This window comes from Pelophylax lessonae, assembly GCF_965119305.1.
Source record: "Pelophylax lessonae genome assembly, chromosome: 1".
Classification (NCBI taxonomy): Eukaryota; Metazoa; Chordata; class Amphibia; order Anura; family Ranidae; genus Pelophylax; species Pelophylax lessonae.
The window spans coordinates 138,511,430-138,583,518 of record NC_138768.1 but is presented as its reverse complement, the minus strand read 5'-3'; the positions used below and the strand labels follow the sequence as shown (position 1 = coordinate 138,583,518).

The window sequence follows — 72,089 nt, the reverse complement described above, 5'->3', positions numbered from 1 at the left end:
TGGTGGTCACTGGCTGCACTGGAGGCACGCACGCATAGCTGTGCATTGGGGACATGTATACTGGTGGTCACTGGCTGCACTGGAGGCACGCACGCATAGCTCTGCATTGGGGGACATGTATACTGGTGGTCACTGGCTGCACTGGAGGCACGCACGCATAGCTGTGCATTGGGGGACATGTATACTGGTGGTCACTGGCTGCACTGGAGGCATGCACGCATAGCTCTGCATTGGGGGACATGTATACTGGTGGTCACTGGAGGCACGCACGCATAGCTCTGCATTGGGGACATGTATACTGGTGGTCACTGGCTGCACTGGCGGCACGCATGCATAGCTCTGCATTGGGGGACATGTATACTGGTGGTCACTGGAGGCACGCACGCATAGCTCTGCATTGGGGACATGTATACTGGTGGTCACTGGCTGCACTGGAGGCACGCACGCATAGCTCTGCATTGGGGACATGTATACTGGTGGTCACTGGCTGCACTGGAGGCACGCATGCATAGCTCTGCATTGGGGACATGTACACTGGTGGTCACTGCATTGGAGGCACGCGCGCATAGCTCTGCATTGGGGACATGTATACTGGTCACTGCATTGGGGACATGTATGCTGGTCACTACATTGAAAGGGGGCATTTATACTGGTCACTATATTGAAGGGGGCATGTACTGTGGGGTTTGTGCTAGGGGCCTGTACTGTGGGGTTTATGCTAGAGGGCCTGTACTGTGGGGTTTGTGCTTGAGTTGTTTGTGCGGGGTTTGTGCTTGAGGGGTTTGTACTGTGGGGTTTGTGCCACTCTCAGTCCATGTATCCCGTAATAGGATGTCTCTCACAGTATATCCCATAATAGGGACCCTGTTCCCTATTATGGGATATACTAGTACTGATGGACCCCTTAATATGTGATATATTGGGAGAATTGGTTCATGCAAGCAAAATACAGGGGACAAAATGGGTGGAGTCTATAAGGGGTGGGGCTTCTGAGAAATGGGAGGGGTCAAATAGAAGGGCGGGGTCTTGCGCCTCCCCATCTTAAAACTTCACCAGCCGCCACTGGAAAAGAGGAGAGGGAGGGGTGAAATTCAGTGAGAGCCTCAGTCAGCTTGGCATGGAAGCGGGAAAAATGTGAGGCACCCACTACACATAGTTCTGACAAAGCCCTTGCAGTTATAATATTCTGATACCTCCAGATCAAAAACATTGTCACTTACTCTGTGCAAAGCTTGACAGTCTTCAAGCATATACGTCTGCATGTCCCCTATCTACAGTAATCAGGGCTTTTTTTCAGCGGGAACGCGGGGGAACGCAGTTCCGGCACCTCTAGCACTGAATGCATGAAATGGCAAGGGGTGCTGAGGTGTGCTGGAGGATCTATTGTTGCTGGGGTTCATTTGTTGCTGGGAGGAATCTACTATTGAGGGAGGGGGTCTACTGTTAGCTGCTGGAGGGTCTATTGATGCTGGCTGCTAGGAGATCTATTATTGTTGATGGGGTCTATTGCTGTGATGGATCCATTGTTGCTTGGGGGGTACTTTGTTGTGGGGGTTTTTTTGTTGCTGGGGGAAACTATTGTTGAAAGGGGGGTGTATTATTGCTGGATGCACAGGATATTTTTTTCTAGCTTATCATTAACAAATTCCATAAAATTACTACAAAATGATACTTGGTTCCAGGGCCGGACTGGCCATAGGGCAGACCGGGCATATGCCCGGTGGGCCGCCGCCGAACTGCGCATGTCACTTCTTCTCTCTCCCTCCGAGTCCCGACCGAGGCAGCTGCTCGCTTGCCGATGGCCTCTCTGCGGCCGATTCCGCGGAGAGGGCCGTGGCCGCATATTCTTCTGGCCGGCCGCGGCCGGGTATGTATGTCCCCACTGAGCAGCCGGGCTGATGCTGAGCCCAGCGCCGCTCACTGCGGCCGGCTCCGCAGCCACCCAGCCTTCTTTAGGCAGCTCAGAAGGGGTGGACCGTGCAATTGGATACGAGGGGTCATGTGACTCATGACTGAAGGGGGTGGAGCTAGAGGGGACCCCTTCTGAGTTCTGCTTGATGTCGGCTCGGGAAGCGGGAAGGAACACTGACTGCAGCACCGGCGCCGCACAACCCAAGGCCTGCCCTGCAAGGTAAGTGAAGTGACCCCCCCCCTCAGCACTGCTACTGACCCCCCTCAGCACTGCTACTAACCCCCACCCCACAGCACTGCCACTGACCACCCCCCCTCAGCACTGCTACTGACCCCTCCCCCCTCAGCAGCACTGCCATTAACCCCCACCCTCAGCACTGCCACTAACCCCCCCTCAGCACTGCCACTAACCCCCACCCCACAGCAATGCCACTGACCCCTCCCCCCTCAGCACTGACACTGATCCGATCCCCCTACCCCAGCCCTGTCACTGATCTGAACCCCCCCCCCCCCCCAGGCTTGTCACTGATCCGAACCCCCCCAGCCCTGTCACTGATCCGAACCCCCCCCCCAGCCCTGTCACTGATCCGAACCCCCCCCCCAGGCTTGTCACTGATCCGATCCCCCTAACCCAGCCCTGTCACTGATCCGAACCCCCCCCCAGCCCTGTCACTGATCCGATCACTCCCTCCCAGCCCTGTCACTGATCCGATCCCTCCCAGCCCTGTCACTGATCCGATCCCTCCCAGACCTGTTACTGATTCGATTCCCCCTCCCAGCCCTGTCACTGATCCGATCCCTCCCTCCCAGCCCTGTCACTGATCCGATCCCCAGCCCTGTCACTGATCCGATCCCTCCCTCCCAGCCCTGTCACTGATTCGATCCCCAGCCCTGTCACTGATCCGATCCCCAGCCCTGTCACTGATCCGATCCCTCCCTCCCAGCCCTGTCACTGATTCGATCCCCAGCCCTGTCACTGATCCGATCCCCAGCCCTGTCATTGATCCGATCCCTCCCTCCCAGCCCTGTCACTGATCTGATCCCCAGCCCTGTCACTGATCTGATCCCCAGCCCTGTCATTGATCCGATCCCTCCCTCCCAGCCCTGTCACTGATCTGATCCCTCCCAGACCTGTCACTGATTCGATTCCCCCTCCCAGCCCTGTCACTGATCCGATCCCTCCCTCCCAGCCCTGTCACTGATCCGATCCCTCCCTCCCAGCCCTGTCACTGATCCGATCCCTCCCTTCTAGCCCTGTCACTGATCCGATCCCCAGACCTGTCACTGATCCGATCCCCAGCCCTGTCACTGATCCGATCCCTCCCTCCCAGCCATGTCACTGATCCGATCCCCAGACCTGTCACTGATCCGATCCCCAACCCTGTCACTGATCCGATCCCCCCAGCACTGCCACTGATCCCCCCAGTATTGTCATTGACCCCCCCAGTACTGTCATTGACCCCCCCCAGCACTGCCACTGATCCCCCCCAGCACTGCCACTGATCCCCCCCAGTACTGTCATTGATCCCCCCCAGCAATGATCCAATCCCTCCCCAGCCCTATCACTAATCCAATCCCCCCCAGCCCAGTCACTGATCCGATCCCCCTACCCCAGCCCTGTCACTGATCCGAACCCCCCCCCCCCCAGCCCTGTCACTGATCCGAACCCCCCCCAGCCCTGTCTCTGATCCGATCCCCTCCTAGCCCTGTCACTGATCCGATCCTCTCCTAGCCCTGTCACTGATCCGATCCCTCCCTCCCAGACCTGTCACTGATCCGATTTCCCCCCCCAGCCCTGTCACTGATCCGATCCCCTCCCAGCCTTGTCACTGATCCCCCCCCAGCACTGTCACTGATCCCCCCAGCACTGTTACTGTTCCCCCCAACACTGTCACTGATCCCCCCAACACTGTCACTGATCCCATCCCTCCACCCAGCATGGCCACTGATGCCCCCCACCACCAGCACTGCCACTCCTCCCCTCCCTCCATGCTGCCATGCCTCCCCTCCCTCCCTCCACACTGACACTACTCCCCTTTCCTCCCTCCCTCCATGCTGCCTCCCTCCACGCTGCCACTCCTCCCCTCCGTCCACACTGACACTACTCCCTTTTCCTCCCTCCACACTGCCTCCCCTCCCCTCCCTTCATGCTGCCACTCTTCCTATTCCCTCCCTCCATGCTGCCACTCTTCCCATTCCCTCCCTCCATGCTGCCACTCTTCCCATCCCCCTCCCTCTATGCTTCCACTCTTCCCATCCCCTCCCTCCACGCTTCCACTCTTCCCATCCCCTCCCTCCACGCTGCCACTCTTCCCATCCCCTCCTTCCAAGCTGCCACTCTTCCAGTCCCCTCCCTCCATGCTGCCACTCTTCCCATCCCCTCCCTCCATGCTGCCACTCTTCCCATCCCCTCCCTCCATGCTGCCACTCTTCCCATCCCCTCCCTCCATGCTGCCACTCTTCCCATCCCCTCCCTCCATGCTGCCACTCTTCCCATCCCCTCCCTCCATGCTGCCACTCTTCCCATCCCCTCCCTCCATGCTGCCACTCTTCCCATCCCCTCCCTCCATACTGCCACTCTTCCCATCCCCTCCTTCCATGCTGCCACTCTTCCCATCCCCTCCTTCCAAGCTGCCACTCCTCCCATCCCCTCCCTCCACGCTGCCACTCCTCCCATCCCCTCCCTCCACGCTGCCACTCGTCCCATCCTCTCCCTCCACGCTGCCACTCATCCCATTCCCTCCCTCCACGCTGCCACTCATCCCACTCCCCAAGCACTGCCACTCATCTGTTCCCCCCGCACAGCCACTGATTCCACCTTCCACATATTGTCACTCATCCTATCCTCCCCTGCACTGCCACTGATCCCACCATCCCTCCACACTGCCACTGATCCCATCCAATCCCCCCCAGCACTGCCATTAATTCCACCCCCCCCCAACACTGCCACTAATTCCATCCCCCCAGTACTGCCACTGATCTAATCCCCCTCAGCACTGCCACTCATCCCAACAACCCACCAGCACTACCAGTCATCTCACCCTCCTCTCGTACTGTCACTCATCCTATCCCCCCACACTGCCATTTATTCCATCCTCCCTCCACACTGATCACATCCAATCCCCCCCGACATTCGTTACACCCCCCCCAGTACTGCCACTGACTCCATCCCCCCAGTACTGCCACTGACTCCATCCCCCCAGTACTGCCACTGACTCCATCCCCCCAGCACTGCCACTGACTCCCTCCCCCCAGCACTGCCACTGACTCCATCTCCCCCAGCACTGCCACTGACTCCATCCCCCCAGCACTGCCACTGACTCCATCCCCCCCAGCACTGCCACTGACTCCATCCCCCCCAACACTGCCACTGACTCCATCCCCCCCAGCACTGCCTCTGATTACATCCACCCCAGCACTGCCACTCAATTCACACCCCCTCCCCAGCACTGCCACTTAATTCATACCCCCTCCCTCAGAACTGCCACTCATTCCTTCCCCTCAGCACTGCCACTCAATTCACCCCCCCCCCAGTACTGCCACTGACTCCATCCCCCCAGTACTGCCACTGACTCCATCCCCCCAGCACTGCCACTGACTCCATCCCCCCAGCACTGCCACTGACTCCATCCCCCCAGCACTGCCACTGACTCCATCCCCCCCAGCACTGCCACTGACTCCATCCCCCCCAGCACTGCCACTGATTACATCCCCCCCAGCACTGCCACTCAATTCACACCCCCTCCCCAGCACTGCCACTCAATTCACACCCCCTCCCCAGCACTGCCACTCATTCCTTCCCCCCAGCACTGCCACTCAATTCACCCCCCCCCCCAGTACTGCCACTGATTACACCTCCCCCCTCCCCAGCCACTATTTGGTTAGTGCTAAAAATGTGCAGTAACCTCTAGCAATCAGAGAGCAGTGACTGTAGCAGGCTAAATAGAGCTAAAAAACATTGAGAAACTGGTAGCTGTCATTATTTGTTATTTGGTTTAAATAATAAAAAAAAAAAAAAGGCTGCTCAGTCTAAAATGCCCGGGCCTATTTTTTGTCCCAGTCCAGGCCTGCTTGGTTCTGTACTCTCTAAAAGGGGTGGAACTGGGAGGTGGATAGAGGGAGGAATCAAGGAATGGTGCTCGGAGGTGGGTAGGGGTGGAGACAAGGGGTGACTTAAAAGGGGAATTCCTGAACGTTTTCTCCGAGAAAAAAAGCCCTGACAGTAATTATAATCCTTATTTATAATTCACGCCTAAAAAGGACAAGCTCCTAAGCTTATTCTTCCAGGAGTGACTGATAAAGTTTATATCCACTTCCTCTTACAAGTGCTTCAGGCGCTGCCAAGGAGACACTGTTGAACTTGAAACCAGCAGAATGTAGAGACTCAAAGATTTTCCCTTTGAAATTCTTGCGTACTGCAGCAGAACAAGTGCTAGCTAAAGCATCGTGGTCATCTAACCCTATGATCACACAAATTAATTAGTTTATTTACTAAAACTTGAGCGTGCAAAATAAGGCTCATTTCTTCTCTTCTTCCAGGTTTTATTGCCAAAGTTTAAAGCGTAACTTCACTTTTGTTCAAAAAAAAAAAAAACATTCCCCTCTGGGTGATCTCTGTACATTGCAAGGATTATGACAAATGTTGTTGCAGATTCCTACCTTTTGTGATTCTGAAGAAATACTTGTTTGTTCCTCTGTGCTGAGTGGGTCAAATGGGAGTGGTTTCCTAAATATCTGTCAGCTGTGGCAACTGCAGGGCACTAATGAGGAAATCTGCTGGGCCTGCATCCCTTTAGACGTGTTGCTATTGGGAGTATCTCACCAAAAATGAAATTTTTGTAGCAGGGGATGCCAGAAATCTGACTTGTATCTTAGGCAGACTTCTGGGAAAATCGGTGAGCCAATCACACAAGCAGGAAATGATGTTTCTGGGGTGTGGTCAGTACACATTCTGTGTACAGAACAGCTTCAGGTAGCCATATTGCATTGCATTTTCAGAAAATGACAACAGCTGCAGATTGAAAAGGAAAGGTCATAATAACATTCAATTACAATATGATTGGTGTTGCAATTGTATATGCTATATTGTTTTTTCTTTTTTTGCTGATTTTTTTCCCCACGAAAGTGGAGTTACCCTTTGATTGAACAAGCTAAGATTAGAGGCTGACTGGTTACCATGCACAGCTGTACCAGATTCTGAGTGCACCAGTTTATTATATGTACCACTATGTAAATATCCTAAATGCCACCTTTAAGTGTTTACGCAGATTAGTGCAGATCTGCCCCCCTCAACCGCCACTCACTTCCATGCCCTTTTCCTGAATGACACACCCCATTTATCTCCTATCTTTTAACTTCTTATTTTTACATTTTCTTTTCATTTCTTTGTCCACCGGTGACTACACTAAATATGACTAAGCCCATGGCATATAGCTCCTGATGCTAACTACTAATTGAAATAGAGAGGGCCAGGAGCTTTTCTTTCTACTGGTGCAAATGTTCTATAAACTTATGTGACTTGGTTTGTTGTCGAATCTTTGTAATTTTGGAAAACATTCAGTGAAAATGAATTGAAATGGGGGAAAATCAGCTGCAGAGAGATTACAGACAATACTAGTCCTTTACTCTCTACTAGTTGTTTTTGGGCACAGTTTTCATAATTCAGATTCTCTTTAAAGCCAACAGCAACATGGAACCACTGTGTGCACATTCACGCCTACTGTATATTTGCCTATGCACACAAAGTTCATTTGGATGTACTGAGATCAATTGATATATGTAAATGCATTTTTGCATGCACTCACCCATTTCCTGTGGGTTTAAAAATACGCATATCCACACATTAAAGAAGACACTGGACTCTTTTTCTTTTAGCACACCCCAACATAATGCATGTGTTTACAGGTGTACATGTCTTGATATCTTAGAGTACATTTTTTTTTTCAGGGAGAGTTTAACCACTTCTGGACCGGAAGATTTCCCCCCTAATGACCAGGCAATATTTTGCGATTCGACACTGCGTTACTTTAATGGACAATTGCACGGTCGTGCGATGCTATACTCAAATAAAATTGATGTCCTTTTTTTGCACAAAAGTTATTGCATCTACTAACGGGAAAGAATTATGTAATTTTTATTGATTTTTTTTTTTTACTAGTAATGGCGGCGATCTGCGATTTTTTGCGGGACTGCCACATTGCGGCTCACAGATCGGACCCCTGACTGACATTTTTGACACTTTTGGGGGGGACCAGTGACATTACTACAGTAATCAGTGCTAAAAATATGCACTGTTACTGTAATAATGACACTGGCAGGGAAGGGGTTAACACAGTAAGCAATCAAGGGGTAAAATGTGTACCTAGGGGCATGTTTCTAACTGTGGAGGGCGTGGCTTGTGAAATGATCACAGAGACTTGTGTTCTTATATAGAAGGATCACAGGCGCTTTGTAATCATTGCAGAGAGAAGAATGGTCAGCTGTGTTTACAACAGCTGACCGTTCTTTTCTCTCAGCGGGGAACGATCGTGGGTGTCAGGCGGCAATCAGAGCCGCCTGCTCCGTGCATTGGCATCCCCGCCCCCTAGCTGCAGGCTAGACGATGGTTCACCAGGAGAACCGCACTGCCGCAGTTAAAAGGCGGCTAGGGGTCGGGAACTGGTTAAACATGGTTGTGCATTGAAGACCCCCATATACGTATATATATGAATGCATTCATCCCTAAAACACACACAAAGATGCAAATTATAATAATACACATAGTCCAAATCTCTGGCTTACCATAACTAAAATAGCCTATGTAATAGAGGATTTTTTAAAATTTTTGTTAACTAATAAAACACATGACAATAGTTCAAAATAATATATTTATTTGTATTGCAAATATTACATACTGGTAAGGCATTCCGAATATATTACTACATTCAGGATTGCTTCAATAAGAACACTAAAATCCCAGGGCTATTATTAAGGTATTTATAAAAAAAAAGTTGCATATTTGTGCAGAGTGTGGTTTAAAGTGCAATAGTTTAATAGTGATTCTGTCACTTACAATGTAGACAGACATTTTGTGCAATAGACAATCACTGAGTTAGGAAAATGCTAGAACACCTACAATAAATGGGAACTGCACAGAAATACCTTCAGTAGTTTTATGATAGTTTGCTTGTAAATTACTGCAGGTTTTTGGAGCTAATACATATGCAGCACTAACACCCCAAAGTAAGTATCCTTATTTTCAAAAAAAGTGAGTTACTTTCAGTTGAGCCCAAATTAAATATAAAAATTGCAATTATTGTGCCCTGGTTGGTGATAAATCTTTTTCACGTGAGCCAGAATACAATGTCCCAGCAGGGGGGACACAAACCGGTGGATGGAGAGATCTGTTAGTTTTTTATTTTATTGTTTAGACTGAACAAAAAGGAAACTAGCAGTGTACGACCAGCTTAAGAATTAGTCCCGGTTCACACTACCGCGACTTGTCGTGGTGCACGCGACTTCACAGGTCACCCCCGAAGTCTGATCACCATAGTGTGAACCGACACTTAGGCTAAAGTGAATCTGTATATTTCCATGAGGGAAAAGCACAAATTCCCTTAAATGTCTTTCAATCTTGCCTACCAACTGCATATATTCACCTTCCTATTGCTCCTCTACCTCTCTGTTTGGCCTTCTGGAATAAAGATAAATACCTGGAGCATCAGGCTATGGGGGGCAAGGGACTCTCTCCATTTTCAGCCATGATGCTAGGGGCCTACGCAGGAAGTCCTTAGACCTTTACACAGTTTTCTTCACTCCCACTAGTAAAAAGAATAAATGGGGTAATGTGGAAAGATTAGTATAAACACCATAAGCACCAGACATTTAAGTGAACCTATTGCTTTGCTTTATTTCTGCAAAGCACAGGTTCACTTTAAAGTGATTGTAAAGTTTGTTTTTTGTTTTTTTGAAAAATATACTTACCTGCTCTGATGCAGTGGATTTGAACAGAGCAGCCTGGATCCTCCTCTTCTCGGATCCCTCTATGCAGATCCTGGCCCCTCCCTTCAGTCGAGTGTCCCCACAGCAAGAAGCTTGCTATGGGGGCACCCGAGCCGAGCTGCAGCTCCATCTGTCTATTAAGACACAGAGCTGCCCTTCGGCCCTGCCCCCTCTCTCTACCGATTGGCTGAATGACTTTAAATTTACAGCCGCGGGAGCCAATGGCGCTGCTGCTGTGTCTCTGCCAATCACGAGGGAGAGTCCCAGATGGCCGAGGGACTCGTGGACATCGCTGGACGGAGATCGGGTTCAGGTAAGTATTAGGGTGTGTGCTGGGGGGGGGGGGGCTGCTACACACTGAAGGTTTTTTATCTGAATGCATAGAATGCATTCAGATAAAAAAAACCTTCTGACTTTACAATTCCTTTAAGAATAGGTTTAGGGTGGGTAAGACTGTGCTTTTTATGTCATTTTTTAGCATTAAAAACTCTGAACTAAACACTACCATCGCCAGGTTCTTACAGGGGAGGGCTGGCAGCCTTAGGCCTGGGGGGCAAGTCTAGTCAAGTGGCCGGTTGAACCACCGAATCAGCTCACCATCCATGCCCATCTGGTTTTATAATGGGTATTGATGTTGTTCTGAAACAAGATCAACATGACCCCGATCTCGATAAAGAGCCGATGCCGCAGCTCATTACACATGTGATTGGCTGTGTCCAATCACAGTGGATCATGTGAAAATGTGGAGAGCCAGATCAGCTGCATCTCCTTGCAGGGGAGACCTGTACAGATAATCAGAGCTGGGCATTACAGTGCAGCCTCAGCAATGCCCAGCAAGTGACACCAATCATTGCTACCTTTCAGTGCCTGCTCATCAGTGCAGCCCATCATTGCATTAGTGCCCAACAGTACTGCTTATCAGTGCCACCTATTAGTGTCTCCACATCAGTGCCACCTAGAAAAATGTTTTAACCACTTCTGGAGCGGAAGATTTTCCCCCTTAATAACCAGGCCCTATTTTGCGATTCGGCACTGCGTTATTTTAATGGACAATTGCGTGGTCGTGTGACGCTGTACCCAAATAAAATTGATGTCTTTTTTTCCCCACAAACAGAGCTTTCTTTTGGTGGTATTTTATCACCTCTGCAATTTTTATTTTTTGTGCTATAAACAAAAAAATTGACAATTCTGAAAAAAAAAAAAAAAAAAACAACAATATTTTCACATTCTGCTATATAACATTCCCAAATAAAAAAATGCAAAAAGCTAATTTTTTCATCATTTTAGTTCAATTTGTATTCTGCTACATATTTTTGGTAAAAAAAAAAACCCAACAGGTGTATTTTGATTGGTTTACGCAAAAGTTATCACGTCTACAAACTAGGCGAAATATTTAATTGTCATTTTTATTTAATTTATTTTACTAGTAATGGCGGTGATCAGCGATTTTTAGTGGGGTTGCGACATTGCGGCGGACAGGGGCAATCAGAGGGTTAAATGTGAGCCTAAGGGTGATTTCTAACTGTGGGGGGGAGGGGCTTGTGAAATCAACACAGAGAACTGTCTTCCTAAATAGGAGGATCACAAGAGCTTTGCATTGATTCCAGAGAACAATGGTCTGCTGTGTTTACAACAGTAGACTGCCATCCTCTCTTCACAGGGAGCAGGTGCCTAGCGGCAATTGTGGACACCGGCCCCTTGGATCGGCTTCCCTGCTAGTGAGTGGGTGCGCGCCGGGCACCCGCGATCGCTTCCCGTGAAGAGAGAATGGTGACCTGCTGTTGTAAACACAGCAGACCATTGTTCTCTGGAATCAATGCAGAGCTCTTGTGATCCTCCTATTTAGGAACACAGGTCTCTGTGTTGATTTCACAAGCCCCTCCCCCTCAGTTAGAAAACATCCTCTAGGCTCACATTTAACCCTTTGATCGCTCCTGGGTTAACCCCATCCCTGCCAGTGTCATTATTACAGTAACAGTGCATTTGTATAGCACTGATTACTGTAGTAATGTCACTGGTCCCCCCAAAAGTGTCAAAAATGTCAGTTAGGGGTCCGATCTGTTCCTCCGCAATGTCACAGTCCTGCAAAAAAAAAAAAAAAAAAAAAAAAAAAAAAAAAATCGCTGATTGCTACTATTACTAGTAAAAAAGAAATAAATATGACATATAAATCTTTTCCCTAGTTTGTAGACATAACTTTTGCGCAAACCAATCAAAATATTTTTATTGGGATTTATTTTTTACCAAAAATTTGTAGCAGAATACATATTGGCCTAAAATTATGAAAAAGTTTGATTTTTAATTTTTTTTTTTTTTTTATTATTGTGAATGTTCTATAGCAAAAAGTGAAAAATGTTTGTTTTCAGAATTGTCGCTCTTTTGTTTATAGTGCAAAAAAGTAAAAAAATCGCACAGGTGATCAAATACCACCAAAAGAAAGCTCTATTTGTGGGGAAAAAGAACATCAATTTTATTTGGGTACAGCATCGCATAACTGTGCAATTGTCAGTTAAAGTAACGCAGTGCCGAATCGCAAAAAATGGCCTGGTCATTAAGGGGGTAAAACCTTCTGGTCCAGAAGTGGTTTTAAAGGACATACAAGTGACAACCGTACATCCAGTGGAGATCTACACACTGGGCTCCATACATAAAAGTGAAAAGAAAAAACAGCGCATGTCCCATAGTAAGCAGAGTGTCCATTGTATAAGTCCAGGAGGGTGAAGGCCATGTCAGACCAGCAATCCTCTAAAACTCACCAGTAACAAACCACTTACCTTTTCCTATGGAGTGGCTCCCTCACTGGATCAGTGAAATGTCGCTCTTTGCTTCCAAGTGAGTGAACTTCTACAGCAGCATTGGGACCCAGCAAAGGAGCACTTCTATCAGTGGTTTCTCTTGGGATTTGTCATCAGTAGCAGAAACACTCATTTGACATGGGGTTTAAGAGGAGCAGGAAAGTCTGACTGGTTCCTATGGCCAACAGAACAGTTCTGTGACCTGGGTACTAGACTGAAACACCACTCAAGTCAGGAAAACACCACTCATAGCTATCAGGTAAAGAAAGTGCAGACTACCTAACAAACTCACCCAAAAGCATGCATATGCAGGATTAGGAAAGCACTGCACTTCTCACTAGACAACTTTAAATTTACCCGCCCACACTCGAGACTGCCCGTGTGATGTGAAGAGGATGTGTGCACAGGAAGAGAGGGGCGGGACGAGGCAGAGCAGATCGGTTCTCCCATTTGTGCAGAGGAGGGGGGAGGGCTGTGCTTCGTAAGAATGGAACACAAACACTCTCAGCCCTGTGTGACAGGTACAGCTAACATCCCTGTCACAGGACACATCGCTGGCTCGTAGCTGCAGTGAAGAATAGAGGCATTCTTTCACTGCTCCTCCACTCTCTGTAAACCCCGCTGGAGCCGCCCGAGCAGTAGCACTCGGTCAGCTCCGGTACTGCACATGCGCAGTCCTGAGCTGCCTGCACAGCGGCCCATTTTACAGGGAATCAGAGCGGCCTGGAGGGAAATTGCCACTCTGCCCCCTGGCCCAGCCCGCCCCTGGGTTCTTAGCTCCAAACAAGGCCTAATAACTATATCCTGCACCCAAAAGAGAGATGTCTTCTGACATGCTTATTCTGTGTTCTAGTCACTTAGCTAGTCATAGTATCCCACTGAGGAGATAAGACATCATAGCCACATAAGGCATGCCAACACTGGAAAGACTGAAAGAAACTGTTTGTCTACTCCACATCAGTACAAGTGGAACTAATTATTAGAAGATCTTTTAGGACCAACTGACCCATGTTCAACTTCCGTCTACATGGAACTCTTCTTAATTTTGAACTTGAATATTCTCATTTAAATATTAGCTACAACCAAGACATGCAGCTACAGTGGCAAAAAATAAATATTTAATATCCTGCAAATTTTGTTTTTTTTCCCACTTTCAAAATAATTAAGGGTCAATAATTGTTATCATAGGTGTATAATGATAGAGACAGAATATCAACCAAAACTCCAGAAAAAAACTTTATACAAATGTTATAAATTGAGTTACAGTTCATTGAGTAAAATAAGTATTTGATCCCCTACCAACCAACAATATCTCTTGCTCCCACAGACTGGCTACAGTATGTGCTCATGTGGTACACAGATTAATCCTGTCAATTTAAGAAGGTGCTCCTAACAACAACCGGTTATGTGTATAAAAGTCACCTGTCCACAGAACCTCTTTCTTTGATTCAAACCTCATCATCATGGGCAAGACCAAAGAGCTGTCATTGATGTCAGGTACAAGATTGTAGACCAGCACAAGGCTAGAATGGGCTACAAGTCCATCCGCACCAAGCTTGGTGTGAAGGAGCGACTATTCCCAAACTTAAGAAATACAAAATAACTATCAATTGTCCTCGGTCTGGAGCTCCATGCACAATTTTGCCTCATGAGGTAAGGATGATTATGAGAAAAGTGGGGGATCGGCCCAGAAGTACACGGGAGGAGCTTGCAAATGATCTCAAGGCACTTGGGACCACAGTCACCAAACAAACCATTAGTAGCTCAGTATGCTGCCAAGGATTGAAGTCCTGCAGTGCCTGCAAGGTCCCCCTCCTCAACAAGGCACATGTACATTCCCATCTGAAGTTTGCCAATGAACATCTAAATGATTCAGAGAAGGATTAGTAGAAAGTGCTGTGGGCAGATGAGACCAAAATTTAGCTCTTTGGCAATAACTTGACTATGACCCTAATAACACCATCCATACAGTCAAGCATAGAGGTGAAAACATTATGCTTTAGGGCTGTTTCTCTGCTAAAGGTACATAGAAACATAGAAACATAGAATGTGTCGGCAGATAAGAACCATTTGGCCCATCTAGTCTGCCCAATATATCTGAATCCTATGAATAGTCCCTGGCCCTATCTTATATGAAGGATAGCCTTATGCCTATCCCATGCATACTTAAACTCCTTCACTGTATTTGCAGCTACCACTTCTGCAGGAAGGTTATTCCATGCATCCACTACTCTCTCAGTAAAGTAATACTTCCTCATATTACTTTTAAACCTTTGCCCCTCTAATTTAAAACTGTGTCCTCTTGTGGTAGTTTTTCTTCTTTTAAATATGCTCTCCTCCTTTACCGAGTTGATTCCCTTTATGTATTTAAAAGTTTCTATCATATCCCCTCTGTCTCTTCTTTCTTCCAAGCTATACATGTTAAGGTCCTTTAACCTTTCCTGGTGAGTTTTTTCCTGCAATCCATGTACTAGTTTAGTAGCTCTTCTTTGAACTCTCTCTAGAGTATCTATATCCTTCTGGAGATATGGCCTCCAGTACTGCGCACAATACTCCAAGTGAGGTCTCACCAGTGTTCTGTACAGCGGCATAAGCACTTCTCTCTTTCTACTGCTTATACCTCTCCCTATACATCCAAGCATTCTGCTGGCATTTCGTGCTGCTCTATTACATTGTCTTCCCACCTTTAAGTCTTCTGAAATAATTACTCCTAAATCCCTTTCCTCAGATACTGAGGTCAGGACTGTGTCAAATATTCTATATTCTGCCCTTGGGTTTTTACGCCCCAGGTGCATTATCTTGCACTTATCCACATTAGATTTCAGTTGCCAGAGTTCTGACCATTCTTCTAGTTTTCCTAAATCCTTTTCCATTTGGCGTTTCCCTCCAGGAACATCAACCCTGTTACATATCTTTGTGTCATCAGCAAAAAGACAAACCTTACCATCGAGGCCTTTTGCAATATCACTTATGAAGATATTAAACAAAATTGGTCCCAGTACAGATCCCTGAGGTACCCCACTGGTAACATGACCTTGTTCTGAATGTTCTCCATTGACTACAACCCTCTGTTGTCTGTCACTCAGCCACTGCCTAATCCACTCAACAATATGGGAGTCCATGCTCAATGACTGCAGTTTATTGATAAGTCTTCTATGTGGGACAGGCCAACTTTGCCACATTGAGGAGCCAATAAACAGGGCCATGTATTGTAAAATCTTGGATGAGAACCTTCTTCCCTCAGCCAGAACATTGAAAATGGGTCGTGGATTGGTCTTCCAGCATGACCTTGACCCAAAAACATACCGCCAAAGCAAAAAAGGAGTGGCTCAAGAAGAAGCTCATTAAGGTCATGGAGTGGCTTAGCCAGTCTCCTAACCCTAATCCTAAAGAAAATTTATGAAGGGAAATTAAACTTCTAGTTGCCAATTGACAGCCAAGAAACCTTAAGGATTTAGAGAACATCTGTAAAGAAGCGTGGACCAAAATTACTTTCTTAGATGTGTGCAAACCTGGTAACCAACTACAATAAATGTGTTACCTTAGTGGAGAAACCTGCTTGCCAACAAGGGTTTCTCCATCAAGTATTAAGTCATGTTTTGCTTGGGGATCAAACACTTATTTTAATCGCTGAACTGCAACTCAATTTATAACATTTGTATTATGTGTTTTTTTCTAGATTTTTGGTTGATATTCTGTCTCTATCATTTAAAATATACCTATGATAAAACATTATAGACCCTTAATTTTTTTGTAAGTAGGCAAACTAACAAAATATGCAGGGGATCAAATAATACATTTTCCCACTGTCACTGTTCTGCTTAAAGTTCAGTTCTGGTCTATAAAAAAATTAAGTTTTGCCTCCAAAGTTAACATATTCTGTCCGGTGAGCTCCTACCCTGTCCACCTTTAGGCGATCCTTAAAAAACCCACTAATCTAGGGAAGCCTACCCCCACCTCCACGTCCACCTCCACCTAAGAACTGTACTTGAGTCCGCTCCTTTAGATCATCCCCTGAAGCCATTACCTTTTGTACCACCTACCCCTCCTTTTAGATTGTAAGCTCCATGAGCAAGGGCCTCTTATTCCTCCTGTATTGGACTGTATTGTAATTGTACTGTCCCCTTTTTTTTGTAAAGCCCTGCGTAAACTGTTGGTGCTGTATAAATCCTGTATATCAATAATAATATTCTTCTAAGGGTACCAAACATTGGCTAGAGTGTTTCCTCTGCACTGAATACTCTATGCCTCTCCAGTCTAGAAGACAAAATAGGAATTAAATACACAAGCAGGGACTGAGATTATTAACTACTTTTCTTGCAAAAGGACAACTACTAGTTTATTGTCTGGGACCTGACCCATTGGAAACCGTTGTGCCTGTGACAATTTTTCTAGTATATCATGGTAACATCATTGATAGCAAAGCTTAAAGCAGGATTAGGAGAATCTCTTATTGCATCATAGGGGTTGAACTTTTTTTTTTTTTATGTTATGTGGCCAGTTCAGATATAAATAGTACTTAGCCCAGTTATTATTTTATTATGTAATAACTTTAAAATAATACATAAGGAGCCTAAAAATCAACTATAAAGCAATACTGAACAGAGTCAAAATAACCACAAAGTGGCCTAGACAGTTGGGCTCTCATGGGTGTGTGTGTGGGTGTAGAAGGAAATTACTGTATATTTTTAAAGGGGTTACAAAGTCTCCGGATTGTTCTACATGCCCATCCTTAATAGAATAGTACAGTATCTCACCTTTCCTTCACTGTCGGGATGTTCATCTGGCAGGAGCGGAGAATCTACTTAGTACTTCCAGAATGGTGGCACATCTGACTTATTCCATGCAGTGGTGCTGCGTCAATTACTAAACAGCAGCACTGCCACATGGAAAGAGTCCATAGCCCTGTGTAAACTAAATCTTATGCAGGTTTTGGATGGACAACCTATGATTTGCCATGTGAAGGTGAACATAATCCACCCGTTAGCACTTCTGTGTTAAAAGCTGCAAATTTTCAAAGCTGCAAATGTCTTACCCTCAGTGTCCTCAACTGCCTGTTTTAGAGACTACTTTTTGTTGGTTCCAATGGTGACCACAAGGGGGATATGATATTCATGTAAGTACTGATCAAGTAACAATACATGGCTAGTTGTGTCTGTGTTTCAGATCAAATAATCCAAACTAAAAAATTTACTTAAAGAGGAGCTCCACCCAAAAGGGGAAGTTTTGCTTTAAGGCCTCCTCTCTTTTTTTTTTTGGGGGGGGGGGGAGCGGGTAACCGATTTTGACAGGTACCCACTCCCGCTTCTCCTCAGATCACCTAGGTGAAGTTCTTCTCTCCCCCACCCTCCCCTCAGTCATCTGGCACACATTTCCCTCCAGATGAAGCTACGTGCGTTGGTGACGTAACGTGAAGGGGTTAAGCCTGGTAGCAGGAGTTTTCACTGGATCACAGAAGAAGCTGTATTTTATTATATGCTTGTTTTTATCTAATAAATGTGAGTGCATTTTATGAAGTAGGTTCTGTACAGTGTGTTGAGCGTAATAACACAGGTACTGCATTATTGGAGGCAATTTTTTCTGTTTGTTGCCTATGACCTATGTGTGAGCTATGTGGAGCCATCTTGGAGAGGGAACTCCATCACTCTTAAAGGAACCTGAACACCAGAGTCTGGCCTATCAGATTGATCTGCATTTATGCTTTGTTGACCCTTAGGGGTCTATAATGGAGGTGAGCTTGCACTTATTTATTATTTAGCTGGCATCTCCACATGTATCCACGTGGTTATGACTAAGCGAACATAGTTTCGTGAAACGCGCCAACTGTTTTTATCCCTCCTGTCCCTGGTTTGTCGTTTTGGATTTTATGGATTTTCAATAAAAGGTTTTTATCATTTACTATCACTCTCAAGTTGGTGTGCGGTTGCCTTCTTCTAATTGTGAGCTTGCACTTAACCTGGTGAAAGGAGCAAAAGTGGAAAATTGTCATTACACTGTGGTGTCATCCTTATGAAGCACTTTATCAAAAAGAGACTTTGTTGATTGCACAAGCTATAAGAAGCTTTATTATTTATTGCATTGGCCTTTTTTTGCATTATATGTTTGTTTATTGATTTAATTTGCACTGGCACTTTATATACATATAAAAACACACACTGTCTAGTTATTATTTTTACATTGATTTAGAGGCAGCGTGATCACACATTTTAATACTGTTTTAGAAACAACTTTTTGTTGGTTCAATTGGTGACCACAAGGGGGATATGATATTCATGTAAATACTGATCACGTAATAATACATGGCTATCTGTGTCTGTATTGTGGCTCCAGAGTTTATAAATGCATGCAGATCAAATTATCCAAACTCAAAGTTCAACTTAAAGCGGAGGTCCACCTAAAAGGGGAAGTTTTGCTTCAAGGCCTCTTCTCTTTGGGTGGGGGGGGGGGGGGCAGGGGGAGCAGGTACCTGGTTTTGACAGGTACCCACTCCCACTTCTGCTCAGATCCCCTACGCCAAGTTCTTCTCTCCCCTGCCCCCCCCCCCCCAACCCTCAGTCATCTGGGAAACATCACAGTTCCCAGAAGACTGCGAGACTATTCACAATGACCATGCAAAATCCTTGGTAGTGATCTGTGTACACAGCCTCAAGCTGTTATACAGTTGTTGATGTGGGGTTTGAGGGGACTCAAAATTGTCACTTAACCCAGGCTCCATGCGGTAATAATCCATCTCTGCCTAATAAGTACACAACTGGTAAAACACCGCAAAGAGCAATAATTGTCTGCAAAGTTCAGTGGCAGCAACTAATCATATTTAGAATTACTGCAGTCAGCTCAATACAAATTTTGATCCACCTATGTGCAGGCTAGTTGTCAGTTTTTTTCATACAGTCAGTAATGGCGGTTATAGCCGCCAGCAGTGATCATTGTATTCTGAGTGCAGTGAAACCTCCTGTTGTCAGAATACAGTACTATAGAGCAGTGTGAGAGATTCCTCCATCAACAATAACTGTTGCGCAATTTTCTTTCCTTCAACTGGCGGCTAAAGAAAAGAAAATTGCATAATCTATGGCCGGCTTAAGAGTTGTTTCTTATTGTTTGCTATGGAAGGTTAGACTTTGCACACCTTGATTGGTATTTGCGCTGTCCTGTTGAATAAACCTGAATGTGCCTAAGTAACACAATTGCTATGTTGTTATTTTTGGTTTTAAGTAGTTAGGGACTCAATCCGTTTAGTCAGTGCACTGGGTATGAATTCAATCCACCTGTAGCTTGTTTAAGTTTGTGTTTCGGTTCTTTAAATATAAGTAATCAGGAACAGATAGTCCCAAAGTTCCCTCGTACTGAGCTGTAAAAGCTTCTTCTTCTTCCTCTTTGTGGTGGTAGTGGTGAGTTGTCTTTTCTGCATCTCTTTCTATATGGAGATTATACTTCTCTTTATTACACTTCACCTTCATTACATTATGATGTTCTTCAAATCCATGTTCTGATTCACAGTGAGCATCCTGCTTGTGCATTGTCAAAATGCTAGACCGCTCTTCTTCCTCCTCTTCAGGGAAAGAATTACTCTTCAGTCTCTCCGCATTCAAACTGCGACTTAATTCTTTAACCCTTCGCTTTCTAGACAGGTCAAACGGTTCCTTCTGTTCCAGACTCCGCAGGACAACTGAGTGGGAGAGGCCTGCTCTTCCTCTGCTCAGACCTAGGGGTAGAAGAAACGTGGATCAAGCTAATTTTTATAGTGAGCCTGTTTCTTTATTTCTCATTGACATGTTAAAAATACAGAAGTCAGAGGTGTAAAGTGTCCTGTACACTCATGCATTTAACAGAGCAGAAAGATAAGAAAGATGTCCATGAAAAAACCTGAATGAAGAAAATTTGTTTGAGCTTGCAGAAAGACAACATAGTCCATACAAGTTACTTGGCAGTAATTTAAAAAAAAAAGTGCATCTAATACAGTAAACCTTAAAAAGTTTTTTGGGCATGCCCCTCTTTGTAAGCAATGTGTATTTTTACTCACCACTCCACCTGTCCATATGTTTTTTTGGATGAGTCATACTTCTAGTTTAAATGGTGCATTAACTGAGGCAAATTAATAGAAAAGAGCCTCACGGAGGTGTGGGCTGTGAGACTAAAATGCAGTTGGCCAGTACCATTATTAAACTGGTGTCCCTGAGTGGAGATACTTCACCATTCAGACATTGATTACAATGGGATCTGTAGTTGGTGACACATATCAGACGTTATTTAGCTACCTACTCCTTTTTCAGAACTGCTGAGAGCAGCAAGAGCACAATCAACTATGTTCCTTAGGATCACTCACCTTTTATCATACCACCAATAACTGCGGCACCATGAGAAATTTGGTGTGGTACACTTTCTGTCCCTACCAAAACTGGTTTCGTCAAGGGGCGAGGATAAAACTGACTTGTAGAGGCTAACGCCTCGTACACATGCAACGATTGTTGGCCGTGAATTTTCAGCCAACGTCCGATCGGCCGATTGTCGGCTTGTTAGTATGATGCTTCCGACAACCGACTGCGACTTTTCGGCCAAACAAAATCTGGGGTGCATGCTATAAAATTTTTGTTGGCCGTCAACAGAACAGCCGATTGTTCCTCAGTCAGTACAGATTTCGGCAGACAAAAATATGATGAGCAAGACTGGGCATGCTCAGAGATGAAAAAACACATGAAAAGTAAACCAGAACATGACATCACTTCTGAAGTTGTTTTTTGTTGGCCGATAAAATTTGTGTGCAGTCTAGAGCACATTTCAACCAACACAACAACACTGGACAAAAGACGGCCGATCGGTCGGCCAACAATCGTTGCGTGTGTACGAGGCTTAACACTAAACCTTGGATCCTTAGCAAATATCTGGTTAATCCATTTTAAATTCTCAACCAGGGATGTCTGCAAATGTCATAAGGAGCCCCCCTCCTGTCTGTACATGTGTGAGTATGACTGACACCCCCAGCAAAGATATGAAAAAATATCAGCTGCACTCCAAACTTAGCTCCTCTTGCTGTATTTATTGATTGTCAGCAAAGTGACTACATACGTCTCCACCTGAAAACCAGCCTTCCTTGATGAATTTCATCACTTCTGGCTTACTCATAAGGATAAAGGAAGCTTCCCTATCCTTTTAAGCAAGTCACAAGTGGTGAAATGCACCAAGGAAGGTTGGTTTTCGGGCGGAGCCATGTTGTATGCAGTCACTTTGTGGAGCTAAGTTTGGAGTGTGGCTGATAGTTTTCCTTATCTTTGAAAGAGTGTGGAGACAGGCTATAGTAGCCAGCACACAGATTGGCCTTGTATGAAAAGAAAAAGAAGCTAGTCTTGAGCGAAGCTATGGATTTTGGTATGTTCTTATTATACCCTCAGAATACATTTTGGTCTAAATACTTGAAGAAAGACTATTATTTGATATGTTTTGTAAAAAAAATAAGGGAAACAGGTTTTCTTTTTCAACATTTCAACAGTTTCTGGAAGCCTTTTTGGGATATAACTTTCTATCTATCTTTACTGTTCCTATGTCCCCTATCACATTTAAGCTTCCAGGGCAGGTTTGAATTTGGCAGTGTAAAACTTGTTAGAATTGACATCAGGCTTTCTGTGTGGGAAAGGCAGAAATAAGTGGATTCTGGCAGCTCTAGCGGGCATGTTTCAGCATCACCAGATTGCAAACAAAGGGGAGTGTGGTGAAACGAGAGAGTATAGCAATGTCTAAATGAAAAATGTAATTTCACAACTGGTGAGATATTCTATATTCAGTAGCTCCTAATTGTCATTAATTTAGAGGGATTGCTTGACTTTTCAAACCAACTCCCTTTGCTCCCCTTTTTCCTAAGTTGTCCTTCTTTTTGACCTGATGTAAAGATCCCTATAAAAATAATTATTTAACTTAAAGTGTATTACAACATTAAACCTTTTATCTAACATTTTAATTATTTGTTAGTTTCAAAAGTCAATATAAAGAAAAATTAGTTATGAATGAAGCAATTTTGGGTAAACCAATCTTTTTTGGCACTTAAATCTTCATGGTACGTGTTACTGGTGGTTTGGCAGGGCATATCCTTTACCTACATACCTTATGCTATAATGGGTCATTCTTTCCCATTCCACACCTAGAAAGTTGGAAGGTATGATCATAAAATTTAGTGTAGTTCGACTGAAATTTAACTTTAATTATTTTTGGAGCTGGCTTGCCTGTGCTAACAATATCACAGAAGAGCTTAGAAATGGCTGTTGTGATATCAACGTGAGTATGTCTAGCACAGAAAATAGGGAAAATGGCAGGTGATGCACACGTGAACATTTTTCAGGTGGCACCCAAAGACAATTAAGCACAATGGACAGAGGTTTAATGATGTGCATCAGAGAGGCCCAACTATGTTTTTATCTCAAGGCCCTCTGCATTCTGTTTGCATTGTTGTAGGGAGCCAAGATCCACTAAACATTAAATGGAGACCTTATCATTTTTTTTCTATCCAGTTCAACCATTCTTTTTTTCCAAGTGCTTTTATTACATTATTATTGCAAATAGCCATTGATGATCATATCACCATTCTAGTGAAATCCAAAGACAAGATGATTATTGCTGTGTGTTCTCACCTCTGGAGTGATATCCTCTTTCGGTGACACCATGTTTAACCTTCATATGTCGGGTGAGGTTTCCTTTCAGAGTAAATTTGCTGGGGCAGTAGAGACACTTGAATGGCTTGCTGTCTGAATGGAGGTGCATGTGGCCCAATAAGTTGTGCATTCGGTTAAACTCCTTTCCACACAGCTGTGAAAACATAATAACCATTATCAAATGTCATACAGAAGAAAATCGTTACATATAAATGAACACAAGCAAAGCAGTCCTAAGCGGGCCAATTATCAGTAAAACTGCACAAATGGGAACATTATTTAAGGAACACAAGTACTAAGTCAAATGTACTAAAATTCTTTTTCGTAGATTCCAACTGTGGATAGTCTATTGGAACAGAGGACGTAAAAGCAATGACGGATTAGACATGCAATCATATGAGACGAACAAGACAATCAACATATGTAAAACTGCATTGATTGCGCGTCTATGATCATTTCACTACTTTTTAGATTTTGAATGTGTAGGTTTTTTACTAAACTGAAACATTAACAGTTTATACAGAGAATCCTGATCAGGGTTGTAAAGTCACAATGCAGCAAAGTTGCTTAGTGATTAGCACTCCTGCCTTGTGGCACTAGGGTTCATGGTTTGAATCCCAATCAGGACACTTCCTGCGTGGAGTTTGAAAGTTCTCCCTGTGCTTGCATAGGTTTATTCCCACACTTCAAAGACATACTTTCTAACTTGGCCTTAGTATGCGTGTATGGTATGCAAGTGAGATGAGACCTTTAGATTTTAGGCATCTTGAGGGCAGAAACTTAATGCACAATATGTGAAGTGCTTTGTAAATTGTTGGTGTTATATTAATACCTGCATTGTAAATAAAGAAATAAAATAACAAAGTAATAAATAAATGCACAATGTACATACACACACAACTGTGAATCCAAGCAGATTCGATCTGCTCTGCAGAGCTGTAACATTATCCCCTGTGGTCTCTCTAGATAAAGTTGTAGGAGTGGTCATTTTAATCTTTGTTTAGCCGCTGTCCAGTCAAATGTTGTCTAGGCTTGAACCTGCTTCCACCCCTATTCTAAGTTATATTCTAACTGCTGTAAGGGAAAAATTTCTATCCTTACCTATTCTGAGGGCACTCTGGCCCGGTTATATGATCTGCTCCCAGCGCCAGCTTCAGTGTAGAGAAGGGACAGCTGACAACAGCAGATGCCCAGTATCAAGCCAGTGCCTTCGCATTGGCATTTCAGCTGTTGTCGGTGATCTCTCGGCTGGGGAGATCATGTGACCAGACCGGAGCACCTTCAGAATAGGTACATATAGACAGCTTTGCTTTACAGGGTGGTTAGTATAGGGCTTAGAAAGTTGGTGGGAACAGGTTTAAGCATAGATAGTATTTGACTGGACTTCTACTTTAATAACCCTGAACTTTCATAGAAGCAGAGATTTGTTGGAACACCATATATGCAAATATTTGTTCCATACTACCTATTCTCTAGATGAGGAAGCCAGGATCAGGAGCCCCAGCTAACTTGAAATGCCAACCATTGTTGTGAGCATTGGATAGGCTGGCCAAACATCATTCATTTTCTTTTGTTCAAACAGGGGATTGGGGTTGGATGGGGGAATCTCTAACGCTGAGCTATGGTATTCAGACAGTGGGGAGGCATCCCCTTTGCCAGAATACACTCATCAGCACCACCAGCTTTAGCCAGCGGCACTGATTGAACAAAATTTTCCACCAGGCTGGTTGTACAGAAGTTGATCGAGAGATCAACTTCTGTACAATCAACCTGCCCCTAGATGGATCGAAAATTGTCTGGTTCCTGCTGAGACAAGTTTTGATCCAACTATGGCTTTCTTTACTGAGCAACAGTACTGCACCTATCCCCCACTCCTGTTTGTTTCTCTCCACAGGCATAGGTTTGTAGGCAGGTGTAGTTTATTTTCTCCACTGCAGGTGGCATTCAACCGCAGCAATTCTGCAGCTGGAGAGGAAGTCAGGATGAATCTGGTTCCTATATGGTTTACGGGGCACTGGGGAAGCCATCTGGTTGGATGCTGTTACCCCTTTGGGACATCTTGAATCAGGCAGAGCCTATTTAAGGCCCTGGTTCCCAGGTTTGGCGCTCTTTTTGTGAGTGGGTATTAAAGGGAAAGGTACCCCGTCTGATAGGGACAGCACTAGCAGTAGATAAAGACTCCATACGGGGAGGGAAAGCGTAGGGTTGCATAGTTTCTGGGCATCTTTCTGATTGGGCACATAACAGCCAGGCCACATTTGGCCCCTTTCTGCAGACGCTGTCATTCCAGCTATGACCCGCTCTGTTCACGTTACTGCAAAGATGAGTGCAGCTGGCTGAGCAGTCTTGCAACCAGGTTTGTTGTGAACTGTTGCTTCATTGCTTCAATACAAGTTTATTATTGCATCTTACGGTGTGAATTATTGCCATGACACCACACTGCAAACCATCTACACATTAATCTCTTTCCTAGCCCTGACTCTCTAGAGCCCTTTTCCTACACTCATTGTGTGTAGGAAAAGGGCTCTTGGGAGATGTGGTTCTGAGGTGCATGACTATATTAATAGAAAATGAGCTCCCAGTAGCCGTCCTTGGTATTTATGTCACAGGGAGTAATAAAAGGTTTTTCTCACTACCAGAAACAAGGTAAAATAAACTTATAATGGCAGGACATGCTCTAGAGGACACAGGTCAGATCTGTGGGTTAATTTGGGTATGCCTAAACATACAATTTAGGTGCCAGTTTTATGGGCAATACATGCTTTCAAAGACATTTTTTATTTGCAAATATAGCTAATGGTCTGGCCAAAGCCATATGTGGGTTTAAAACAATGTCCTCCTGTGTTGCCTGCTTAATATGAAGACACATATTTCTGATAGATCTATTGCAATAACATGAACTGACTGATTTGCTACATTCACATTTAGCGTGTGATACCACAGAAGCATTAGTGTTTGTGAGACTGTGATTATAACATTAATGCTTTTCAGTTTGCAAAGCCTACATTTTGCATTTGTATTCACTGTCATATTTTTAATGTTTTTCATTTAAAGCTAACATTTTTTTTGAGATTGCCCTTAACATTTTCTTTGGTATGGATGACAAGACTCCCTTCAGTTCAAGTATCTCAATAATTTAAACAATGTCTTGTCTCTGTTTGGGAATTTGACTTGTGGATGTACAATTAAACAGCAGCTCTATATAGCATACAAAACTGAAATACTTTCAAATAATGTTATGTAACACAATGGCATACAACTAACATAAATGCTCCGCACAGCATCGTTCTTCCTTTGGCATCTCACATTCAGTATTTGATCCAAGCAATGGAAACCAGAGGCCTGCAGAGAGCTACAAAGGCTGCTGCTGAGCCATTTTTCCTTATAAGAGGGGTGTTTCTTTCCTCAGAGAGCCAGATAGAGAAAACCAGAATAAGAATGACTGTAAATTGTCCAAAAAGGACCGTGAGAAAACAGGAAGCCTTGAGATGTATAAGAGAAAGCAAGATGAAATCTCTTTGCAAACCAGTCTCAGGGGACTTGTGAACCATTGTTATGAAGGCAGTTCAGGCACTTATATCCTTCCTTCTCCTGAGGAGGAGCTGTATGCCAGAATGCTGCTATCTGGTCATTGCCTTAATCCTACTGAACACAGGCCAGATAAAGAGAGTCAGCGCCACCTAGATCACTTTGAGTTCTTTGCCATGTTGGCAGGGGGTATATCAAAGCCAAAACACATTTTATTTGTTCTTTCTCCATTATTGAAGATGAAAGCGACGCATGCAGAGTCTGACAAATCAAGTGTTAACATCTCACCAGACAAGTGTAATGTGGGAACTAAAGCCTGTTCATGTCCCCTCTGTGTTTCCTTCTAATCATTTATATTTACAAAGCATTGGGGAGCACAAGGCAGTGCTAAGGCACAAGCTGGTCTTAGTGAGAAACAGGAAGAAAAAATTCCTTTCACTGTCTAATAATTCATTGCTTTAAAGGATGACTCATGTATGTAGTACTTAACATAGTGGAGTTGAAAAAAGTCAGACAATCAAGCATTATCCACATATAATAGAGTTAGTCCAGTAGGAGGCACTCTATGCCAATGCAAGCAGCAAATGGGCATCAATTAAAATCTGATTGTAGTAATCAGTTTAGAGGCAATGTATGTTTTTTGTTCTCCTTAATATGTTTAGAATTAAAAAAATATTAAAAAAATATGTTTTCATAGGACTAACAAATGTTACAAATGTGTTTTTATTTTTTTTAATTGTGTATTACGTAATATTGTTTATAAGTAATTATTTCAATTCATCAGGTGGAATTCTAGGCTATATTTTACATGTTAATTCTTTATTCTTGTCTGCTCCATTGAAAAAAGTCTGTTGTTTGCACAGCTCAATAGCTGAAGCTTAAAGTTACAGCTAAATAAATGACTTATACCTTGTTCCCTTACTGCTCTGTTTTAATAGAGTTATGTGAAGACCCAATCACAGAGAGACAGTCTGAAGGAAAACATATTCAGCTATGCTCTTTATTTAGAAAACCTATAATGCTCTGTGACACAACTGACTATATGCGCACCCTGTATTAAACATTTATTTATAAAATAGAGTTGTTATTGAAATAGTAAAAAAAAAAGAAAAAGACATGTCAATATTTTTAAAACTCATAAAATGGAAAAGAATCAAATAATATTGGCCCCAAACCATTATAATTTCCTTTTAACACCAGTATTTTTTCATACTTTCCAAATCCCACTCTGTGATCCCTCCAGTCATCTTGAACTGGGTGGAATGGTTTCTGGCTACTCTTTTCCATTGTGAAGTATCAGTCACAAGACAGAGACATCACCACTGGACATCGAGTCCAGAAACCAGGCTATCCTTTTCAAAATGGGATAGCTGATAACTTTAACTGTACTACACCTTTGCCCTCTGAACCTGTTTCATCGATTATGCTAATATAAGAGCAAAATGTAATAAAATATAAATAGAAGAACACCGTAACCTCTTCACCACCCTAAAAATGGTGTTATCCTTAAGATTATATAGCCTTTCTACAATTATGTCCCTTTTAGAACAATTTAATGGACAAAGAAGACTCTAGCAATCAGACATATGAGCAGAGTGTCATTTCAGCTGCCCCTCTTCCTACTGTAGCCTGGGTATAACATTATCAGGAGCAATCATAGCCACACAAGCTATACCAAGGTTGGTGTTGGAGAGGATAAAAGTGACAGTTTCCTCACTCTGCATCAGTATACCTAGAATCAACGACTAGAATAATTGGGTAAACTGTCTCTCTACACTGTTAGAAGTATGGTCCTTGTTACATGGACTCAGACTGGGTGAACTATAAATGCACAGCACACTATGCCACCAATGAAAATGTACACAGAGTACGTTTTCATTTTGACCTGAAAATCTCCAATTTTCCATTTGGCATGGTTGGTAACCATAAATGCCTTGTAATGAATGGAGAGGATAAACACATTCTATCTCACCTTGCACTTGAATGGTTTGATATCGGAGTGGACAATCATGTGTGCCTTCAGAGTTTGTTTCTGGACAAAGCTTTTGAAGCAGAGGTGACACTGGTAGGCTCGGATGTTGGTGTGGATTAGAATGTGCCTCTTCATGTTGGCCAGAAGGGTGAATTCTCTACCACAGATCCCACACTTGTGCTCTTTCACACCCTACATTCAGAAATAACATATGAATATTGTTTAAATGGCATTTCCTAGATTATTATGGTAGTTATTTGTTGAACATTTATTAATGTTGTTTGATTGCAAGTTTGGAAAGATGCTGGCCAATTGACCTACTCATTGGCTTCTTATACACTGGAGATTACATAGGAAAGACATCTGTGCTGCAATTACCATATTCAATCCCCCAGCATGGGCATTACTACCATGACACACACGTGATTTTGGTAGCAGCTTGTGATATCAGTGATTGGTAGCTGATATAGAGCTGCACTCCCTAGTATCTTTTTTCATAAAAATGAGATTAAGTCAATGAAAAGCCTGTGTTGCCACATTTTTAGCTCAGTTGCTAAGTGTTTGACTTTATGTAATATTGAAGCTATCTACAGAAATGCCAGGTTTAGAATCTAATAAGATTATCAGGAGCAGACACTAGTGATACTGTCTCACAAATCATTTGTAGCAGTTAAAGTTGCTGATGTGTGGCTAATTACAAATCACCAGAGAAAATAAACCAAGAGATGTGTAGCTGCTACCAATATTGCTGTTGTTACATGACCCTTACTCTTATTAGTTCTCGTTTAAAGGGGTAGTAAAGAGGTAGTAAAGTCTCTTTGACAATATAAATGAATGTGCCCCCCTGCAGATTTAAGCCATAATGTACTAGTATGCAACACATACTAGAACATTATGACAAACTTACCTACAAATGGAATCCTCCAGTGATGCGCTGTTAGGGCTCTCTTTGGTCCCTGGCGCTTCTATCTTCACCCGGCCTTTGTTCCGGGTTTCGCATTTCCGGCTGCTTTATTGGCTGGGCCGATGTTACATCACTCCCACGCAGGGGAGTCAAATAGCTGAGGCATGCAGAGCGGGCTGTAATGTGGTCTGAGCTGTGCATGTGCAGCTCAGATCACATTACCTGCTGACAAGCAGGGGGGATATGGATGGGGGAAAAAAGCCTGCCAGTCAGAAGATTTAAACAATTCCGAGTTTACTACCACTTAAACTTTTATAAAACATGTGTCAGAAAGAGTAAATCTGACCATAGATGAATCAAAATAGGAACTGGCTGAATTTCAGTCCACGTGTTCTTCTGTTGAACTGAAATGTTTGTCAATCAGCCGCCATTGTACTATCAGAATATAATGTCCTGGCAGGGGGGAAATCTTCATCCACCTTGTGTGGATAGAGGAATGTGCAAGTACTGTATGCATCGCATTCTAGCACATTATGTGCCACTTACCTACAAACAAAGCCCTCGTTGTCCCTGCTGGAGGCCGCATCCATCTTCGCCCGTCTTCCTTCTGGGTCAGCGGACTCCGATTGTGTGAATTGCCGTAGCCACGTGACGTCACTCCTGGGCATGCGGCCATTCCTTCAGAGCGCTGATGACGTCATCGGCGTAGTATACTGTAAATATCTCCTAAACAGTGCAAGTTTATTAGATATTTACAGTACCTATAGATAAGCCTTAGTTTAGGCTTACATATAGGTACAAACATTAGAGGGAAATTAACTTTCTCTTTAACATCCACAAATATCTAAAATTTCAAGTTTGGATGGACTAAACCAGCAAACAGTTTTTCCTACTTTATTTAAGCTGAGAAGTTTGAAGTATTTTTAATAACTACTTTTATACTTTTAACAGTCAACATATATTAGTCTTTAGCTGTACTCTTTAAATTGAAACATCAGCCAAAAATTATTTTCAAAGTTTTAGGAACAGTAAAGATAGCCTAACATCTATTGCTATCAATTTCCCCATGGGGACAATTCATACTTCCTGTCTCAGACACTGTGAGGGAAGTGAGAACATTTACTCCAAAAAAGACAAGGACTACAACAGCAAATCTTTTAGTAGTGTGAGTAAGGGTTACAACAGCTTTCAATTTTTCATGGCTATGTACCCAGTGAGGGCATTTCTTTCAGATCCTGTCTGGTTATCAAAACAGGAAATGAGGAGAAATTCCCTCAATAGAGACACGGATAACAGCATAAATCCCCCAAAAAATGGCAACTGCCCCAATTTATAACTAGCAAAAGCTGGTAAGTGTGCAAGGAAAAATGTTGTTTTGTTTGAACAGAAAAAAAAAAACTTGCAGAGGTTTTTACCCCCTGCCACTATATTGGAAAGCAGTACGAAAACTGTTTTGGCAGGAGTTTCACTTCATGGTTTACGATAATGGATTTTTCTATCTGTGAAACCCAAATCTGTGGTGTCAGGTCTGTTAGGCTTCAGATAATAAGCCCAATACAAGTGAAACTGTGAAAATGTTGCTAAAAATGCATTTAGAATGACAAGAGGTAGAGGAAGATTTTTGTCAGCGTTACAAATAGTCATGTGTGTAACTGACCTTATGAGTCAGGGAATGTTGTTTGAGATGATGCTGCTGTACAAATTCCATGCCACACTCGGAGCAGATATAGGGTCGGATGTCTTTGTGCTTCATCATATGATTCTGAAGTTGGCTTGGGTACTGGAATGTCTTATCACACTCAGTACAGTTATATTGCACAGGGCCCCGATGTACCGTCAAATGTCTTTTAAGCTGCACAAGTGTGGGCAAGTCTAGTCCACACTCCACACAAATGTTCTCTCTGCCACCTTCGTGTTTCGCTTCATGAACTTTAAGTTCACTTGGGTAAGCAAACCCCCTGCCACATATCCTACAGTTGTATGGCTTCACATCACTGTGCTGCATCATATGTCGCTTTAGATGACTGGTTTGGGTAAAAGCTTTATTACAGACTTGGCACTTGTGGGGCCTGGTGCCCTGGTGAGTAAGCATGTGAGTATGCAGGTGGCTCAGTTGTTTGAACAGCTTGCCACAATGAGCACAAGCATGAGGCTTAATGCCACTGTGTCCCAAAATGTGTGTCACCAGGTTATATTTGGATGTATATGACTTTTCACACATGGGGCATTTCCAACGTTTCTGATCTCCAACCTCCACATAGAAACTCTCGTCAATCTGAATGTTGATATCTACTCTTTCAGCCTTTTGAGCGGGGTCCTCAATTTCATCAATTTGGGTTTTACTTTTAACTTCTTTGTCTGGGAGACCAGCGTTAAGGCTGTGACACATGTGAAAGCTTTGGGTGGGTACTTGGAAAGGGAACATTGTCTCAGGATAGTGTTTTTGAAAATAGGGATATGATGGATGTAAATACAGGTGTCCAGTTGGCCACATTATATTAGTCCTAAGGGATTCTTGTTTTAAAGGGTTAAGCCAAAAGGGATCCATTGTTCTGCAGTACTGCAGACCATTGTTTGACAACTCAATAATGTTGGCATCATAAGTTGACAGAGGAGGTAAATGACAAAGTAAATGAAAAGGAGATGAAAGAAAATGTTTGTCTTCATTGCTTGACTCCACTTGGCCTTTAGGATCTTTGGTGTCATTATCATTTGACATTTTGGAAGGAGCACTCTTTCTTCTGTGTGGCCCACTTGCAAAAGCTTCATGAAAACGACGAAGGCTGTCCACTGGGTGGTTATACTGATAATGTGGAAAGTGGGGCTTGTATTCCTCAATTAAAGGAGACAGTCTACTACATTTTATGAAGGAAGGCATTGGTTGTCGGAAACATGAAGTATAGTCCTTTATGGCATACGAGTCTTTCTGCATTGTTCAACTGCAGAGAGAAATATACAAACATATGATGAATATGTAACTGCAGGACGTTTGATTCACTCAAAAACACATATATATATATATATATATATATATACACACACACACACACACACACACACACACTGGGGCTGGGGTTGATTTACTAAAACTGGAGAGTGCAAAACCTGGTGTAGTTCCACACAGCTTTTAGGTTATTTTGTCAAAGCTTAATTAGACAAGCTGAAGTTAGAAGCTAATTGGCTACCATGCACAGCTGCTCCAGATTGTGAACTCTCTGGTTTTAGCAAACCGACCCCATTGTGTATATATACTGTATATAGTTTTTTTTTTTTAAAAAAAGGAAAAATGCCACTACTACTGCATATAATAGAAACAACAAATTTGTATCAGCATAGATTTTGTAATTTAAGTCAAGCAAGTTAGTAGGTTGTAAAATTCAAGAAATGGCAAAGGCAAGTAGAAATACCAGAAATTTAACACTTGGGGCTGCCTTTTGGTAAGTTCAAAATATAGTATACAAGAGTACTGTATATAGGCATCCTTTAAAGTGCACCAGAAACACAGGATGCAATTGCTGAACTGTTTCTGATAATGCTAGTTCTTATCTTTCTCTGGTTTTAATACCAGCCCTACCCACGTAGAAATAAGCAACTTGTAACGTTCGAAATCTTTATATTAAAACATTTCTCGATTACAGCCGAAAGATTGGCAAGGAACCAGGCTATTAGCATTTTCAGGAGTTGGCGAGCAATGGCAACCTATCTATTTTCTTTTTATATACGTGAACTAAAAGTAACCAAGAACAAATTGCCCGTTACTCGACAAAGCAAAAATATATAATCAAACATAGTGCTTGAATCAGGTGGACATCAGATTCTCAGCCTACATAGGGGTGGGCAGCATTTCACTTTTTTGCCAGCCAGCTAGCTATACAGTACTGTGCATGTGTCCACTTCTAGACACAGAGCACTATGATGATCCCAATGGCGTAGGGAGATGGGTTTGACATATGCTTTAAGGCTGTGTGCCTGCTACCAATGTTATACAGTCAAGGGAAGAAAGAGATGAAGTCTACAGCATAATGTTGTATTAGAGATGAAGTCTACAGCATAATGTGGTATTCATTAGATATGTGAATCATACAGAGAACTATAGTGAGCTGCTCTTTAAAATGTGATAAACTGTAGTTTGTGAGACTCTCATACAAAGCAAATTGCATTATGTTGTACTGTTGTAAACTCCCTAATCTCTTTTGGTATTGTACCAATCTCTATTGACCATTATAATTCCATATTATGTGCATTCAGAATGCTATTTATGCCTTAAAATGAAGTGTGAAAAGTGAAAATGTTACCCAAAGTATTTAGATTTGTAAAGTTTTTTAGATGAGAAGAAAAGATGTCCACAGACCTTCATTATAAAACAGGCTAAAGAGAATGATGAACTACTGCCACAAACTCTATGGCATCCCAACAATTCCAGATTTTATGGGCTTGTCTTCCCATAGAAAATTGCTAAAAACTGGATTCTGACTTGTTGCCTTGTGTGTGGAATATTGAAAAAGTATATAAAGCCAATTTTTTTTATTTTTTTTTAGTTTTGGATAGAATAGGGAAGGGTTACAAATGGTGTCCAAATTGTTCTTGCTGGGTCTACTGGGACCAATGTCACCTGGGCAGAGATTGAAGGAAATTCAATATTCTGAGTTGTTTTAGAAACTTTAAAAAAAGGGAGGGTTTCTGCTAGGAAAACTTGTCTAAGACTGGCCAGATGGGTAGAAATGTGGCCATTTCAATAGGGACTGGCCATATTTCAATCCATTTATGGGCATTCCCAGTCGAGAATGACTTCATCAGAATGGGACTGCTGGTAAATATTCATTTAATCAACACATGCAGCCAATCGGCTGCAGTGCTGATTAGCATATTGTGACAGCGGAGGAATCTGACTATCAGAATTCAAGAGCTTAGTGGGGAGGATTCTCGCATCCACCTCATATGTGTGTACGGGGGAATCCATTTTTTTTTTCAATCAGCCTGTTGGATAATCGAAAAAAAAAAAACTGATCAATTTATGGCCAGTTTTAGAGAGGATTTCCCTAACTTTGGAGAGATTTCCAAAGAAGAGATGGGTCGTGGGACTTTGTGTGAGGTAAGTCACTTATTAAATGTCAAAATTGTATAAAGTCACAGAATAATAATTAATCAATAATCTTTTATTGGACGTTGCATGATAGACACAATAATATAAAATCCAAGTAAAATTTGGACATACATAGCGCCGATGCAGCATGTGACCATACCCCACCCACATCCCGGATGTGAATACAGAGACAGAGCTGAGGAGGGGATATCAAAACATGCATCGAAGTCCCGGGATCTAACAGGTTAGAGAGGGGTCGCAAACCCTCACTAGGTTGGTTGTAGTAGAGATATGGCCTATGTACAAGTAAAAAGTAAATGAAAAATAATTGTAAATAAATATTAGAATATAAAAAAATATGATAATGTTCAGAAACAATAGTATGGTAATAACAAAGACAGGAGGGAGCGATTTGTTAGATATATATTCCTAGTGGTGATACGACAGATCATGGGGGGACCCGGGTGTCTTCCACCCAATATATAGACAGAGAAGGGGATATGATCTGAGGTATACATAGTGACAAACCTCCATCCCTAATTGGACATGCAAGGAAGAGACAGTGGTCGTGGGACTTTGTGTGAGGGAAGTCACTTACTAAATGTCAAAATTGTATAAAGTCACAGAATATTAATTAAATATTTATATTTTATTGGATATTGCATGATAGACACAATAATATAAAATCCAAGTAAAATTTGGACATACATAAATAGAGGGCTTGACATCAAGAAAATAAATGTCATGCATGAATACATTTCATATTATATATAAGAAAAAAAAAATATATATATATCATATAGTCAGCCTCCAAATGGTATGTCTTCATATCTATGAGTTCTACTCATTTCGTGGCTCTCCGTCCACTCATCAGGAGCTTAATTAAAAATTATATCTGTAAATATAGACTTATAATAAAATACAAGAATCTCATACATAGGAAAAGAATATAACAAATTGCTGCAAGAATATAGAGGTATATAGAATCTGATTGCTTACACATCTTTAACTAAGGTATCAAATGACTAGGAGGGGAGAAAAGACCGCCCCAAAAGCAACCGTCTCACCCGGGGCTGAGGCGGGTAAAAGCCAATCGGTCCACCACAGAAGGTGAGAAGGGGGGGGGGGGGGTTAAACACCTTTTTTGGAAACCAGTGCGGTGTCCTGAGTTGACTCCTTAATGGGGATGTCCAACCCCCCCTTCTCCCCTTCTGTGGTGGACCGGTTGGCTTTTACCCGCCTCAGCCACGAGCGAGACGGTTGCTTTTCTCCCCTCCTAGCCACAAAACGCGTAGAGTTCATAGATATGTAGATATACCATTTGGAGGCTGACTATATGATATATATATATATATATATATATATATATATATATATATATAATCTTTTTTATTTTATTTTATATATATGTATTCATTATTGTAATATGAAATGTATTTATGTATGACATTTATTTTCTTGATGTCAAGCCCTCTATTTATGTATGTCCAAATTTTACTTGGATTTTATATTATTGTGTCTATCTTGCAATATCCAATAAAATATTATTAACTAATTATTATTCTGTGACTTTATACAATTTTGACATTTAGTAAGTGACTTCCCTCACACAAAGTCCCACGACCACTTTCTCTTCTTTGCATGTCCAATCAGGGATGGAGGTTTGTCACTATGTATACCTCAGATCATATCCCCTTCTCTGTCTTTGGAGAGATTTCCTTTTACTTATTTTTGTGCCTTGATGGGATAGGAAGTGAAGGGAAATGTCCTAAATGGGATACAGGTATTGGCTTTGGAAAGTATATACTTTAAAGCAGATTTGCTGGCATGCTCCCGCCTTGCTTTGACTGTCACACCTGCCCTCAGGGAGAGATATTACATGCCTCTGACCTAATTATGTTTATTCGTTTTGTACTGTGAATTATTATGCTTTACTTTTCAGCTCCCCTCACCTTCTGAAGAAGCGAGGTACTCCCTTGAAACACGTTGAGATTGAGCAAGATTGCTTATCCACAGAAGACACTTTTTTCGTTATTCTTAATTCAATTGTGAACTATTTACCTAACTGATGTTCTAGGTGTATATTATTCTGTGGGAGGTTCAATTTTTTTTTTTTTTTATGAACAATGTTTTTTGTTGGAATTAATAAATAGTTTTATATATATATATATATATATATATATATATATATAGTTATAATAATAATAATAGTTGGAATAATAAAATGTATTGATTTTACTTGTGTGTTTTTGCTGGCACCATAACAGTCCATCTTGTTCTTTTTTTCCTTTTTCGATTGTAGTATTGGATGTTGGTGCCTTTTGGTAATGTTCAATTTTTTCACAAACTACTTGCTGGCATGCCTGTAAAATACAACTGAAATACACACAGTAAGTGTGCATTGTTTAACCTATTTTACCTACCAGGCTATTCAGCTAGTTTTATTATACCCATCTCTGCCACACTGCATAGCCATGGAGAAAACATCACAATTTTAAATGTCATAATTTCAAATTCCTATGTCACTTGGCTATTGGACTAAGAGAGAACAAAATCACTCTGCTGTTTCACCATCCATGGAGGAGACAGGTGATACAGGAAGATGCAAAGACAAAATAGAAGTCTGTGGTGCCACCACACTGGTCATAGAAGTGTGCCATTCACAAGAATAACAAAACAATAGGGATAGAAAAAGATGGGGCTTTGCGGGCCAGTGGGAGTAGAAGGATCAGACAAGGAACCGGTTGTAAAACCAAAATTACATTTTATTTGTATAAAGAACAATAAAACCAAGCATGGACTGCCATGCATATGTGATAACAAAGGACTGACATGACATACAATGATAAAATCAAACAATTAACGTCACTCGTAGTATAGAAACATGTCCCCTAAAGGGATTATAACCAAAAAGCAAAGCCTGTATAAGGTGGAAAATGGGTCTCAAGCTGGATTCGGTCACGGTAGGTCCCCAGCAAGCCGACGCGTTTCGCTCAAGGCTTCCTCAGGGCCTGAGAGACCATAACAGACCGATGTTTTTCTTCTTGGTAGTGACTTGTACTAGGCGACAAGGCTGTAGCGATACTGATGCTGCTTGGAACAATATTGCTTCCGTATTCATCATATAAAAACTATACAGACATCAGAAATATATTTCTTGCATAGGATCCAATGTATTAAGTCCCAAACTGTGTCACCAGGGGCAGGGATTCTATGGCTATCCCCACTGTAGGCTTTTGGGGTGGGTCCCGACCCAAAAGGTAGAGGTCCTCTCCCTGATATATTCACCCTTATATGTATATTCGCTCCTAGGTATAATAAATCTAGTATTGTATTACATAGCTTGAATAGGACGGGCAGCACCTTTCTTTATGTGGTTCAGATATAGGGTGTATTTCCCCAGCCTAAGGGTCCTTGGTGGCGACACAACTGACCTCTCCTCAGTCTAAGGCAAACTCCAGGCAGGAAAGGGAAACATACATGTATTTCAATTATATGGACAATACAGTCCTGGGCTGCATAAGCCCTCTATGTCTGGTTCACTAGCAACCAGGCAGGTTGATGTCTGTATAGTTTTTATATGATGAATACGGAAGCAATATTGTTCCAAGCAGCATCAGTATCGCTACAGCCTTGTCGCCTAGTACAAGTCACTACCAAGAAGGAAAACATCGGTCTGTTATGGTCTCTCAGGCCCTGAGGAAGCCTTGAGCGAAACGCGTCGGCTTGCTGGGGACCTACCGTGACCGAATCCAGCTTGAGACCCATTTTCCACCTTATACAGGCTTTGCTTTTTGGTTATAATCCCTTTAGGGGACATGTTTCTATACTACGAGTGACGTTAATTGTTTGATTTTATCATTGTATGTCATGTCAGTCCTTTGTTATCACATATGCATGGCAGTCCATGCTTGGTTTTATTGTTCTTTATACAAATAAAATGTAATTTTGGTTTTACAACCGGTTCCTTGTCTGATCCTTCTACTCCCACTGGCCCGCAAAGCCCCATCTTTTTCTATCCCTATTGTTTTGTTAATCTCTCACAGGGGTAAGGGCCTATACTACACGGTATTTTTGTATAGATTCACAAGAATCATTTAACTGAACTACCAATAGTGTTTTTGCAGGTAAGACTATCTACATTTACATATTTTTACTGTTTAGGCTAATTCCTTGAAGTTCCCCTTTAAAGGCTCATGACAATGGATTTTGTTTTCCTGCATTTGATGTGAATTTGGAACACACGTAAAACACAGATCAGCGCAATCTAACAGCACACATGGCATTTCAGAGGCTGCATTTGACCTGCTATGTGGTGTGCTGCTTTTCTTGGACATAGCAGATCAAACACAGCCTCTTATTGTCAAATGCTGCATTTTCCATTTTTGTATGGAAAACCCATTATTTGACTAGGATGCCCATTGACATGAACCCTGAAACTGACCCTGAAAAAAGTAAATTTAGTATACTGACTATACATTACTTATGAAGGTGTTTACTGTCTCAGAGACTGTTGGTTGCTAAATAGTGCTCACGGGTTGCAGTAAAGAAAATAGCTTTATTCCCCTATCAACACAGTCAAAATTGATGGGGGGATCTCTCCCGCAGCGCTATTGTGCTCTGCCTGTGGGGAGCCTTCTCTGGCAGCAGAACACAATGAACACTTCTAGCGGCTGTAGCCAAGAACAATAATTCCATGAAAAAAAATCCAGCAGGCTGGTTGTAATGAGGTAGACTGATGGATCAACTTTAGTACAACCAGCCTGCCCATAGATGGATCAAATCTCGGCCAGTCCCTGCTGAACTGGCCAAAATTCGATCCATCTTTGGCCAGCTTATGTGTTAGCTCTCTGTTTTTGCTCTTTGTGTAATAGAATAACTTTATTTTCTAAAAAGGATCCTTTGTCCTGATGTTTATGTTTGTCCATGAGACTTTAATTTGTGAAAAAATAATTAAAGCATATATATTTTTGGGGGGTACAAGGACTGCGGCATATTTGCACAGTGTGTATCAGGAGTAGGGTCATACTTTATTTAACTATTTACCTTTAAGCCAGTCACAATGTCAGGCATGATCTGGCCACACCCACCATTTGCGCCAAAAGTTGCCTACCTCATGGTTCCCCAGAATGCCCTGGGTATAGTCCTAGCATTGCCCCAAAAATAAGGCAAGCTTTCTGCATACATATAGTACAATGAGCCAGCTTGGCTCGATGTAGGTATGTATATCTGATATTCAAAGGGCCTCTGGGGATGCTGTAAATCACTTTAGCAGTCTCTGCTACATACAGTGAGAGCTGTGACCGGGTTTCCCCTCTACACACTGAACAGAGGGGGGTTGCTTGCTTGACATCTTCACTAATCATAGAATGCCTTGCGTAGTTTTTTCAATAAATGCGAGGTGTTCTCACCCGATCAACAGACACATTCACTAAAAAAAACAAGGTGTTCTATAAATGGGGGAGATACCAGGCAGGCGAGTAAAATTCAGCACAATACAAATTAAAAGACAACATTACAGCGGATGCACTGTAATGCAATACACTTTTGATCAACCAATCAACAAATTTTCTTTTTTTACTTTTGCTATCTTACTCTTACTTTACTAAACCAAGAAAACTGCAATGAAGGGGGAAGGACCTTTCCTTGTAAAGAGTGCATAAAAAATACATAGGGGTTGATTTACTAAAGGCAAATAGTGCAAGTGCAGTTCTCCAGAGCTTAGTAAATGAGGCAAAGCTTGCGCATGATTGGATGATGGAAGTCAGCAGAGTTTTACCTCATTTACTAAGCTCTGGAGCAACTGAACTTGCAAAGTGCACAGTCTATTTGCCTTTAGTAAATCAACCCCATAATCTAAAATGACACACGCTGTTACACCCTAGGGATAGGATTGACAATGTAGCCATTTTCATATTGGTTGTTCATGGATGCATTTTTCTTGTTTAGTATGCTGATATGTTTGTGTGAGGGGTTATGTCAAAATAGAAATTATTGGATGAAATGATTCTGCCTATTAGATATCAAAAAATATTTTTTACATGACTTATGTTCACGTTACGTTAATTTGCAAACCCCAGAATCTCGTGCTCACAAATCAGGTTCATGTTTCAGTGTTTTGTGCCAGTTTACATTCCAGGTAGAAGAAAAGACATATTGGAGATTTTGTATTTTGTTTTGGCCACATGCCTTTATTTTCAAGCTGCATAAATAGTTTGAAATCCAGGAAGCCTCAGATGAGCAACAGGAAATGAAAGTAACATTAAGTTCTTGGGATGGAAACATTATTAATGAGTGCTGAAACGTATTGGAACATTGTTCCACTCTGTATTACTATCCCCTTGACTATACAAAAAACAAATACATGCTGGTTTTTGTGGCAAAAAATGCATTTCATTCTAATTTCACCAAAAAGCACCCTTAAAATCACTGATTATATGTTAAATGCCCTGGTTCCTCCCTCCTCATTCATTAATTACATTTTTAAGGCTAAACTTCAAAAATGTAATTTAGTTATTAATTGTATATTTTAGTCTATTTACATTGCACCAGCTTGTCTCAATGAGAGTATTCATATCTAAAATCCAGAGGACCAGGTCCAGAATTTGCTCTGCAAACTCTAGACTGGGTATGATACTACAATAAGCATCTACCCCATTCCTGTAATGTGTGCCTGGATTGATGTGCAATCAAGTGTGTATATGATGACCTCATATACTCATATGCATAAACGTAAGTATAAACGTGATAAATACATTCGTGGTGCAATCAATATCACTCAGGGGAAAATCAAATAGAAACACAAAGGTGTATAATACAGTGAATCTCAACATAAATTGTCTCTTAATCACTTAAGCCCCGGAGGATTTTCCTGCTAAAAGACCAGGGGGTATTTTGCGATTCGGCACTGCGTGACTTTAACGGACAATTGCGCGGTCGTGCGACGCTGTACCTAAACGAATTTGACGTCCTTTTTTTCCCACAAACAGAGCTTTCTTTTGGTGGTATTTGATCACCTGTGCGATTTTTTGATCACGCGCTATAAACAAAAAAAGAGCAACAATTTTGCAAAAATAGCAATATTTTTCACATTTTTTTATATGAAATTCCCCCAAAAAAAAATGTAAAAATCAAAATTTTTTAACATTTTTTGCCAATTTGTTTTATCCTACCTATGTTTGGTAAAAAAAATTGCAAAAAGCGTATTTTGATTGGTTTGCGCAAAAGTTATCGCGTTTACTAACAAAGGGAAAGATTTTTGTCATTTTTGTTGTTTTTTTTTTTAACGCGTAATGGCGGCGATCTGCGATTTTTTTTGCGGTACTGCGACATTGCGGCGGACAGATCGGACCCTTGACTGACATTTTTGACACTTTTGGGGTTACCAGTGACATTTCTACAGTAATCAGTGCTATACATATGCACTGTTACTGTAAAAATACACTTGCAGTGAAGGGGTTAACTTTATTTGGGAGGGAGGGGCTGTGTGTGTCCCTAGGGGCGTGATTCTTACTGTGATTGGCTGTGGCTCTAGCTGTAATGACACTGATCAACGGATCTACATACTAGATCCGTGTGATCAGTGTCTTTACAGCGAGGAGAATGACAGGCAGCTTGTTTACACAAGCTGCCTGACATTCTCCCTCTCCCCCGACGATCGCCGAGTGACCGGCGGACATCGGATCCGCTGGTTACACGCGCTGGGGGGTCCGTGACCGCGCGGGAGCGGGAGCGCGCCTCCGCGGGCGCGCGCTCGCTCCCCAGACCCTCCCAGGCTAGTGACGTAAATTAACGTCACTCTACCTGGCAGGGGCTGACCGCCGCAGTAAATCTACTTGCGGCGGTCGGCAAGCGGTTAAACAGTCATAACCACCACTGCATCATGTGTGTAAAACGTAGAAATAAAGGGGGGAAGGTGCATATAGTCCCAACTATTTCCACACAAGTCGGTAGTGAGATCCACACAGCAGATTCTCCTGGACTTGTCGGGTGCAAATAGGTTCCACCACCTTAATGGGGACTAGCCCCTTACCAGAAGGAAGAAGGTCAAGGGCGAAATGTCAGCTCAGTGTAGTAGATATACAGGAGAGTGGGTGAATCACTCAAGTGGGAGGTTCAGCCTCTTACCAGATCGAACTGTAATGGGGCTCGTATCACACGTATATCGTGGTACCTCTCTCTATCCTGGTCTTCCACACTCTGGGCGATGTCTCTCTGATTGTCACGGGTCAAGATTTCTATATGTGGCTCCCAGGGACAAAAACCAGACCATAGTGCAGTACCTCTAGTATTTATTCAAAACAAATCAGATGCACTTACATAGGTAGTCTCTTCTGTAGTCACAAAATCAAAGACCGATGTGAGAGAAGCCGTGGCCGTCTGCAGTGCGGTCCGTGGCAGCTGTTTTTCTTGAAAGAAAGTCTTCTCTACTTGTAGGCCTAAGAAAATCTGGCTGCAGAATACAAATAGGGAGCACAAGTTTTCCCTTAAGTCCCCAACCTATGCCTGGGAAGTGAGGGAGATCCCAGATGTGGAATAATTTTACAAGAGCTGATTTCTTTGAAGCTCTTGAGGCCAGAGAGAGCCAGACAAGCAACATTTTAATAGGAGGCCACACAGAATAATAATATATATGCTTTACCCTACTGTTGTCTAAAATGCCCCTGTTGGGAATCCCGTTGCTAGGTGGAAAAATTTACAACAGCAGTCCCCTATAAAGAAGACTCTTTATTCTTACTTTTCTGGGAGGCAGTATATTGAATCTTCACACTCTTGAAGAGCTGCGAACAGTGCGCTACCCAACACTTCAGAGAGACATAGTAGTGACATAGGGATCCGTGGGAGAACAATGTCCAGCAGTTTTCGCAGTATGGCACACCCAGAAGTGTTGGAAAGCTGCAACACCCAAAGGTTTGATTTTCCAAAGGAAAAACAGGCCGTTAACTTTGCGACAGAATTTAACTTTGTAAGGGAATTTTTCCTTAGCTTAGTGAATGAAGTGAATCTCTACTTAACTTCCATCATCCTATTGTGTGCAAGCAAAAAAAATGTTTTCACTCTATCCTTGCATGCTATTGGGCATTCTTTAGAAGGTACATTTTCTCTCATTTTTTGTCTCTCTTCTCTGTGATATGTTATCCCTGAAAAGGTGTTTTCCAATTTTTATTTGTTGGCAGAAAAAGTAGATAGATAGATAGATAGATAGATAGATAGATAGATAGATAGATAGATAGATAGATAGATAGATAGATGCAGAATGGTAATAGATAAAACTAGATCTCTTTGTCTTTTCAGTTATTTTCTTTCTTTTTTACAATACAGAATGCGCCATGACTATTTAAAATGTAGCATAAGTAGGATTATTTTTTATGAGAATTGTCTATCCCTGCTTGTTTATTACAACCAAGAGTAAAGCCTAAAAAAAACCTTACTAATAAGTATGTTGAGTGTATTAGGTTGATTTGCTAAAACTGGAGAGTGTAAAATCTGGTGCAGCTGTGCATTGTAGCCAATCAGCTTCTAACTTCAGCTTGTTCAATTAACCTTTGATAATAAAAAGTGGAAGCTTATTGGTTTCTGTGCACAGCGGCACTAGTTTTTGCACTCTCCAGTTTTAGTATATCTACCCCTATATGTTGAGTTTAAATAAGAAAGCCTAAAAAGGGTGAAAACTTTGGAGAGATGTCTCACAGGTGATCATTTTCCCCACATTCACTAAACTAAGGGAAAAGGCTATTGCAAAGTGAAAAGTCTATTTTTCTTCTCTGAGAGGTAACAATAATTTTTCCCCCTAATAACAACACACAGTATATGAATAAAAAAAAAATATTTCATATTGTAATTCTCTTTTAAATTTACCAACTTGTGGAAAAATCTAGGAGTTGCAAGTATGGCAATAAAATGACATAATGTTGGGAAGTGATTTTTGGACCTCCTTATACGTCAGCTGATATATTTAATAAGGCAGCGTGAAAGTAAAAAATAAGGTGAATTGAAGGCCCTGTTTACATTTACTCGGTGTAGTTTTTCCATATTCCATTGCTATGCGTGTTTTACACACATTTTTAGGTGCGCTGCCATTAAACTCTATTAGAATGACCCTTTCATTAAAGTGCGTCATTGTCCTGTATGCTGCATCTTTGCTGCACTTTCATAAAACATATGTTCTAATACAGTTTATTGGCAGTGCACCTAAAAATTTGTGTATAACACTCATAAAAATGTGACACGGAAAAACCACAGCGCACAGATGTGAACCTAGCTGTACGATAACCTGTACTAACTATTTGAATGTTGTTGTTTAAGACAGTTAAAGCAATAAAAGAAAACTGTTTTCGTTTGATGAGGCTTTTGCAGAATGACATAAACTTCTCACATATATTATTTCCCCCATCAGTCCCAAAATTAAGTTTTGGTGCCATTTGTTCATGTAATTATTGATATTCAGATTTGCATTTCTTCTGTTCCGATATATTTTCTGAAACATTTACACTTTCTTCCGGAATGTAGTAAAAATATTATATTCCCTAATCCGTTTTTTGGAAATTATGAACTTTGATGGCATCCCAGTCTTAGTCTGTAGGGTTCAATATTGAACTGGCCCACCCTTTGCAGCTATAACAGCTTCAACTTTTTTGGGAAGGATGTCCAAAAGGTTTAGGAGCGTGTCTATAGGAATGTTTGACCATTCTTCCAAAAGCACATTTTTGAGGTCAGGCACTGATGTGGACGAGAAGGCCTTGTTTGTGCACTTGTGCACAGTCATGTTGGAACAAAAGGAGGCCATGCCAAAACTGTTCCCACAAAGTTCGGAGCATGAAATTGTCCAAACTGCTTTGGTATGCGAACGTCTTAAGAGTTCCCTTCACTGGAACTAAGGGCCCAAACCCAAACCCTGAACAATAACCCCACACCATAATCCCCTTCCACCAAATGATTCAGACCAGTGCACAAAGCAAGTCCACAAAGATATGGATAAGTGAGTTTGGGGTGGAGGAACTTGCCTGGCCTGCACAGTCCTGACCTCAACCCGATAGAACACTTTTGGGATGAATTAGAGTGCAGAATGCGAGCCAGGCGCTTCTGGAAGAATGGTTAAACATTCCGATAAACACATTCCTACATCTTATGGACAGCCTTCCCAAAAGAGTTGAAGCAGTTATAGCTGCAAAGGGTGGGCCAGTTCAATATTGAACCCTACGGACTAAGACTGGGATGCCATTAAAGTTCATGTGTGTGCAAAGGTAAGTGTCCCAATACTTTTGGTGATATATATAAATACCATAGGCACACAAATCCTGTAAGGTCTTAGTACTCTGGGTGTTCTTTTATCAAACTGGCATTTGAGATTTTAAATTCTGTTCCAGTGTACTAAATAGACTTGTCTTAGTTTTTTGGTATAGCTTTATGATAATTGTGCAAATAAGTTTCTTTTATGTACATGTTTTGTGTTTTTTTACATATTTTCATTAGTTTCTTAGAGCTGCTCAATGCGCAAGCAGGGATCTGCCAGAATTCCAAAATACTATTTGCCAAAGACAGCAGTGCAGCAGCTATAGGAAATGCTATGACAGGTGTCCAGATGTAGGTCACATACTGTACTGTGACAATGTTTTCTATGCCGTAAGAAAAAAAGTAAAACTAAAATGTCACCTTCCACTTGTCAAATATAGGTTCATATGTTTTATTACCTTTATTACCTTTTGGCTAAATATATTTCTGTCTCTCTTCTTTGTGATATGTTATCCCTGAAAAGGTGTTTTCTACTTTTTATTTGTTGGCAGAAAAAGTAGATGGATAGATAGATAGATAGATAGATCGATAGATCGATAGATCGATAGATAGATAGATAGATAGATAGATAGATAGATAGATAGATAGATCGATAGATAGATAGATAGATAGATAGATAGATAGATAGATAGATAGATAGATAGATAGATAGATAGATAGATAGATAGATAGATAGATAGATAGATAGATAGATAGATAGATAGATAGATAGATAGATAGATGCAGAATGGTAATAGATATAACTAGATCTCTTTGTCTTTTCAGTTATTATTATTTTATTTTTTTTATAATAAGAATGCGCTATGACTATTTAAAATGTAGCATAAGTAGGATTATTTTTTATGAGAATTGTCTAACCGTGCTTGTTTATTACAACCAAGAGTAAAGCCTAAAACAACCTTACTAATAGGTATGTTGAGTGTATTAGGTTGATTTACTAAAACTGGAGAGTGTAAAATCTGGTGCAGCTGTGCATTGTAGCCAATCAGCTTCTAACTTCAGCTTGCTCAATTAACCTTTGACAAAAAACGTGGAAGCTTATTGGTTTCTATGCACAGCTGCACTAGATTTTGCACTCTCCAGTTTTAGTATATCAACCACTATATGTTGAGTTGAAATAAGAAAACCTAAAAAGGTGAGAACTTTAGAGAGATGCCTCACAGGTGATCATTGGGGATAATTAAATCACATGGTCCTCTATGGAATTTAGAGATGTAGATATGGTGGCAGGTTTAAAGAGGTTGTAAACCCATTCAAATTTTTTTTTTCAACCTGAAAGAGAAATGCATAATGAGCTAGTATGCATCGCATACTAGCTCATTATGAAATACTTACCTTAGAACGAGCCCCCGCTGTGCCGCCCGCTTACCTGTATGATGGGAGACGTGTTTAGTCGCCCGTCTTCCGGGATCGCGGCATCCAGCTATCTGATTGGCCGGAGCTGTGGTGACGTCACTCCCACACATGCGCGCGGGAGCTGACGGTCACGGCACGGGGCTCTGAAGGAACGGCACCAGCGGCCGTTCCTTCAGAGCGCATGCGCCAGTGATGTCACTGGCTGCATGTAAGGTAAATATCTCCTAAACGGTATATGTGTAGGAGATATTTACAGTACCTGTAGGTAAGCCTTATAATATGCTTACCTATAGGTACAAGTTGCAGAGGAGGGTTTACTTCCTCTTTAACACAGTGGTCCAAGCGGCATCCCTTAGCTTTCCTTTAACTAGCTCTTTGCAACACTGACAAAAACAATGGGACATATGTTCTCTCACTGATACCAGCAATGGGGCTCAATTTCCCACTCCTGCAATGGGCAAAACTCATCCCATCGACACCAACAATAGGGCATAATGTCCTCCACTAAGGCCAGCCATACAGGGTTTGAAGTTACTGCTGAACCAGCCAAGATTCTAAACGTTAATAGGCAAGATGAATGTACCAAGTTGATCGATCGATCAGCTTAGATACAACCAGCCTGCCAGATTCTCACAATTATCGCTAGCGGCTGCTATAGCTGCTAACAAAAATTACTGTCTTCTCCCAGCGGGGGACCTCTCTCACTCTCCCCCCCCCCCCCCTCTTCCTGGGAGCAATCAATGGCTCCGCAGGAGAGATTCCCCTGTCAGAACGGTCTATGTAGTTAAGAAATTCACACCATGTATGGCCAGCCTAACAGTGAAGCAATATTCCTCCTACTGACTCCAATGATCAGGCACTATTTCTCCACTGACTCCAATGAAGGGACACTATTCCTCTCACTAGCTCCAATGATGGAGCACTACTCCTCCCACTGACACCAACAATGGGGCACTATTCCTTCCCTTGACACCAACAATGTGGCATTATTTTTCCCTTCACTGACTTCAGGTGCTAAGTCATTTTTCTTCTTCTACTTGCCATTGAGCCTGTGTAATCCCACTGATGCCCCAGTCTGCCCCCCCCTCCCCCCAAAAAAAAAAAAATTCAGATGGACAGTGGACTGGGTTTTTGTTTAGAAAATTTGATCATCAATGCCCATGTATGGCCAGTTATTAGGTTCAATTTATTAAAGGAGAAGAGGCTGTTCACTTAGGCTGCCAATACATTATTTGTAGGCTGTAGATCAACTTCTGTAAAACCACAGTGCCCATACAAAGATCGCAGTTCACCAGTCCCTGCTGAACTAGCTTAATTTTGATCCATGTATGGCCAGCTTTAACATAGTAAATGTTAGCTTTGCAAACAGTGTGTTAATTTAGCTTAGTAAGGTGAAGCTGCATTAGCTTTGCATACACAATTAAATGTAAAGAAAAAAAAAGATTTTTGCTTACCCGTGATTGTATGTTTGAAATAAGCACAGCTTCACTTCATTCACTACTACAATGTGAACAATTTACAAAATGAGTATTTTCTGTTCCTTTACTAAATGTTTCCAATTGTAACTGAATAAGTACCTGCTATGCACCAGCCTCAGACTCGGTTCTCTGGATGCAGATGTCTGGGAATTTTTAGCATAGGCATATCATATGTTATGCTTCATTTAGAAAAAAAAAAAGTTTTATATTTTTTAGGAAAAAAAAAGTAATTAACTAGATTGATGTATTGATTTATTGATCACTTCGCCACACACACATAAACACATACAACACTTTCTTAGTGAAAGCCTGTTTCCCATGGATTACTATGAACTTATTCTACTCAATGATCCAATGTTGAATACATTACCTGTGCAGACTGTTTGTGATGTGGTGTTAGAGTTGAAGAGAACCCTCCATTGGGTTAATTTTAAAGACAAAAAAGGCTGAGCACTTTGCAAGTAAAATCTCCCTTGGCTTAATGAATGAGGTAATGGTCTGCTGACATCCATCATCCAATAATGTGCAAAAAGAAAATATATATTTTTTAATTTATTCTCCTTGCACTTGATTAGGTAATCTTTGCAAAGTGAATTTTTACCACATTTACTAAGCTAAGGGTAAATTCCCTTGCAAAATGAACAACCCATTTGACTTTAGTAAATCAACTCCGTTGCTGGAATATTATTTTTCTAACTGCACAATTTACTCTCTTTCTCCACCAGCAGCTCCAGCTTAATTTTTACAAAGTACTTAGCAGAGTAGTGAAAAAAAAATGTAGCCATTGCCCAAAGCAAATAATCATTTTCCAATGTAACATTTTTTTCAGCACACATTAGATAGTGAAAGATATAAATATATATATATACATATATATATATGTATATATATATATATATATATATATATATATATATATACACTTGTATTGTGTTTATTCATCACTTATCATCTTGATGTCATTAGAAAGTAAGCAGGAAATCTACTTACTGATCCCTGAGAAGGGAGGGCCGTGTCTTCTCCCTGGCTCTCTGAATGCCCCCTTATGAATCTCGTGTCCTTTTGCTCTCCCTGTCTGTGAGGTTTAGCACTGAGTTTAGTATGGACAGTGCATAAAAGTGACTTAAGAAAGAGAACAGGAACAATCATTTGGTTCTCCTTTTTCTCAGATGAGTACCTTCGGAAAGAAGGAAGGAAGGGAGGGGAGAGGAAGTCAACAACCCTATGTTTTCCTGCAAAAAAATAAGGAAACATCAGATAGACATCTTTTTCTTCTAAAAAAATTTTGGCAGAAGAAGAGAACTGAAAAGAAATTCCAATGACATTCCAGTCTTTAGTACTGAGGAACAAGCACAAAGACAAGCAAACGTTACAACTAAATTGTGGGAATCCTTGGATTTAAAGGTCATTTCTTTCAGTCTGCCACTAGCCCTATAACTAACAAACACTATTGGTTGCAAACACAAATCATATATAGTAACCTGTCCAAGCCAAAAAGACTTTTGCTTTTGCTACATTATTTAGTTTCAATCCAGGTGATTTTTATTGAAGTATTATTTTTCTGCTGCTAGATGTTGCTGGTCTGATGGCCAGCGTCATTCAACTCACTTTTTCTGAGCCCAGGTCATCCTGGCCCCGCCCCAACCAGTTAATGGACAGTAATTAGAGATGAAGCCCTGTGAAAGGCTTACATCTCTATCAATCTGCTTTCTTTTCCTATCAGTATGCTTTTTACTAGGAGTCAAGTTCTGGGGAAAAAAAGTGTGGGAACTCACCCAAGATCCCCCCCACCTCAAAAATAAAAAAACGTGTGTGTGAGTATATATATTTATATACCTTTTGAGGCGCGAGGGCCACTTTAGTGGAGCTGGCAAATGACAGGTCCGTGTCCACTCAGCACATGCAGAGCAAACACGGACACAGTCCGCTCTACTCTATGGGCCCTCCGATCCAATCCTCCCAGACACAAGGGGACGGATCCCCTTCTGTTTTTTTAAGTGGATCAGATTGGAGATAGGCGGGTGTAAACGGACTCCATAGAGGTGAATAGAGGGTCCAAATGGGTACACCTGAAAAACAGACAGGCGGACCCGATCAACTGATCATGTAAAAGGGGCCTAAGGCTGCTTTCGCAGTTTATCTGTACCTCAACTGACTTCACTTCTTCCTCAGGATTACTGTAGGTTTTGCTGGCTGTTGATGTCCCCCAGGCGGGTATGGCTGGTGGCTGCTGCTGGCTGTCCTCCAGGGCTGGTACTGCTGGTTGGTACTGCTGGCTGTAACTGCTGGCGGGTACTTCTGGCTGGTACTGCTGGATGTTACTGCTGGCGGATACTGCTGGTGGGTACTACTGGCTGGTACAGTTGGAGGGTACTGTTGGTAGGGGAACTGCTAGCTGGTACTGCTCGTGGGTACTGCTGTCTGGTACTGCTGGTGGGTACTGCTTGTGGGTACTGCTGGCTGGTACCGCTGGTGGGTACTGTTGGCTGGTGCTGCTGGCTGGTGCTGCTGGCAGGTACTGTTGACTGGTACTGCTGGCAGGTACTGCTGGCAGATACTGCAGGTGGGTACTGCTGGCTGGTACTGCTGGTGGGTACTGCTGGCCGGTACTTCTGGTGGTTACTGCTCGCAGGTATTGCTGGCTGGTACTGCTGGTGGGTACTGCTGGCTGGTGCTGCTGGCTGGTACTGCTGGTGGCTACTGTTGGTGGGTACTTCTGGCTGGTACTGTTGGTGGGTGCTGCTGGTGGGAATTGCTGGCTGGTACTGTTGGCTTGTACTGCTGGTGGGTACTGTTGGTGGGTACTGCTGGTGGGTACTGCTGGCAGGTACTATTTGTGGGCACTGCTGGTGGGTACTGCTGGCTGGTACTGCTGGTGGGTGCTGGTGGCTGGTACTGCTGGTGGGTACTGTTAGTGGGTACTGAAAAACAGACAGGCGGACCCGATCAACCGATCATGTAAAAGGGGCCTAAGGCTGCTTTCACACAGATGCACTGTAGTTTACCTGCACCTCTACTGACCTCGGTCTTCGCTTCTTCCTCAGGATTACTGTAGGTATCGCTGGCTGCTGGTGTCCCCCAGGTTGGTATGGCTGGTTGCTGCTGCTGGCTGTCCTCCAGGGCTGGTACTGCTGGCTTTTACTGCTGGCTGGAACTGCTGGTGGGTACTTCTGGCTGGTATTGCTGGTTGTTACTGCTGGCAGATACTGCTGGTGGGTACTACTGACTGGTACAGCTGGAGGGTACTGCTGGTGGGGGAACTGCTAGCTGGTACTGCTGGTGGGTACTGCTGGCTGGTACTGCTGGTGGGTACTGCTGGCGGGTACTGCGGTAGGCACTGCTGGAAGGTACTGCTTGCTGGTGCTGCTGGCTGATGCTGCTGGCAGGTACTGCTGGCAGATACTGCAGGTGGGTACTGCTGGCTGGTACTGCTGGTGGGTACGGCTGGCTGGTACAGCTGGCTGGTGCTGCTGGTGGGTACTGCTGGCTGGTACTGCTGGCTGCTACTGCTGCTGGGTGCTGTCGGCAGGTACAGCTCGTGGGTACTGTTGGTGGGTGCTGCTGGTGGGGGAACTGCTAGCTGGTACTGACTGCTGGTGGGTACTGCTGGCTGGTACTGCTGGTGGGTACTGCGGTGGACACTGCTGGCAGGTACTGCTGGCTGGTGCTGCTGGCAGGTACTGTTGACTGGTACTTCTGGTGGTTACTGCTCGCAGGTATTTCTGGCTGGTACTGCTGGTGGGTACTTATTTTTGCAAAATAAACACAAGTTTTAACACAAATCTATTAATAAACATGTTAATCTTTATTTATTAACAATTTAAACATTAAGGCCTCGTTCTTCACACCTTAACTGCATGAAAACTGATAGGAAAACTTCAATTGCAGGTACATTTAGTTTCACATCACCTGATTGTGCATTAATGCATAATAAACTGCTGCAGTACTGCACTCACTGCAATAATTTTAAATCACTACTGCAGTGCAGTCAGTGCAAAACTGGATTGGAATGGATTGGAGTCAGTGGACTACCTCTGCAGTAGGGCACTCACTGCAACCACAGCAGTCAGTGCAAAACTGCTAGAAAAAAATGTAGACAACAGTCAGCTACACAGTGGATTGGACTGGAGTCAGTGTGGACTACCTCTGCAGTAGGGCACTCACTGCAACTACTGCAGTCAGTGCTTAACTGCTAGAAAAATGCTAGGCAACAGCTAGACAGTGGATCGGATTGGAGTCCGTGGACTACCTCTGCAGTTGGGTACTCACTGCAACTACTGCAGTCAGTGCAAAACTTCTAGAAAAAAGCTAGGCAACAGCTAGACAGTGGATTGGAGTCACCCAGTGGACTACCTCTGCAGTAGGGCACTCACTGCAACTACAGCAGTCAGTGCAAAACTGCTAAAAAAAGAAGTTAGACAACAGTCAGCTACACAGTGGATTGGACTGGAGTCAGTGTGGAGCACTACCTCTGCAGGAGGGCACTCACTGCAACGACTGCAGTCAGTTCTAAACTGCTAGAAAAAAGCTAGACAACAGCTAGACAGTGGATTGGATTGGAGTCAGTGGACTACCTCTGCAGTAGGGCACTCATTGCAACTACTGCAGTCAGTGCAAAACTGCTAGAAAAAAGCTAGACAACAGCAAGACAGTGGATTTGATTGGAGTAAGTGGATTACCTCTGTAGTAGGGCACTCACTGCAACTGCAGAAGTCAGTGCAAAACTGCTAGAAAAAAGTTAGGCAACAGTCAGCTACACAGTGGATTGGACTAGAGTCAGTGTAGACTACCTCTGCAGTAGAGCACTCACTGCAACTACAGCAGTCAGTGCAAAACTGCTAGAAAAAAAGCTAGGCAACAGATAGACAGTGGATTGGACTGGACACTACTCTTTTCAATACTTCCAGTTAAGTAGAACAATATTATACTGCAGAAAGCAGAACATTTCAGCATGACCATGGGCACCTGTTAAAGGTCTTCTGTTTTGTTCATATAATGCTGTCACTTCATAAACATGCTCAGGAGGAGAGGAGGACAGAGGAGCAGAGAGAGAGAGGTATCTTCTAGCATGTGAAGCAAGTCTTTTGTAGCGTGCCTCATTTTTTTTCCACCACTGAAGAGGATGAATTCTTCTGTCAATTACTGGTTCTTTTAAATAGAGATGAAGTTCATCATCCAGGTTCACAGTTGCAGATTCAGAAGAAATTGAATCCTCCACATGAGGCCCCAATATAACACTTAAAATGTCCTGATCAATTCGACCACGATGAAGATTCTCTTCTGTTCCTTGAAGTATTTTTGGACATTTTTCTGTTTTTGCAGCATGCTGGTCTTTATTATTATTATTATTATTATTATTATTATACAGGATTTATATAGCGCCGACAGTTTGCGCAGCGCTTTACAATATGAGGGAAGACAATACAGTTACAATACAATTCAATACAGGAGGATTTAGAGGGCCCTGCTCATTAGAGCTTACAATCTAGAAGGGGGGGGGGGTCAAGTGAAACAAAAGGCAATAGCTGTGGGGGATGAGCTGATGGAGAAAATGGAGGTACAGTTGTCAGGTGTGGGTAGGATAGGCTTCTCTGAAGAGGAGGGTTTTCAGAGATCGTCTAAAAGCTAATAGAGTAGTAGATAATCGGACAGATAAGGGTAAGGAGTTCCATAGGATTGGTGAGGCTCTGGTAAAGTCCTGGAGGCGAGCATGGGAGGAGGTGATGAGGGAGCTAGAGAGCAGGAGGTTTTGAGAGGAACGAAGAGAGCGATTTGGTTGGTGTTTTGAAACTAGGCTAGTGATGTAGCTGGGGGCTAAGTTGTGGATGGCTTTGTAAGATGTTGTTAGTATTTTGAATTTAATTCTTGAGTGAGCGGAAGCCAGTGGAGGGCTTGACAGAGTGGAGCAGCGGACACTGAGCGATTGGTGAGGTGGATAAGCCTGGCGGCAGCATTCATGATGGATTGAAGGGGGATAGCCTGTGTAGAGGTAAGCTAATGAGAAGGGAATTGCAGTAGTCGAGGCGCGAGATGACCAGGGAGTGAACTAGGAGCTTTGTTGTGTCTTGGGTTAGAAAGGGGCGTATTTTGGAGATGTTGCGGTGGTTGAGGCGGCAAGATTTGGACAGTGATTGGATGTGGGGCTTAAAAGAGAGTTCAGAGTCCAGAACAACACCTAGGACCTTTGCATGCTGGGATGGGCTGATAGTAATGCCGTCGATATTGACAGAGAGATCAGGGGAAGGGGCACGTGGTGGAGGAAAGATTATAAGCTCGGTTTTGGACGGATTTATAAAAATAGTGTTCTGGACTGGTCTTTTTGGCAGGAACCTTCTGCACCTCCTGTTGAATATCTTCTGTCATGGCATGGTTCTTGTATCGAGAATTCAAAAAACTTGCAAGCACAACATTTTTAATCTCTTCATGCTTCTTAAAGCATATATCAATCAAAGCTCTTTGGCTTGACAGACCATCATTTGAAAGTTGGAGGGTGTTGTGTGCCATGACACTGAGGTCTGACATATCAGCAAGCCTCATTCTTTTCCGCATGTTTGCTCCACTGTCTCGAAGTAGCACAAGCATCACTCTGTCTTTGTTGATTCCCCAGTCTTCAAGCATGCCTAGAAACATTTATATACTGTATTCTCCAGTGTGGTATCCTTGCATCACTTTTGTATTCAACACCAATTGCCTTTTTGTCCATCCGCTGTCAATGAAGTGGCAAATAAGAATCATTAGTGATTCTGACTCTGTTGTTTGTCCTGACCAGCATTCGGTCGTGAATGAGAGTGAGTTGCCAGTATTCTCTGGTTGCAGCATAGCCTTTACTTTGTCAACGACCTTTTGGTGAAGCTTTGCCAGCATTTCGGTTCTCACTCTTCAGTGTGTAGCTTGGCTCAAGTATGGACATCAACTGCTTAAATCCAGAGTCAGACACCATTGTAAATGGCAGGTTATCAGTGACCATCATCTCTGTGTTTACTCTGTCCAGCAGTTGGGATCTTCCATCTGAATCTAGACAGTGACACCTGGTTTTTTTTAGAAACATATCTGTTATTGTTGCCTGGGATAGTGGAGGAGGTATTTTAAAATCACATTGATATTCATTTTGTTTTTTCTGTGCTGCATGATATAGTTCAAGATGATGAACTCTTAGATGGGCCCAAAGATTTCATGTATTTTTGTTTTTTGCAGTTACTGACCCCATGCTTATGTTGTTTGTACATGTGTTGCACATTGCTGCTTTTCCTGGAAAAGGTTGAGACGAGAAATAGTCCCAGACCACACTTTTACTTTTCCTCTCCTCATCCATCTCCATTTCAATTTGGAAGACACAAAAAAGATTTTAAAAAATGGCTTGCTGATGTTGCTGGCACCCTGTTGTGGGTTGGTGGCTGATGCCTGGCAGTGTGGGTGGCTTGCTCACACCCTGTTGTGGGTTGGTGGCTGATGCCTGGCAGTGTGGGTTGGTGGCTGACACCTGGCAGTGTGGGTTGCTTGATGGCACCCTCTTGTGGGTTGGTAGCTGACGCCTGGCAGTGTGGGTGGCTTGCTGGCACCCTCTTGTGTGTTGGTGGCTGACACCTGGCAGTGTGGGTTGGTGGCTGACGCCTGGCAGTGTGGGTTGGTGGCTGACACCTGGCAGTGTGGGTTGCTTGATGGCACCCTCTTGTGGGTTGGTGGCTGACGCCTGGCAGTGTGGGTGGCTTGCTGGCACCCTGTTGTGGGTTGGAGGCTGACACCTGGCAGTATGGGTTGGTGGTTGTCGCCTGGCAGTGTGGGTTGCTTGATGGCACCCTGTTGTGGGTTGGTGGCTTGCTGGCACCCTGTTGTGGGTTGGTGGCTGACGCCTTGCAGTGTGGGTTGGTGGCTGACGCCTGGCAGTTTGGGTTACTTGATGGAACCCTCTGGTGGGTTGGTGGCTGACACCTGGCAGTATGGGTTGCTTGATGGCACCCTATTTTGGGTTGGTGGCTGATGCTTGGCAGTGTGGGTAGCTTGCTGAGTTGCTGGCACCCTTGTGGGTCGGTGGCTGACGCCTGGCAGTTTGAGTGGCTGGCTGGCCCCCTGTTGTGGGTTGGGTGGCTGACGCCTGGCAGTGTGGCTGGCTTGGTATCACACTGTTGTGGGTGGCTGGCTTGCAGGAACACTGTGGTGGGTGGCTGTCTTTGTATCAACCTGTTGTGGATGGCTGGCTTGCAGGAACACTGTGGTGGGTGGCTGTCTTGGTATCACCTGGGTGGCTGGTTTGCTCGCTGGAACCCTGTTGTGGAGTGGGTGGCTGGATGCTGGCCTGCTGGCACCCTGTTCTGTTGTGGGTTGGATATCTGGCGGCTGGCACCCTGTGGTGGGTGGTTGAGGCCAGGGTCTGTGGGTGGATGGCTGGCACTGTGACCGGACCGGACTGCAGCTGGCTGCGCACTGGCTGCGCTGTCCAAGGCATGGGAGGCGGTCTTAAGGCAGGGAGAACGTGTGCAGCGTGCGGTGAAATTATGTCACGTATGGGCCACGCAGGCATGGGAGGCAGTGTTAGAAGGCAGAACGTATGCGCGCAACATACGCAATGACGTCACGAAAATATCGGTAAATCCAAAGGCCGATTCCGATATATCTGGGAAAGTGCATATCGGCCCCCGATATATCGGTGTTGTCGATAATCTCTAGTGGGTACTGCTGGCTGGTACTGCTGGCTTGTATTGCTGACGGGTACTGCTGGTGGGTACTGCTGGCTGGTACTGCTGGTGGGGGAACTGCTGGCTGGTACTGCTGGTGGGTACTGCTGGCTGGTTTTTCTGGTGGTTACTGCTGACTAGTACTGCTGGCTGTTTCCTGACCATCAACTTGACAGGAGCCGCGCTGGAAGAAGCATGCGTCTGCAGTAGAGAGCAGAGTCGATGCTGCCTGTATCGCTCCTGCGCCCTGTCAGAAGCGGAGTACATTTGGTATCACTCCGACTGTGACAGGAAGCATCGGCTCTACTTCCTCTAGTGCCGGCTTAGTTACTTCACACTAATGCTCGGGAATGGCAGGTTGGGAAACCGCAATCTGGGCTTACCAACCCACCATCTATCATGTACCTGATCAGAGGCCAAGGTGCTGAGAGGGCTTCCCTTGTGGCTGAGTGCAAGGCACCCCTGAAGGTGGAAACAGGGAGTGCTGTGCCCAAAGGAACAGGGGTCGCCAGCTGCAACAGGCTCAGGTGATGGGGTGACAGCTGATTAGCGACTGGACAAGCAGGCTGTACTAAAAGGCAGGATTCTTTGAGAGTATCCGGAGGAAGGTTGCCGAAGGTAGAGTCAGAAGCAAGGTCCAGGTCAGGCCAAGTAGTCAAACACAGATCATCAGGAAGTAGAGGAATCCGAGGGAGCAAGCCAGAGGTCATACATGGGAACAGCAGACTGAAGCAGAGTAGGTGAAGCAAGCCGGGGGTCAGAGCCAGGAGTAGAGACAAGACAGGCCAAGGTAAGCCGGGTCGGTAACAGGTAATCCAATAGCAAAGGAACAGGAACACGTAGGGGAGCTGAAGATCATCCAGCACCTAATGGCTGAAGCTGGCTGCTTTAAATAGGCCGCTGGGCGCAAACAATCCACTACACATTCCGTGTGCGACGGCGCAGGTGCATGCGCACTGGCGCATGAATCTTCGCTGCCGTGAATGTCCATCTGCGCATGCGCAGTAGCATTGGCGAATTTCTATGTGCCATTGTGCTATTCTGCTGGGCTTTGGTAACTGAGCCAGTTTGTTTTTGGATCGTTCTCTAAAATGTTCTCTGAGAACGGCGTTCCTGCTGTACAAAAAGCACAGGAACGCCGTTCCTATGCAGACCTGCAGGACTCGAGCCCTGCTTTTTACCACAGAAGAATGGTGGCAGAAAAGACTTATTGAGTGGTCCACCTAGTCTCTTGATGTTGGCTGACTCACTACCTCAAGAAGTTTGTTCCAAGCCTCACCTACTCTTTTGGTGAAATAGTTACTTTCTAAGATTATTTTTGAACTTTCCTCCAACTAGTTTGGTCCACGTTCTTTCCCTTGTTTCCTTCAGACTGTACATAATAAGTTTCTGCAGTCTCTTCTGATATGTTTTATCCCTCAGACCTTTCACATTTTTGTTGCCTGTCTCTGAACTCTTTGAACTTTATCAATATATTTTTGTTAGTGAGGTCTACAGAACTGGACACAAAATGAGGTCCAACTAAAGACCCATTTAGGGGAATCAATACCATCCTCTTCTTTTAGCTTGATATACCGCTAGTGAAACCCTGGAGTTCTATTTGCTTTCCTCACTACCAGGCCACAGTGATTGCTCATTTTGCAATGGTTTGAAATAAGCACCTCCAAATATTTTCCCTCCTTAGTTCTTGTCAACATTGCATCCCGTTTATAAATTGTATTGTATTATATTGTATTATTCAGAAGATCCTTTTCTCCCTAAGGGCATTATTTTAATAAATGAACTGCCGTTTCCACTGATTTGACCAATCTTCCAGCAATGCCAAATTATTTTCCATATTAAAGACACTTCAGGACATCCTATTGCACACCTTTGTGTCATCAGGAAAATACCTCTCTTACCCACCAAACATTCAGTTATATCACTTACAAACAGAATAAACAGAGCAGGACATAGCACAGAGCCTTGTGATATACCACTGGTGACTAGCTTCTATTCCAAATGAACCCAAATTACAACCATACTCTGATATCCATCCTTTCGCCAACTGCCTATCTATTGGTCCAACTAAGGGCTGAAGAAGAAGAAATGCAAACAACCAAACTGACAATAAATCTATCCTCCCCTCTTCTCCTCATTGCCCTGCCTACCTTTTATAGCAAATCTCAGTGTAAAGACCCTTTTTTTATGCTTTTTCGATACAATCACATGACCACAAAGACCTGCTCCCACTCTTGTCTTATGGCATGGCTGCTGCAGCTAGTGGGAGGAGACTATTGCACAGCTATTGCACTGGATGCCATCGGGTTAATGTCACTGCACTATTGAATTCATCCCGGTTGCACAGATATGGGTGATATGAAACACATATGGTGGACCTGCCCCAAGGTGTGGAGGCTATGGATTAGGGTATACACTTGATTTATACGGTTCTCCATGTAAATGTATGAAAAGATCCATGGAAAGCTCAGAGATGTTACCCGTCAGGAACGCACCCTAATCACTCACATTTTTATGGTAATGAGGCAAACCATAGCGCGGTCTTGGAAAATGCCTCTCCTCAGTTTCGAAGAGGATAAAAATCAGGTCCATGGCACCATTATTAAAGAGAGGTTCACGGCGATTATTGGGGATATGTATGACAAATTCCAATGGATTTGGCAACCCTTCCTCCTTCTAAAATATTGTTTCTTAGAACTAGGGATGGACTGATTATCGGCAAAGCCGATATATCGAGGGCCGATATGCACTTTTCCCGATATATCGGAATCGGCCCCGAAGGCTACTGATATTACCGATATTTCAGGAAAAGGGTTGTACCGGAGTGATACCTGCAGCTAGAGGCATCACCCCGGTACCGGCGTCCATAGCCGATGGTAGGCTGTCTTTTAATGACAACCGATGCGGCTAAGAAGCCGCTTGGCTGTCATTACAAGGAGCAGGAGAAGACGTCCCCCCCTCCCGCTGCTTTCCGCGGCTCGCCCAGGTCTCCCGTCCCATCGGGAGACCCGGGCAACCAGCCTGCATGGCCGCCGAAGACCCAATCAAAGCCGTATTCGGCTCTGATAAGGTCTCCATACAAAAATCCGAAAGCTGTGTGACCCCTCCACAAAAATACCTGTCAAAAAAAAATACATTTTTTTTTAAATGTACAAAAATATCAGCCCATATCGGCCGATACCGATATGCATTGGCCAAAATATCGGTATCAGTATCTGCAATGAAAAAACGATATCGGTCGATCCCTAATTAGAACTGTGATGGATTTTGCATTGAACAGCCTAGAACCCCTGGGGTATTCTTTTCCCTTCCCCCCGCTCTTCCTCTTTCTCTCTCTTTCCCCTCATTTTCTACTTTGCCATTGTTTTTCACCTCGGCCCTCCCCGCTTTTTTTTCTGGACTTGAAACTGTGGATGGGCTATATAGGCCGTGGCTGGGTTTTTTTTTTTTTTTTGCCTAGCCTCCTATTTAAACTTTTTTGGGCTCCAGAGCTGCTAGGGCAGCAGCGGAATGGAAAGCATGTTTTTGACTACCTTGTTGTTGTTCCTTTTGCATTAATTGTGAATGCATGACCCCTATACTACAGCCATTTTGTCCGCTCTTACAACTAGGAAATTTGTAAAGATTGTTTTATTTCTGCTTTATCTTATTGTATAGCTGTTGCCTTTCATGTTTTACCCCCAGGGAGGAAAATCTGTACATTGCGTATTGAAATCATATACATTGGTTGTACATTTCCTCTAACTTCTTCTTTTTTTGTCAAAAATTTCAGTAAGATATCTCATCTCAGTTGTTGGTCCTCTGCTTTACAGTGAGGAGCTGCAACTTTGTGGCCATGTGACTGCAAAGAAAACAGCTATAAAAAGATATTGACACAACAATTTGGGATAAAAAGCATTCAGGGCCATGGTGAGAGAAGAGGAGGGGAGATTTAGGGTGCATTCACACCTGAGAATGCACCCGCACTGCTATTAGATGTGGGAAGTAGGGATGATCGAACGGTTCGGGTCCACCATCGGTTCGGCCCGAACATTGGGTGTTCGAGGTTCGGCCGAATTTAGAACTTTTTGCCCAAAAAGTTCGGAATTCGGCAACCAGAACCGACCAAAATGCAATGCTTCAGGAAATGGGCTTTAAAAGCCCGTGATTGGACCAGAACCATTAGCAAAAGCCAATTGAGGGGGCAGGAGAATGCTAGGAATGTGATTGGAGTGACTAGGGGGTCCCTAGACCAATCATTAGTGAATACGCCCCCCAGTATATAAGATCGCCCCCGCCATATTCCTAGCATTGTTATACTGGACATGGAAGAGAGTGGAAGCAGTTCTGTTAATTTTACTTTAAAAGTGTCATTTAGCATTTATTGGTGTGAGGAAAGGGATATCTAGTGTAGTTAGAGTGCTCCTTTACACTTAAGTTAGCTTCAAAAATTTAGTTTCTGTAGGGAAAGTGTTAAGTGTAAGGGGACCGTAGTGTAGTGTAGGGTTAACTGACAGTGACTGCTATTGAAGGGTGACAAAACCCTTCCATAGCAGGGTGACCGCTATAGAGAAATAATCATTTCTCTGAGTTGCTTCGGGACAGGAATATGGCTTCTCACCAGCCAAGCATTTTTCATGCTGCAGGGGCTGCCACTGCCAGTGCTTTTTTGAGGACATGTTTGATGTCAGACATGACATCTGAACATGTGTATAGGGGGTATATATACACATATATGTCTGTATATATATACCCCTAGACATATGTAGGTGTGATAGTAGCAGAAATATATGCTTGCGCTAATGAAATCATTTACAGTAATATATTTCTGCTACTATCACACCTATATATGGCTAGGTGTCTATATACATATAATTATGTGTGTGTATATATATACCACTATACACAAGTTCAGATGTTTTGCCTGCCTCAAAAGAACCCCAAAAAAATGCCAAAAAAAATGCTAGCGTCAAAAAAAAAATGCCCAGGTGTGTTTTTGCTGGCATTTTTTGGGGGTTTTTGGAGGCAGGCAAAACATCAGAACTTGTGTATAGTGGTGTATATACACACATACATATATTTATATACACACCTAGACATATATAGGTGTGATAGTAGCAGAAATATATGCTTGCGCTAATGAAATCATTTACAGTAATAGATTTCTTCTACTATCACACCTATTTTCTTCAATAATTGGCTTTTTTTTATCAAAAATGACAATTTTTAAGAACTTTTTTTTGTGTGATTAATAGTTAATGGGGCATGACCCAGAACCCTAGGCACTTGTTAGGGGCATTTATTGGGTTTTAGGGCTTAAAAATGGTGTTTTTTGATTACCGAAGTTCGGGTCCCATTGATTTCAATGGGGTTCTGAAATCCGGGCCAAACTTTCGGGAAGTTCGGATGTTCTGGCCGAACCGAACTTTTCAAAAGTTCGATCATCCCCAGTGGGAAGCTCAGGCTGATCACTGCATTAGAGATTACATGTGAGCAGAGATGTATAGTAACTAAGTAGAACTACTTCACTACTGTATTTAAGTACCGAAAGGCGGTATCTGTGCTTTCCTAGAGTAGAATTTTTTTCTCCTACTTCCACTTTTACTTCACTACATTTTTTCAATGATTTCAATACTTCTACTCCAATATTTTTTTTTGTGCTGCATAGTTACTCGTTACAATTATAAAAATTACCACTGCCAGAACAGTAGATGGCAGGTTTAATGAAGCTCAAAACATGTGTATTATCAGCGCATACGAAAATAAATGCTACTGTATGTATAAATAAAAGCTGCATTTGAAATAATAAAAAACAATATGATGTTCAAAATTTTGACTTCTTTCTTAAATAACTACATAACACAGTACTTGTACTTTTACTTTCAGTACTTGAGTAGCAATTATTTTCAAAGCTACTGGTACTTTTACTTTCAGTACTTGAGTAGCAACATTTTTTAAAAAACTACTTGCAATACTTAAGTACAAAAAATATTGAATACTTTAGTACTTCTACTCAAGTCACTTTTTGATCGAGCACTTGTACTTTTACTCAAGTATGGGTTTTGAGTACTTTATACAACTCTGCATGTGAGTGGCCATGATTAGCTGTGGGAGTCGGCAGTTTCCCCTTGCTTCCAATGGGGCTGCCTCGTGCAGCTAATCGCAGGAACCCCCACTAATTCAAGTGCTAGTGAATTCACCAGTTTTCATTCCCCCCTAATTGTCTGTTTTTTAGTTAACCTTTCCTGCTATTTTATCCTGTTGCCGACCACCCTGCGTACATTTACCGTGGAAAGGCAGCTCTACTGCTCCTCTCCACCTGTAAATGATTCTGCACTTCCGGGTCTGGGGTGCGCGCACATGCCGCGACAACCCTATCCCACTGTGATTGGACACAGCAGGAGACAATCAGTGGGTCTTGGGGACTTGATGTCCATTGGCACCCCACCATTGTTTGGGAGACAAGGCAGATCGCCATTCTGTCAGTATGGAAAGTAGTGATCCTGTTAACCCCTTCCCTGCCAGTGTCGTTAATATAGTGACAGTGCATATTTTTAGCAGTCCCCAAAAAAGTGTCAAAAGTGTCACAGCGTGTCAGGTTTGTCCGTTGCAATATCGTGGTCCCGCTATAACTCGCTGATCGCTGCCATTACTAGTAAAAAAAAAATAAGTATAAATTCCATAAATATATCCCATAGTTTTTTACCAAAAATATGTAGCAGAATACATGTTGACTTAAATTGATGAAGAAATTTGATTTTTTACATTTTTTTTATTGGATGTGTTTTATAGCAGAAAGCAAATTTGTCGGTCTTTTTTTCTTACTGCAAAAATTAAAAACCCCAGAGGTTATTTGGGTACAGTGTACAATTGTCAGTTAAAGTAGCGCAGCGCCATATCGCAAAAAATGGCCTGGTCAGGAAGAGGGTTAAACCTTCCGGAGCTGAAGTGGTTAAAGCTAGCCATAGATGGGTTTGTTTTTTTTCTCAATTGCCCAGTAAGGCTGAATGAAAAAAACTAACAGGTTACTCCATGCACACACAAACGAGGTGGATGGAGTAATCCCACCTCCCGCCAGGATGCTGTATTCTGATAGCAGCACCTTCTGCTGTCAGAATACTAATCGTTGCTAACTGACAACAGTTAGCCAACATGTCCTTTTGACAGAAAGCAATCATATAACTTCTGTTGAGCAGGAACAGTCACACACTGATCAAAATATGGTTGGTCCCTGTTAACCGGTTGCCGACCGCCGCACGACTATTTACTGCAGCGGTCAGCCCCGGCCAGGCAAAGTGACATAGATCTCGTTCACAGGGAAGTCAGTGCGTGTGACCGGAGGACCTGATGTCCGCCGGTCACTCGCCGATCGTCGTTGCAGAGGGAGAAATTCAGGCGGCTGATGTAAACAAGCCGTCTGTCATTCACCCCTGTGTAGAAACAGTGATCATACGGTTCTACTATGTAGGACCGTTGATCACTGTTCCTACACTAGTAGCCACAGCCAATCACAGTAAAAAGCACGCCCCTAGGGACACACTTAACCCCTCCCTCCCCAATAAAGTTAACCCCTTCCCTGCCAGTGTCATTTTGCAGTAACAGTGCATATGTATAGCACTGATTACTGCAGTAATGTCACTGGTAACCCCAAAAGTGTCAAAAATGTCAGTCAAGGGTCCGATCTGCCCGCCATAATGTCGCAGTACCGCAAAAAAATCGCAGATCGCCGCCATTATGCGTTAAAAAAAAAAAAACACCTTGCGCAAACCAATCAAAATACGCTTTTTGCAATTTTTTTACCAAACATATGTAGCAGAAAACAAATTGGCCAAAAATGTTAAAAAATTTTGATTTTTACATTTTTTTGGGGGGGGAATTTCATATAAAAAATGTGAAAAATATTGTTATTTTTGCAAAATTTACGCTCTTTTTTTGTTTATGGCGCAAAAAGTAAAAATCGCACAGGTGATCAAATACCACCAAAAGAAAGCTCTGTTTGTGGGAAAGAAAGGACGTCTAATTCGTTTAGTTACAGCGTCGCACGACCGCGCAATTGTCCGTTAAAATCACGCAGTAAAAAATCGCAAAAAAACCCCTGGTCAGGAAGGGGGTAAAATCTTCCGGGGCTTAAGTGGTTAAACTGACTGGATTTTGATTAGTGTATGGCCAGCTTAAAGCGGAGCTCCACCCAAAAAGGGGGTTTTAATAGGTACCCACTCCCACTTCCTGGTAAGTTCGCCGTATGGTGATCTACGTCATGTTCGGCCCCTCCTCCTTCCCCCCGCTGCCTTCTGGGACCTCTGTGTGTCCCAGAAGATGATGGGACCATTCAGAAAGCACAGCACAACTAACGCATGCACAGTAGGAAACCGGCTGTGAAGCCTGAAGGATTCACTGCTGGTTTCCCTTACTAGTAAGGCCGGTGCCTGCACCTGAAGCCGATGGATCAATTGGTTGTGGGTGCCGACATCGTGGGATCCCTGGACAGGTAATGGCGCTTTTCCACTGCATGGAACCGTACCAGTTCGGCCTGCTTTTGTGCTTTTCCACTGCTGGTACCGCATGGTATAGGGTCGGAACGGTTCGGTACGGTACGGTAAAGGTTTGCTTTTCCACTGCATGGAACCGAACGGTACGGCCCTGAAAAACAGTACCTACTCGATTGTGGTTCCAACAGGTACCAAACTGGTACCATATCCCACAATCCTTTGCATGCAGTCACTACTAGCCACTGATTGGTCAGAGAATCCCACCCACCCCGTTGTTATCCCACCCACTTAATTTATGGCGCTTTTCCACTGCATGGAACCGTACCGGTTCGGCACGCTTTTGTGCTTTTCCACTGCTGGTACCGCATGGTATAGGGTCGGAACGGTTCGGTACGGTACGGTATAGGTTTGCTTTTCCACTGCATGGAACCGAACGGTACGGTACGGCTCTGAAAAAACAGTACCTACTCGATTGTGGTTCAAACAGGTACCAAACTGGTACCATATCCCACAATCCTTTGCATGCAGTCACTACTAGCCACTGATTGGTCAGAGAATCCCACCCACCCCGTTGTTATCCCACCCACTTAACTTTAGTACTACTTTAGTGGAAAAGCAAACCTATACCGTACCGTACCGAACCGTTCCGACACTATACCATGCGGTACCAGCAGTGGAAAAGCAAACCGGGCCAAGCAGGGCCGAGTAGAGCCGAGCTGGTACGAGCCGGTACTTGCAGTGGAAAAGTGCCATTAGTACTACTTTAGTGGAAAAGCAAACCTATACCGTACCGTACCGAACCGTTCCGACACTATACCATGCAGTACCAGCAGTGGAAAAGCAAACCAGGCCAAGTAGGGCCGAGTAGAGCCGACCTGGTACGAGCCGGTACTTGCAGTGGAAAAGTGCCATTAGTGTCCTTATATTGAAGGTTAGCAGCTATAGTATTTGTAGCTGCTGACTTTTATTTATTTTTTTCCCCAGATTGAAACTCCACTTTAACTCCTAGCTTGTACAATGTTTTTATGAGATTATTATGTGACACTTTAGCAAAGGTTTTGCTAAGAGAGGCTATGTCCACAACACCACTATGGTCCAAAATATTTGTGATCTCGTAAAAAAAAAAAAAAATTAAATTAGTCTGACATGATCTGCCCTACGTACTGTATAGCCATTCTGCTTTGGGTCCAGCAAGTTGTGGGGTTGATTTACTAAAACTGGAGAGTGCAAAATCTGGTGCAGCTGTGCATGGTAGCCAATCAGCTTCTAACTTCAGCTTGTTCAATTAAGCTTTTACAAACAAAACTGGAAGCTGATTGGTTTCTATACAGAGCTGCACCAGATTTTGCACTCTCCGGTTTTGGTAAATCAAATGTTAGAAAAGATTGACTGATTAAATTGATAAATAAAGTGTTGCTGAACCCAGGATCCTGCATTCACTATATTTGGTCTCTCACAGTACACAGAACATGGAAATGCAATTATTTTAGTAAATATAAACTGCTAAATACTTTTTCTCATCAGCAGTATATAGCAGTCGTGTGACTTCTATCAGTGTCTGGTTAAAGCTTGTAGAAGGAGTTTTCATTCTGAACTGACTGTCCTATGGGGTTGCAGGACCCCTGACCCTCTGTCTGGACAGTGCTGTTAGGCCCTGTGCTGATCACATGCAAAAAAAAAATTCTCTAGCAATACACACCAAACTGAGCATGTACAGAGTGACTCCAAAGGCTCTGTACTATCAGAAGATGGATTGGGGATAGTGGAAGAAGAGGAGGATCAGAGAAGACAGGATCAAACAGCCCTTTTGGACAATACAGAGGATTAACCCCTTAGGTTCCACAGTGAGTATAGCAAGCATGCTTTACTGCATATACAGAATAATTTTACTGTTGTGGGTTTAAAAACAATTTAACCTCTACTATGCAAAACAACATACCTGTACGTCATTTTTTTGTAGAAACCAGTAGGGGCGCGCGCTGATTGGCCAGAGGGGGAGTCAATCAGCGGGTCCGCCGGCCACCCGCAATCGCTCCCCATAGAGACAGAACGGCGGTCTGCCTTTGTAAACAAGTCAGACCGCTGTTCTGTCACAGATGAATACAGGGATCCTGTGTTCCTGCTATTCAGGAACACAGATCCCTATGTTCATCTAGTGAGTCCATCTCCCACACAGTTAGAAAGCACCCCCTAAGGACACACTTAACCCTTTAATCGCCCCTGGTGTTAACCCCTTCCTTGCCAGTGTCCTTAGTACAGTAACAGTGCATATTTTTAGCAGTCCCCAAAAAAGTGTCAAAAGTGTCACAGAGTGTCAGATTTGTCCATTGCAATATCGTGGTCCCGCTATAACTCGCTGATCGCTGCCATTACTAGTAAAAAAAAAAATAAGTATAAATTCCATAAATATAACCCATAGTTTGTAGACGCTATAACTTTTGCACACAATCACTTACTGTAGTAATGTCACTGGTCCCCTCAAAAGTGTCAGTTTGGTGTCCAATCTGTCTGCTGCAATGTCAAAGTCCCACTAAAAATCTCTGATTCCCGACATTACTAGTAAAAAAATAAATAAAAATGCCATAAATCTATCCCCTAGTTTGTAGACGCGATAACTTTTGCACGAACCACCAAAAGAAAGCCTTATTTGATGGAAAAAAAGGACATAAATTTTATTAGGGTACAGCGTCACACGACCGCGCAATTGACAGTTAAAGTAACGCAGTGCCATTTCGCAAAAAATGGCCTGGTCATTAAGGGGGTAAAACCTTCCAGTCCAGAAGTGGTTAATAATCCAACAACTATACCTCAAAGATGTTTTAGGACTCTGGGATAAAAACCATCAGGGCCCATAGCTTTTTTAAAGATGAACTTCACCTGGTTTGGTCAGCAGCTACAAGTACTGTAGTTACTGAAAAATAAAAAACACCTATTAGCCAAAAAAGTCGTGTGCAACCTGAAATTTTCACCGCTGCTTTCTTTGCTGCACATCCTTCTTGCATTCAGGAGCCTGCTATGACTTTCTGATCACTCACAGCGGACTCTCAAAGCCTACAGGGAAATGTGATATGATCCCAGGAGATTGGAGGTGAACCGAGGTTGGGCAGACGAGGGCTAAATCATCCTCACTTAGGTGAGAGGGAGTGGAAACAAAGAAAAGTGGTGTAAAAGGTACTTGCTCCAAAAAACCCCAAATATATAAAAGGGTGCAGGAGGGGTTATTTATTGTGTAGAATGTCAGTGAGGGTCCGCTTTAGGAGGTCCAATTTATCTGCCACCTCTGCCTCTAGAATCGGTAAAAATGAACCTTCATCATAAAAATCAATATGATCCCCCATCTTCTTTTTCTTAGAGTCATTTACTTCTAAAAAGACAGAACAGAAGTAAGGCAACATTTGCTTGGACGATTTAGCCCAAGGCAAATTGCATCAGCAGGTATCTGCTAAATCTTGCTGCCGCTGTATGCAGGTAGCTGCAGCCACCGACCCTATTCACTAAAATGACAGGACGCCCGCGGCCTCGAGTATTTGTGCACAGCCACTGATTACCTGTAGTGATCGCTGCTGGACGCACAAACGTTTTTAAATTTTTTTTTTTACATTTTGGATAGAGAGGAAAGGGATTAGAACACTTGTCAGTTTTTATTGCTGTTTGTACTCCTGTTAAGGAGATTCACCCTCCCTACACATTATGTCCTGTTTACTATGATTATTGAAAGTGAAAGTAAAAGAAAACCCAAAATATTGGGTTGTCCCCAGAAAAGTAATAAAGGGGAAATCTTCCAATGGGGACATTAGATCTGGTGACTGGGGGGTCCCCAAGGAATTCCCTTAATTTTCAGGGACTTCCTCTCAATTCCTGTTTGGCTATGGGATGTGAAGGTAAATCCTTGCAATGGGACACAGGTGGCCAAAAAAAAAAAAAAATCTGAAAGGGGTTATAACCCTTACTTTATCCGAAATGAAAAGAAAAACAGAAAATTGTATCATACTTACCATTTTTTTTTTCTGGTGCCCATCCATGGCAGCATACATGTGATAGTAGCCCCACCTACTTCCGCCCACAGAACCAGTGCATAGCTATAAAATGTTAACACCAACACAATAGACCAGTCCCTGTACATCGCTAGGAACAAAGTGGGTGGGTATAGTATGCTGCCAAGGATAGGCACCAGGAAATGTAAATTACGGTAAGTACGATACAATTTTCTGTTTTCCTGGTGCCTCCATGGCAGCCTACATGTGATAGACCAATAACTAGCTATCAGGGTGGGAAGCTTCAGAAAATTCCATCAAAAGATAGTGAGTAAGCTACTGGCTTCCTGCCAAAGGCAGGTGTAGTGAGGACTACTTAGCCTATCAATAGTGCTTAATAAATGTGCCAAAATGGAACCAGATTGGCTCCTCTGCCTGTCATGTTGTCTGACATGTCTGCATAAGGTGCCCACGATGTTCAGATGCTGCTGGAGGTACGTAGAGCATATACTTTCGGTGGTTGCAGCCCAGCTATATAATACCTTAGAATTCACTTTATGAAACGCAAGGTGATTGTGCGCTGGAGCCTTCTACCATTGTTGGTTTTTAAGGAGCTAGATGTAAGTACTTTGGCTAGCTAATAACTATTTGCAGGTGTGCCATCATTGAGCTGCATGTATTGAAGGAGTACTTCACCCAAGTCAGACAAAGCAATCCCACTACGGCATAGGCAAACAAATATCCATGGGCTCTTGATGCCATGACAACAGCAAGGCTGTGAAATTCCTGCAGCTTGAAGAGCTTCCTCAATATTTCTTATACCAAAAGCTGACTTCGGATAAGGGCGAATGTCTGCCTGGTAGAAAAACAATTTAGCACCATCTGCGATACCCTCCCTATCCGCATCAACATGCAAATCCCAAGGACAGGCCCCTGGAGTGAACAGCCTCAAAAGGGACATGCCCCCAAAAGTCTGCCCCTAAAATGACAGCGCAGATGGAAAAAGCACAACGGATAATACCCAAATGCTCCTGCAGCAAGTGCGTTAATTCAGCTACAATCACCCCCAAGCCCCTGGTAGAACATTGGGAAAGTGAGTATAGAAGCCGAGGTGGTAGCCTTGCCGATCTGAGAAACTTTAGTCTGCAGCCAAATGCTCAGGATGCACTCATAGATTTATTAGAGTGCATCTTGTCAGGACAGGATGAAAAAACCTGAACCCTAGACCATGGAGTTGGTTGATGGTCTGCTGAGTCAACTTGGCATGATGGAGATAGAAAAACGGAGCATCAGTATAGGATCCATCTTGAAATATAAGATGACAGTAAAGGCTGAGAGATAAACTTTACAACATGACCACATCCAACCAAGAGACAGAAACTTCCTTTGGGTGAACTGGATGCAGGTCAAAGAACTGAATAAGGATGTCCTGTTTGAGGAGACAGAAACTAACTGGAGCAAGATGGAGAACTGGGTTCTAACAACATTGTCTTATGTTAAACCTGTGAAAGGTTCCATGCCAGACAAGGTCACCAGTCTTGAACAGTCACCTCTCCAAATGAAGGCTACAAGTGAACTACCTAAGATCCCATAAAGTCACATCGGCAGCAATATTAAGAGCCAAATGCTGACTTAGGCCCAGCTGCAGTAGAGGACTTGTCCAGTGAAGAAAATTTTGGGGAGAAAGTCCTCAAGCTTACACCAAGATAAGCAATCACTACATGTCCAGCAATAGATTTACCATGAAGAAGTAGACCTCCCTGCTTAGAATCAAGGGATTCTGTGATGCCCAGTCTCAAAATTTGAGCTTCAATTATCAAGCTGTCAAAGGCATCTAGAAGCTGGATGGCAAAACACATTCCTTAGAGACAGAGGATTCGGATTCAGTAGATCCCTTGGAGCAACTGTCCAGCACCCCTTTTAGGTTGGCATACCACATCTGCCCAGATCAGCCTGGAACACTGGAATGCTTTCCATTCCGAACATGCGAGACAAACGAGGGAAAAAATAATGAAAGTCACAGGAACATCCTACCAGAG

The 72,089-nt window shown here is 43.1% G+C and overlaps 1 protein-coding gene across 2 annotated transcripts; it reads right to left on the bottom strand.

Moving 5' to 3' along the window:
* Positions 1–19,661: 19,661 nt before the first annotated feature.
* On the bottom strand, positions 19,662–50,059 carry ZNF366 (zinc finger protein 366). 2 transcript variants are annotated; one of them, XM_082243307.1, is made up of 5 exons: positions 49,927–50,059; positions 31,385–32,666; positions 28,824–29,015; positions 23,303–23,477; positions 19,662–20,388 (listed from the first exon to the last, which is right to left on the bottom strand). In XM_082243307.1, exons 2-5 carry the CDS (start codon positions 32,657–32,659, stop codon positions 19,943–19,945), a joined length of 2,088 nt encoding a protein of 695 aa, XP_082099433.1. In that variant the 5' UTR covers positions 32,660–32,666; positions 49,927–50,059; the 3' UTR covers positions 19,662–19,942. The 2 variants fall into 2 exon arrangements, with proteins under 2 accessions (XP_082099433.1, XP_082099434.1); XM_082243308.1 differs by lacking the exon at positions 28,824–29,015.
* Between the last annotated feature and the right edge of the window lie 22,030 nt (positions 50,060–72,089).

Bases quoted from the DNA above. Each gene is read 5' to 3' on its own strand.
- ZNF366 (XM_082243307.1), bottom strand. From the start codon at position 32,659: ATGCAGAAAGACTCGTATGCCATAAAGGACTATACTTCATGTTTCCGA. The intron at 29,016-31,384 runs GTCAGTTACACA...TTCTGAATGTAG, and splicing joins AACATTCCCTGACTCATAAG to GGTGTGAAAGAGCACAAGTG. The intron at 20,389-23,302 runs GTGAGAACACAC...TTCTACCCCTAG, and splicing joins AAGAGGATATCACTCCAGAG to GTCTGAGCAGAGGAAGAGCA.